The sequence below is a fragment of the Carcharodon carcharias genome (genome assembly GCF_017639515.1).
Source record: "Carcharodon carcharias isolate sCarCar2 chromosome 27 unlocalized genomic scaffold, sCarCar2.pri SUPER_27_unloc_5, whole genome shotgun sequence".
NCBI classification, from domain to species: Eukaryota; Metazoa; Chordata; class Chondrichthyes; order Lamniformes; family Lamnidae; genus Carcharodon; species Carcharodon carcharias.
The window spans coordinates 700,156-772,244 of NW_024470649.1; positions in this window are offsets into that span (position 1 = coordinate 700,156).

Sequence of the window (72,089 nt, forward strand, 5' to 3'; positions counted from 1 at the left end):
ACTTTGGGGTTAGTTTATATCAGATCGCAGGAGATTGGTGTTAGTGGGGTTGGTTTATATCAGTCAGGAGGATATTAGTTTTAGTGACTGTAGATTCGTTTTATATCAGACAGGTGGAGCTGGGTGGCAGTGATTGTAGGGTTGGTTTATATCAGACAAGTGGAGATTGATGTCAGTGATTGTGGATTCGATTTATATCAGATAGGAGAACTTTGGTGTCAGTGACTGTAGAGTTGATTTATATCAGACAGGAGGAGATTGTTGTGAGTGACTGTGAGGTTGGATTATACAAGACAGGAGGAGATTGGTGTCAGTTATTGCGGGTATGGTTTATACCAGACAGGAGGAGATTGTTGTTAGTGACTGTGGGGTTTGTTTATATCAGACAGGAGGAGATTGGTGTCAGTGAATCTATGTTTGGATTATATCAAATAGGAGGATATTGGTTTCAGTGACTATAGATTCGCTATTTTATCAGACAGTAGGAGATTGGTGTCAGGGACTTTGGGGTGGGTTGTATCAGAGAGTAGCAGATTGGTGTCAGTGACTGTAGAGTCAATTTATATCAGACAGGAGGAGATTGGTGTCAGTGATTGTGAGGTTGGTTCGTATCATACAGGAGGAGATTGATGTCAGTGACTATGTGGTTGGTTTATATCAGACAGGAGGAGATTGGTGTCAGTGACTGTGAGGTTGGTTTATATCAGACAGGAGGAGATTGGTGTCAGTGACAGTGGGGTTGTTTTATATCAGACAGCAGGATATTGTTGTCAGTTACTGTGGGTTTGATTTACATCATGAAGGAGGAGATTGGTGTCAGTGATTGTGGAGTCGATTTATATCAGAAAGGAGGAGATTGGTGTCAGTGATGTGAGGTTGGTTTACACCAGACAGGACGAGATTGGTATCAGTGACTGTGGGGTTGGTTTATATCAGACAGGAGGATATTGGCTGGAGGAACTGTAGATTCGTTTTGTATCAGGCTGTAGGTGATTGGTGTCACGGAGTTTGGGGTTGTTTTGTATCTGACAGAAGATTGGAGTCAGTGACTGTGGGTTTGGTTTATAACAGGCAGGAGGATATCTGTGTCGGGGACTGTGAGGTTGTTTTATATCAGAGAGGAGGAGATTGGTGGCAGTGATTGTGGGTTGGTTTATATCATACACGAGGAGATTGGTGTCAGTGACTGTGGGGTTGGTTTATATCAGACAGGAGGAGATTGGTGTCAGTGACAGTGAGGTTGGTTCATATGAGGCAGGAGGAGATTGGAGTCACTGAGTGTGTGGTTGGTGTGTATCAGAAAGTGGATTTATATCGGATACGAGGAGATTGTTGTCAGTGACTGTGGAGCCGATTTATATCAGACAGGAGGGGATTGGTATCAGTGACTGTGGGATTGGTTTATATCAGACAGGAGGAGATTGTTGTCAGTGACTATAGATTCAAATTGTATTAGACAGAAGGAGATTGGTGTCAGTGACTGTGAGGTTGCTTTATATCAGACAGGAGGAGATTGGTGTCAGTGACTGTGAGGTTGGTTTATATCAGACAGGAGGAGATTGGTGTCAGTGATGTTGAGCTGGTTTATATCAGACAGGAGGAGATTGGTGCCGCTGACTGTGAGTTTTGTTTACAACAGAGAGGAAGAGATTGGAGCCAGTGGCTATGGGGTTGGTTTATATCAGACAGGAGGAGATTAGTGTCAGTGACTGTGAGGTTGGTTTATATCAGACAGGAGGAGACTGGTGTCAGTCATTGTGAGGTTGGTTTATATCAGACAGGAGGAGATTGGTGTCAGTGACTGTGAGGTTGGTTTACATCAGATAGGAGGAGATTGGTGTCACTGACTGTGAGGTTGGTTTATATCAGACAGGAGGAGATTGGTGTCAGTGAATGTGAGGTTGATTTATATCAGGCAGGAGGAGATTGGTGTCAGTGAATGTGAGGTTGCTTTATATCAGACAGGAGGAGATTGGTGTCAGTGACTGTGAGGTTGGTTTATATCATTCAGGAGGAGATTGGTGTCAGTGACTGTGAGGTCAGTTTATATCAGACAGGAGGAGATTGGTGTCAGTAACTCTATGCTTGGATTATATCAAACAGGTGGAAATTGCTTTCAGTGACTATAGATTCGTTTTATATCAGACATTAGGAGATTGGTGTCAGTGGCTGTGGGGTTAGTTTATATCAGACAGGGGATTGGTGTCAGTGACTGTGGGGTTAGTTTATATCAGACAGGAGATTGGTGTCAGTGACTGTGGCGTTAGTTTATATCAGACAGGATGAGATTGGTGTCAGTGACTGTGAGGTTGCTTTATATCATACAGGAGGAGCTTGGTGTCAGTGACTGTGAGGTCAGTTTATATCAGACAGGAGATTGGTGTCAGTAACTCTATGCTTGGATTATATCAAACAGGTGGAAATTGGTTTCAGTGACTATAGATTCGTTTTATATCAGACATTAGGAGATTGGTGTCAGTGGCTGTGGGGTTAGTTTAAAACAGACAGGAGATTGGTGTCAGTGACTGTGGCGTTAGTTTATATCAGATTGCAGGAGATTGGTGTCAGTGTCTATGGGGTTGGTTTATATCAGAAAGGAGGTAGGAGATTGTTGATAGTTACTGAGCGGATGGTTTATATCAGACAGGAAGAGATTGGTGTCAGCGACTGTGACGTTGTTTTATATCGGACAGGAGGTGATTGGTGTCAGTGACTGTACGCTTTGATTATATCAATTAGGAGGATATTGGTTTCAGTGACTATAGATTCGTTTTATATCACACAGTAGGATATTGGTGTCAGTGACTGTGGTGTAGGATTGTATCTGACAGGAGGTGATTGGTGTCAGTGACTGTGAGTTTAGTTTATATCAGACAGGAGAGTGTTATCAATGACTTTATGGTTGGGTTATGTCAGACTGGAGGAGAATGGTGTCACTGACTGTGAGTTTGGTTTATACCAAGCTGGGGGAGAGTGGTGTCAGTGACAGTGGGTTTGGTTTATATCAGGCAGAAGGAGATTGGTGTCAGTGACTGTGGGGTTGGATTGTATCAGACAGGAAGAGATTGGTGTCAGTGACTGTGAGGTTAGTTTATATCATACAGTAGAAGACTGGTGTCAATGACTGTGGAGTTAATTTATATCAGAAAGGAGATTGGTGTCAGTGACTGTGGGGATAGTTTATATCAGATTGCAGGAGATTGGTGCTAGTGACTGTGAGTTTAGTTTATATCAGACAGGAGATTCGTGCCAGTGACTGTGTGGTTAGTTTATATCAGATTGCAGGAGATTGGTGTCAGTGACTATGGGGTTGGTTTATATCAGACAGGAGGAGATTGGTGTCAGTGACTGTGAGGTTGCTTTATATCAGACAGGAGGAGATTGGTGCCGCTGACTGTGTGTTTTGTTTACAACTGAGAGGAAGAGATTGGAGTCAGTGGCTGTGAGGTTGGTTTATATCAGACAGGAGGAGACTGGTGTCAGTGATTGTGAGGTTGGTTTATATCAGACAGGAGGAGATTGGTGTCTGTGACAGTGGGGTTGATTTATATCAGACAGGAGGATATTGTTGTCAGTTACTGTGGGTTTGATTTACATCATGCAGCAGGAGATTGGTGTCAGTGATAGTGGAGTCGATTTATATCAGAAAGGAGGAGATTTGTGTCAGTGATGTGAGGTTGGTTTACACCAGACAGGACGAGATTGGTATCAGTGACTGTGGGGTTGGTTTATATCAGACAGGAGGAGATTGTTGTCAGTGACTATAGATTCAAATTGTATTAGACAGAAGGAGATTGGTGTCAGTGACTGTGAGGTTGCTTTATATCAGACAGGAGGAGATTGGTGTCAGTGACTGTGAGGTTGGTTTATATCAGACAGGAGGAGATTGGTGTCAGTGATGTTGAGCTGGTTTATATCAGACAGGAGGAGATTGGTGCCGCTGACTGTGAGTTTTGTTTACAACAGAGAGGAAGAGATTGGAGCCAGTGGCTATGGGGTTGGTTTATATCAGACAGGAGGAGATTAGTGTCAGTGACTGTGAGGTTGGTTTATATCAGACAGGAGGAGACTGGTGTCAGTCATTGTGAGGTTGGTTTATATCAGACAGGAGGAGATTGGTGTCAGTGACTGTGAGGTTGGTTTACATCAGATAGGAGGAGATTGGTGTCACTGACTGTGAGGTTGGTTTATATCAGACAGGAGGAGATTGGTGTCAGTGAATGTGAGGTTGATTTATATCAGGCAGGAGGAGATTGGTGTCAGTGAATGTGAGGTTGCTTTATATCAGACAGGAGGAGATTGGTGTCAGTGACTGTGAGGTTGGTTTATATCAGACAGGAGGAGATTGGTGTCAGTGACTGTGAGGTCAGTTTATATCAGACAGGAGGAGATTGGTGTCAGTAACTCTATGCTTGGATTATATCAAACAGGTGGAAATTGCTTTCAGTGACTATAGATTCGTTTTATATCAGACATTAGGAGATTGGTGTCAGTGGCTGTGGGGTTAGTTTATATCAGACAGGGGATTGGTGTCAGTGACTGTGGGGTTAGTTTATATCAGAAAGGGGATTGGTGTCAGTGACTGTGGGGTTAGTTTATATCAGACAGGAGATTGGTGTCAGTGACTGTGGCGTTAGTTTATATCAGATTGCAGGAGATTGGTGTCAGTGACTATGGGGTTGGTTTATATCAGAAAGGAGGTAGGAGATTGTTGATAGTTACTGAGCGGATGGTTTATATCAGACAGGAGGAGATTGGTGTCAGCGACTGTGACGTTGTTTTATATCGGACAGGAGGTGATTGGTGTCAGTGACTGTACGCTTTGATTATATCAATTAGGAGGATATTGGTTTCAGTGACTATAGATTCGTTTTATATCACACAGTAGGATATTGGTGTCAGTGACTGTGGTGTAGGATTGTATCAGACAGGAGATGATTGGTGTCAGTGACTGTGAGTTTAGTTTATATCAGACAGGAGAGTGTTATCAATGACTTTATGGCTGGGTTATGTCAGACTGGAGGAGATTGGTGTCACTGACTGTGAGTTTGGTTTATATCAAGCTGGGGGAGAGTGGTGTCAGTGACAGTGGGATTGGTTTATATCAGGCAGAAGGAGATTGGTGTCAGTGACTGTGGGGTTGGATTGTATCAGACAGGAAGAGATTGGTGTCAGTGACTGTGAGGTTGGTTTATATCATACAGTAGAAGACTGGTGTCAATGACTGTGGAGTTAATTTATATCAGACAGGAGATTGGTGTCAGTGACTTTGGGGATAGTTTATATCAGATTGCAGGAGATTGGTGCTAGTGACTGTGAGTTTAGTTTATATCAGACAGGAGATTCGTGCCAGTGACTGTGTGGTTAGTTTATATCAGATTGCAGGAGATTGGTGTCAGTGACTGTGGGGTTGGATTGTATCAGACAGGAAGAGATTGGTGTCAGTGACTGTGAGGTTAGTTTATATCATACAGTAGAAGACTGGTGTCAATGACTGTGGAGTTAATTTATATCAGAAAGGAGATTGGTGTCAGTGACTGTGGGGATAGTTTATATCAGATTGCAGGAGATTGGTGCTAGTGACCGTGAGTTTAGTTTATATCAGACAGGAGATTCGTGCCAGTGACTGTGTGGTTAGTTTATATCAGATTGCAGGAGATTGGTGTTAGTGACTATGGGGTTGGTTTATATCAGACAGGAGGAGATTGGTGTCAGTGACTGTGAGGTTGCTTTATATCAGACAGGAGGAGATTGGTGCCGCTGACTGTGAGTTTTGTTTACAACTGAGAGGAAGAGATTGGAGTCAGTGGCTGTGAGGTTGGTTTATATCAGACAGGAGGAGACTGGTGTCAGTGATTGTGAGGTTGGTTTATATCAGACAGGAGGAGATTGGTGTCTGTGACAGTGGGGTTGTTTTATATCAGACAGGAGGATATTGTTGTCAGTTACTGTGGGTTTGATTTATATCATACAGGAGGATATTGTTGTCAGTTACTGTGGGTTTGATTTACATCATGCAGCAGGAGATTGGTGTCAGTGATAGTGGAGTCGATTTATATCAGAAAGGAGGAGATTTGTGTCAGTGATGTGAGGTTGGTTTACACCAGACAGGACGAGATTGGTATCAGTGACTGTGGGGTTGGTTTATATCAGACAGGAGGAGATTGGTGTCAGTGACGGTGAGCTTGGTTTATATCAGTCAGGAGGATATTGGCTGGAGTAACTGTAGATTCATTTTGTATCAGGCTGTAGGTGATTGGTGTCACGGAGTTTGGGGTTGTTTTGTATCAGACAGAAGATTGGAGTCAGTGACTGTGGGTTTGGTTTATATCAGGCAGGAGGATATTTGTGTCGGGGACTGTGAGGTTGTTTTATATCAGAGAGGAGGAGATTGGTGGCAGTGATTGTGGGTTGGTTTATATCATACACGAGGAGATTGGTGTCAGTGACTGTGGGGTTGGTTTATATCAGACAGGAGGAGATTGGTGTCAGTGACAGTGAGGTTGGTTCATATGAGGCAGGAGGAGATTGGAGTCACTGAGTGTGTGGTTGGTGTGTATCAGAAAGTGGATTTATATCGGATACGAGGAGATTGTTGTCAGTGACTGTGGAGCCGATTTATATCAGACAGGAGGGGATTAGTGTCAGTGACTGTGGGATTGGTTTATATCAGACAGGAGGAGATTGGTGTCAGTGACTATAGACTCGAATTGTATTAGACAGAAGGAGATTGGTGTCAGGTACTTTGAGGTGGGTTTGTATCAGACAGTAGCAGATTGGTGTCAGTGACTGTGAGGTTGCTTTATATCAGACAGGAGGAGATTGGTGTCAGTGACTGTGGGGTTGGTTTATATCAGACAGGAGGAGATTGGTGTCAGTGACTGTGAGGTTGGTATATATCAGACAGGAGGAGATTGGTGTCAGTGACTGTGAGGTTGGTTTATATCAGACAGGAGGAGATTGGTGTCAGTGACAGTGGGGTTGTTTTATATCAGACAGCAGGATATTGTTGTCAGTTACTGTGGGTTTGATTTACATCATGAAGGAGGAGATTGGTGTCAGTGATTGTGGAGTCGATTTATATCAGAAAGGAGGAGATTGGTGTCAGTGATGTGAGGTTGGTTTACACCAGACAGGACGAGATTGGTATCAGTGACTGTGGGGTTGGTTTATATCAGACAGGAGGATATTGGCTGGAGGAACTGTAGATTCGTTTTGTATCAGGCTGTAGGTGATTGGTGTCACGGAGTTTGGGGTTGTTTTGTATCTGACAGAAGATTGGAGTCAGTGACTGTGGGTTTGGTTTATAACAGGCAGGAGGATATCTGTGTCGGGGACTGTGAGGTTGTTTTATATCAGAGAGGAGGAGATTGGTGGCAGTGATTGTGGGTTGGTTTATATCATACACGAGGAGATTGGTGTCAGTGACTGTGGGGTTGGTTTATATCAGACAGGAGGAGATTGGTGTCAGTGACAGTGAGGTTGGTTCATATGAGGCAGGAGGAGATTGGAGTCACTGAGTGTGTGGTTGGTGTGTATCAGAAAGTGGATTTATATCGGATACGAGGAGATTGTTGTCAGTGACTGTGGAGCCGATTTATATCAGACAGGAGGGGATTGGTATCAGTGACTGTGGGATTGGTTTATATCAGACAGGAGGAGATTGTTGTCAGTGACTATAGATTCAAATTGTATTAGACAGAAGGAGATTGGTGTCAGTGACTGTGAGGTTGCTTTATATCAGACAGGAGGAGATTGGTGTCAGTGACTGTGAGGTTGGTTTATATCAGACAGGAGGAGATTGGTGTCAGTGATGTTGAGCTGGTTTATATCAGACAGGAGGAGATTGGTGCCGCTGACTGTGAGTTTTGTTTACAACAGAGAGGAAGAGATTGGAGCCAGTGGCTATGGGGTTGGTTTATATCAGACAGGAGGAGATTAGTGTCAGTGACTGTGAGGTTGGTTTATATCAGACAGGAGGAGACTGGTGTCAGTCATTGTGAGGTTGGTTTATATCAGACAGGAGGAGATTGGTGTCAGTGACTGTGAGGTTGGTTTACATCAGATAGGAGGAGATTGGTGTCACTGACTGTGAGGTTGGTTTATATCAGACAGGAGGAGATTGGTGTCAGTGAATGTGAGGTTGATTTATATCAGGCAGGAGGAGATTGGTGTCAGTGAATGTGAGGTTGCTTTATATCAGACAGGAGGAGATTGGTGTCAGTGACTGTGAGGTTGGTTTATATCATTCAGGAGGAGATTGGTGTCAGTGACTGTGAGGTCAGTTTATATCAGACAGGAGGAGATTGGTGTCAGTAACTCTATGCTTGGATTATATCAAACAGGTGGAAATTGCTTTCAGTGACTATAGATTCGTTTTATATCAGACATTAGGAGATTGGTGTCAGTGGCTGTGGGGTTAGTTTATATCAGACAGGGGATTGGTGTCAGTGACTGTGGGGTTAGTTTATATCAGACAGGAGATTGGTGTCAGTGACTGTGGCGTTAGTTTATATCAGACAGGATGAGATTGGTGTCAGTGACTGTGAGGTTGCTTTATATCATACAGGAGGAGCTTGGTGTCAGTGACTGTGAGGTCAGTTTATATCAGACAGGAGATTGGTGTCAGTAACTCTATGCTTGGATTATATCAAACAGGTGGAAATTGGTTTCAGTGACTATAGATTCGTTTTATATCAGACATTAGGAGATTGGTGTCAGTGGCTGTGGGGTTAGTTTAAAACAGACAGGAGATTGGTGTCAGTGACTGTGGCGTTAGTTTATATCAGATTGCAGGAGATTGGTGTCAGTGTCTATGGGGTTGGTTTATATCAGAAAGGAGGTAGGAGATTGTTGATAGTTACTGAGCGGATGGTTTATATCAGACAGGAAGAGATTGGTGTCAGCGACTGTGACGTTGTTTTATATCGGACAGGAGGTGATTGGTGTCAGTGACTGTACGCTTTGATTATATCAATTAGGAGGATATTGGTTTCAGTGACTATAGATTCGTTTTATATCACACAGTAGGATATTGGTGTCAGTGACTGTGGTGTAGGATTGTATCTGACAGGAGGTGATTGGTGTCAGTGACTGTGAGTTTAGTTTATATCAGACAGGAGAGTGTTATCAATGACTTTATGGTTGGGTTATGTCAGACTGGAGGAGAATGGTGTCACTGACTGTGAGTTTGGTTTATACCAAGCTGGGGGAGAGTGGTGTCAGTGACAGTGGGTTTGGTTTATATCAGGCAGAAGGAGATTGGTGTCAGTGACTGTGGGGTTGGATTGTATCAGACAGGAAGAGATTGGTGTCAGTGACTGTGAGGTTAGTTTATATCATACAGTAGAAGACTGGTGTCAATGACTGTGGAGTTAATTTATATCAGAAAGGAGATTGGTGTCAGTGACTGTGGGGATAGTTTATATCAGATTGCAGGAGATTGGTGCTAGTGACTGTGAGTTTAGTTTATATCAGACAGGAGATTCGTGCCAGTGACTGTGTGGTTAGTTTATATCAGATTGCAGGAGATTGGTGTCAGTGACTATGGGGTTGGTTTATATCAGACAGGAGGAGATTGGTGTCAGTGACTGTGAGGTTGCTTTATATCAGACAGGAGGAGATTGGTGCCGCTGACTGTGTGTTTTGTTTACAACTGAGAGGAAGAGATTGGAGTCAGTGGCTGTGAGGTTGGTTTATATCAGACAGGAGGAGACTGGTGTCAGTGATTGTGAGGTTGGTTTATATCAGACAGGAGGAGATTGGTGTCTGTGACAGTGGGGTTGATTTATATCAGACAGGAGGATATTGTTGTCAGTTACTGTGGGTTTGATTTACATCATGCAGCAGGAGATTGGTGTCAGTGATAGTGGAGTCGATTTATATCAGAAAGGAGGAGATTTGTGTCAGTGATGTGAGGTTGGTTTACACCAGACAGGACGAGATTGGTATCAGTGACTGTGGGGTTGGTTTATATCAGACAGGAGGAGATTGGTGTCAGTGACGGTGAGTTTGGTTTATATCAGTCAGGAGGATATTGGCTGGAGTAACTGTAGATTCGTTTTGTATCAGGCTGTAGGTGATTGGTGTCACGGAGTTTGGGGTTGTTTTGTATCAGACAGAAGATTGGAGTCAGTGACTGTGGGTTTGGTTTATATCAGGCAGGAGGATATTTGTGTCGGGGACTGTGAGGTTGTTTTATATCAGAGAGGAGGAGATTGGTGGCAGTGATTGTGGGTTGGTTTATATCATACACGAGGAGATTGGTGTCAGTGACTGTGGGGTTGGTTTATATCAGACAGGAGGAGATTGGTGTCAGTGACAGTGAGGTTGGTTCATATGAGGCAGGAGGAGATTGGAGTCACTGAGTGTGTGGTTGGTGTGTATCAGAAAGTGGATTTATATCGGATACGAGGAGATTGTTGTCAGTGACTGTGGAGCCGATTTATATCAGACAGGAGTGGATTGGTGTCAGTGACTGTGGGATTGGTTTATATCAGACAGGAGGAGATTGGTGTCAGTGACTATAGATTCGAATTGTATTAGACAGAAGGAGATTGGTGTCAGTGACTGTGAGGTTGCTTTATATCAGACAGGAGGAGATTGGTGTCAGTGACTGTGAGGTTGGTTTATATCAGACAGGAGGAGATTGGTGTCAGTGATGTTGAGCTGGTTTATATCAGACAGGAGGCGATTGGTGTCAGTGACTGTGGATTTGGTTTATATCAGACAGGAGGAGATTGGTGTCAGTGACTGTGAGGTTGGTTTATATCAGACAGGAGGAGATTGGTGTCAGTGACTGTGAGGTCAGTTTATATCAGACAGGAGGAGATTGGTGTCAGTAACTCTATGCTTGGATTATATCAAATAGGTGGAAATTGGTTTCAGTGACTATAGATTCGTTTTATATCAGACATTAGGAGATTGGTGTCAGTGGCTGTGGGGTTAGTTTATATCAGACAGGGGATTGGTGTCAGTGACTGTGGGGTTAGTTTATAGCAGACAGGAGATTGGTGTCAGTGACTGTGGCGTTAGTTTATATCAGATTGCAGGAGATTGGTGTCAGTGACTATGGGGTTGGTTTATATCAGAAAGGAGGTAGGAGATTGTTGATAGTTACTGAGCGGATGGTTTATATCAGACAGGAGGAGATTGGTGTCAGCGACTGTGACGTTGTTTTATATCGGACAGGAGGTGATTGGTGTCAGTGACTGTGAGGTTGGTTTATATCATACAGTAGAAGAGTGGTGTCAATGACTGTGGAGTTAATTTATATCAGACAGGAGATTGGTGTCAGTGACTGTGGGGATAGTTTATATCGGATTGCAGGAGATTGGTGCTAGTGATTGTGAGTTTAGTTTATATCAGACAGGAGATTCGTGCCAGTGACTGTGTGGTTAGTTTATATCAGATTGCAGGAGATTGGTGTCAGTGACTATGGGGTTGGTTTATATCAGACAGGAGGAGATTGGTGTCAGTGACTGTGAGGTTGGTTTATATCAGACAGGAGGAGATTGGTGCCGCTGACTGTGAGTTTTGTTTACAACTGAGAGGAAGAGATTGGAGTCAGTGGCTGTGAGGTTGCTTTATATCAGACAGGAGGAGACTGGTGTCAGTGATTGTGAGGTTGGTTTATATCAGACAGGAGGAGATTGGTGTCTGTGACAGTGGGGTTGTTTTATATCAGACAGGAGGATATTGTTGTCAGTTACTGTGGGTTTGATTTACATCATGCAGCAGGAGATTGGTGTCAGTGATAGTGGAGTCGATTTATATCAGAAAGGAGGAGATTTGTGTCAGTGATGTGAGGTTGGTTTACACCAGACAGGACGAGATTGGTATCAGTGACTGTGGGGTTGGTTTATATCAGACAGGAGGAGATTGGTGTCAGTGACGGTGAGTTTGGTTTATATCAGTCAGGAGGATATTGGCTGGACTAACTGTAGATTCGTTTTGTATCAGGTTGTAGGTGATTGGTGTCACGGAGTTTGGGGTTGTTTTGTATCAGACAGAAGATTGGAGTCAGTGACTGTGGGTTTGGTTTATATCAGGCAGGAGGATATTTGTGTCGGGGACTGTGAGGTTGTTTTATATCAGAGAGGAGGAGATTGGTGGCAGTGATTGTGGGTTGGTTTATATCATACACGAGGAGATTGGTGTCAGTGACTGTGGGGTTGGTTTATATCAGACAGGAGGAGATTGGTGTCAGTGACAGTGAGGTTGGTTCATATGAGGCAGGAGGAGATTGGAGTCACTGAGTGTGTGGTTGGTGTGTATCAGAAAGTGGATTTATATCGGATACGAGGAGATTGTTGTCAGTGACTGTGGAGCCGATTTATATCAGACAGGAGGGGATTAGTGTCAGTGACTGTGGGATTGGTTTATATCAGACAGGAGGAGATTGGTGTCAGTGACTATAGACTCGAATTGTATTAGACAGAAGGAGATTGGTGTCAGGTACTTTGAGGTGGGTTTGTATCAGACAGTAGCAGATTGGTGTCAGTGACTGTGAGGTTGGTTTATATCAGACAGGAGGAGATTGGTGTCAGTGACGGTGGTGTTGGTTTATATCAGACAGGAGGAGATTGGTGTCAGTGACTGTGGGTTTGGTTTATGTCAGACAGGAGGAGATTGGTGTCAGTTAATGTGGGGTTGATTCATATCAGATAGGAGGAGTTTGATGTCAGTTACTGTGGGGTCGAATTAGATCAGACAGGAGGAGACTGGTGTCAGTGACTGTGAGGTTGATTTATATCAGCCAGGTGGAGATTGGTGGCAGTGACTGTGGGGTTGGTTTGTATCAGAGAGTCGCAGATTGGTGTCAGTGACTGGGGGGTTGGTTTGTACCAGAGAGTAGCAGATTGGTGTCAGTGACTGGGGGGTTAGTTTATATCAGACAGGAGATTGGTGTCAGTGACTTTGGGGTTAGTTTATATCAGATCGCAGGAGATTGGTGTTAGTGGGGTTGGTTTATATCAGTCAGGAGGATATTAGTTTTAGTGACTGTAGATTCGTTTTATATCAGACAGGTGGAGCTGGGTGGCAGTGATTGTAGGGTTGGTTTATATCAGACAAGTGGAGATTGATGTCAGTGATTGTGGATTCGATTTATATCAGATAGGAGAACTTTGGTGTCAGTGACTGTAGAGTTGATTTATATCAGACAGGAGGAGATTGTTGTGAGTGACTGTGAGGTTGGATTATACAAGACAGGAGGAGATTGGTGTCAGTTATTGCGGGTATGGTTTATACCAGACAGGAGGAGATTGTTGTTAGTGACTGTGGGGTTTGTTTATATCAGACAGGAGGAGATTGGTGTCAGTGAATCTATGTTTGGATTATATCAAACAGGAGGATATTGGTTTCAGTGACTATAGATTCGCTATTTTATCAGACAGTAGGAGATTGGTGTCAGGGACTTTGGGGTGGGTTGTATCAGAGAGTAGCAGATTGGTGTCAGTGACTGTAGAGTCAATTTATATCAGACAGGAGGAGATTGGTGTCAGTGACTGTGAGGTTGGTTCGTATCATACAGGAGGAGATTGATGTCAGTGACTATGTGGTTGGTTTATATCAGACAGGAGGAGATTGGTGTCAGTGACTGTGAGGTTGGTTTATATCAGACAGGAGTAGATTGGTGTCAGTGACAGTGGGGTTGTTTTATATCAGACAGCAGGATATTGTTGTCAGTTACTGTGGGTTTGATTTACATCATGAAGGAGGAGATTGGTGTCAGTGATTGTGGAGTCGATTTATATCAGAAAGGAGGAGATTGGTGTCAGTGATGTGAGGTTGGTTTACACCAGACAGGACGAGATTGGTATCAGTGACTGTGGGGTTGGTTTATATCAGACAGGAGGATATTGGCTGGAGGAACTGTAGATTCGTTTTGTATCAGGCTGTAGGTGATTGGTGTCACGGAGTTTGGGGTTGTTTTGTATCTGACAGAAGATTGGAGTCAGTGACTGTGGGTTTGGTTTATAACAGGCAGGAGGATATCTGTGTCGGGGACTGTGAGGTTGTTTTATATCAGAGAGGAGGAGATTGGTGGCAGTGATTGTGGGTTGGTTTATATCATACACGAGGAGATTGGTGTCAGTGACTGTGGGGTTGGTTTATATCAGACAGGAGGAGATTGGTGTCAGTGACAGTGAGGTTGGTTCATATGAGGCAGGAGGAGATTGGAGTCACTGAGTGTGTGGTTGGTGTGTATCAGAAAGTGGATTTATATCGGATACGAGGAGATTGTTGTCAGTGACTGTGGAGCCGATTTATATCAGACAGGAGGGGATTGGTATCAGTGACTGTGGGATTGGTTTATATCAGACAGGAGGAGATTGTTGTCAGTGACTATAGATTCAAATTGTATTAGACAGAAGGAGATTGGTGTCAGTGACTGTGAGGTTGCTTTATATCAGACAGGAGGAGATTGGTGTCAGTGACTGTGAGGTTGGTTTATATCAGACAGGAGGAGATTGGTGTCAGTGATGTTGAGCTGGTTTATATCAGACAGGAGGAGATTGGTGCCGCTGACTGTGAGTTTTGTTTACAACAGAGAGGAAGAGATTGGAGCCAGTGGCTATGGGGTTGGTTTATATCAGACAGGAGGAGATTAGTGTCAGTGACTGTGAGGTTGGTTTATATCAGACAGGAGGAGACTGGTGTCAGTCATTGTGAGGTTGGTTTATATCAGACAGGAGGAGATTGGTGTCAGTGACTGTGAGGTTGGTTTACATCAGATAGGAGGAGATTGGTGTCACTGACTGTGAGGTTGGTTTATATCAGACAGGAGGAGATTGGTGTCAGTGAATGTGAGGTTGATTTATATCAGGCAGGAGGAGATTGGTGTCAGTGAATGTGAGGTTGCTTTATATCAGACAGGAGGAGATTGGTGTCAGTGAATATGAGGTTGGTTTATATCAGACAGGAGGAGATTGGTGTCAGTGACTGTGAGGTCAGTTTATATCAGACAGGAGGAGATTGGTGTCAGTAACTCTATGCTTGGATTATACCAAACAGGTGGAAATTGCTTTCAGTGACTATAGATTTGTTTTATATCAGACATTAGGAGATTGGTGTCAGTGGCTGTGGGGTTAGTTTATATCAGACAGGGGATTGGTGTCAGTGACTGTGGGGTTAGTTTATATCAGAAAGGGGATTGGTGTCAGTGACTGAGGGGTTAGTTTATATCAGACAGGAGATTGGTGTCAGTAACTGTGGCGTTAGTTTATATCAGACAGGATGAGATTGGTGTCAGTGACTGTGAGGTTGCTTTATATCATACAGGAGGAGCTTGGTGTCAGTGACTGTGAGGTCAGTTTATATCAGACAGGAGATTGGTGTCAGTAACTCTATGCTTGGATTATATCAAACAGGTGGAAATTGGTTTCAGTGACTATAGATTCGTTTTATATCAGACATTAGGAGATTGGTGTCAGTGGCTGTGGGGTTAGTTTATATCAGACAGGAGACTGGTGTCAGTGACTGTGGCGTTAGTTTATAACAGATTGCAGGAGATTGGTGTCAGTGTCTATGGGGTTGGTTTATATCAGAAAGGAGGTAGGAGATTGTTGATAGTTAGTGAGCGGATGGTTTATATCAGACAGGAAGAGATTGGTGTCAGCGACTGTGACGTTGTTTTATATCGGACAGGAGGTGATTGGTGTCAGTGACTGTACGCTTTGATTATATCAATTAAGAGGATATTGGTTTCAGTGACTATAGATTCGTTTTATATCACACAGTAGGATATTGGTGTCAGTGACTGTGGTGTAGGATTGTATCAGACAGGAGGTGATTGGTGTCAGTGACTGTGAGTTTAGTTTATATCAGACAGGAGAGTGTTATCAATGACTTTATGGTTGGGTTATGTCAGACTGGAGGAGAATGGTGTCACTGACTGTGAGTTTGGTTTATACCAAGCTGGGGGAGAGTGGTGTCAGTGACAGTGGGTTTGGTTTATATCAGGCAGAAGGAGATTGGTGTCAGTGACTGTGGGGTTGGATTGTATCAGACAGGAAGAGATTGGTGTCAGTGACTGTGAGGTTAGTTTATATCATACAGTAGAAGACTGGTGTCAATGACTGTGGAGTTAATTTATATCAGAAAGGAGATTGGTGTCAGTGACTGTGGGGATAGTTTATATCAGATTGCAGGAGATTGGTGCTAGTGACTGTGAGTTTAGTTTATATCAGACAGGAGATTCGTGTCAGTGACTGTGTGGTTAGTTTATATCAGATTGCAGGAGATTGGTGTCAGTGACTATGGGGTTGGTTTATATCAGACAGGAGGAGATTGGTGTCAGTGACTGTGAGGTTGCTTTATATCAGACAGGAGGAGATTGGTGCCGCTGACTGTGAGTTTTGTTTACAACTGAGAGGAAGAGATTGGAGTCAGTGGCTGTGAGGTTGCTTTATATCAGACAGGAGGAGACTGGTGTCAGTGATTGTGAGGTTGGTTTATATCAGACAGGAGGAGATTGGTGTCTGTGACAGTGGGGTTGTTTTATATCAGACAGGAGGATATTGTTGTCAGTTACTGTGGGTTTGATTTACATCATGCAGCAGGAGATTGGTGTCAGTGATAGTGGAGTCGATTTATATCAGAAAGGAGGAGATTTGTGTCAGTGATGTGAGGTTGGTTTACACCAGACAGGACGAGATTGGTATCAGTGACTGTGGGGTTGGTTTATATCAGGCAGGAGGAGATTGGTGTCAGTGACGGCGAGTTTGGTTTATATCAGTCAGGAGGATATTGGCTGGAGTAACTGTAGATTCGTTTTGTATCAGGCTGTAGGTGATTGGTGTCACGGAGTTTGGGGTTGTTTTGTATCAGACAGAAGATTGGAGTCAGTGACTGTGGGTTTGGTTTATATCAGGCAGGAGGATATTTGTGTCGGGGACTGTGAGGTTGTTTTATATCAGAGAGGAGGAGATTGGTGGCAGTGATTGTGGGTTGGTTTATATCATACACGAGGAGATTGGTGTCAGTGACTGTGGGGTTGGTTTATATCAGACAGGAGGAGATTGGTGTCAGTGACAGTGAGGTTGGTTCATATGAGGCAGGAGGAGATTGGAGTCACTGAGTGTGTGGTTGGTGTGTATCAGAAAGTGGATTTATATCGGATACGAGGAGATTGTTGTCAGTGACTGTGGAGCCGATTTATATCAGACAGGAGGGGATTAGTGTCAGTGACTGTGGGATTGGTTTATATCAGACAGGAGGAGATTGGTGTCAGTGACTATAGACTCGAATTGTATTAGACAGAAGGAGATTGGTGTCAGGTACTTTGAGGTGGGTTTGTATCAGACAGTAGCAGATTGGTGTCAGTGACTGTGAGGTTGCTTTATATCAGACAGGAGGAGATTGGTGTCAGTGACGGTGGTGTTGGTTTATATCAGACAGGAGGAGATTGGTGTCAGTGACTGTGGGTTTGGTTTATGTCAGACAGGAGGAGATTGGTGTCCGTTAATGTGGGGTTGATTCATATCAGATAGGAGGAGTTTGATGTCAGTTACTGTGGGGTCGAATTAGATCAGACAGGAGGAGACTGGTGTCAGTGACTGTGAGGTTGATTTATATCAGCCAGGTGGAGATTGGTGGCAGTGACTGTGGGGTTGGTTTGTATCAGAGAGTCGCAGATTGGTGTCAGTGACTGGGGGGTTGGTTTGTACCAGAGAGTAGCAGATTGGTGTCAGTGACTGGGGGGTTAGTTTATATCAGACAGGAGATTGGTGTCAGTGACTTTGGGGTTAGTTTATATCAGATCGCAGGAGATTGGTGTTAGTGGGGTTGGTTTATATCAGTCAGGAGGATATTAGTTTTAGTGACTGTAGATTCGTTTTATATCAGACAGGTGGAGCTGGGTGGCAGTGATTGTAGGGTTGGTTTATATCAGACAAGTGGAGATTGATGTCAGTGATTGTGGATTCGATTTATATCAGATAGGAGAACTTTGGTGTCAGTGACTGTAGAGTTGATTTATATCAGACAGGAGGAGATTGTTGTGAGTGACTGTGAGGTTGGATTATACAAGACAGGAGGAGATTGGTGTCAGTTATTGCGGGTATGGTTTATACCAGACAGGAGGAGATTGTTGTTAGTGACTGTGGGGTTTGTTTATATCAGACAGGAGGAGATTGGTGTCAGTGAATCTATGTTTGGATTATATCAAACAGGAGGATATTGGTTTCAGTGACTATAGATTCGCTATTTTATCAGACAGTAGGAGATTGGTGTCAGGGACTTTGGGGTGGGTTGTATCAGAGAGTAGCAGATTGGTGTCAGTGACTGTAGAGTCAATTTATATCAGACAGGAGGAGATTGGTGTCAGTGACTGTGAGGTTGGTTCGTATCATACAGGAGGAGATTGATGTCAGTGACTATGTGGTTGGTTTATATCAGACAGGAGGAGATTGGTGTCAGTGACTGTGAGGTTGGTTTATATCAGACAGGAGGAGATTGGTGTCAGTGACAGTGGGGTTGTTTTATATCAGACAGCAGGATATTGTTGTCAGTTACTGTGGGTTTGATTTACATCATGAAGGAGGAGATTGGTGTCAGTGATTGTGGAGTCGATTTATATCAGAAAGGAGGAGATTGGTGTCAGTGATGTGAGGTTGGTTTACACCAGACAGGACGAGATTGGTATCAGTGACTGTGGGGTTGGTTTATATCAGACAGGAGGATATTGGCTGGAGGAACTGTAGATTCGTTTTGTATCAGGCTGTAGGTGATTGGTGTCACGGAGTTTGGGGTTGTTTTGTATCTGACAGAAGATTGGAGTCAGTGACTGTGGGTTTGGTTTATAACAGGCAGGAGGATATCTGTGTCGGGGACTGTGAGGTTGTTTTATATCAGAGAGGAGGAGATTGGTGGCAGTGATTGTGGGTTGGTTTATATCATACACGAGGAGATTGGTGTCAGTGACTGTGGGGGTGGTTTATATCAGACAGGAGGAGATTGGTGTCAGTGACAGTGAGGTTGGTTCATATGAGGCAGGAGGAGATTGGAGTCACTGAGTGTGTGGTTGGTGTGTATCAGAAAGTGGATTTATATCGGATACGAGGAGATTGTTGTCAGTGACTGTGGAGCCGATTTATATCAGACAGGAGGGGATTGGTATCAGTGACTGTGGGATTGGTTTATATCAGACAGGAGGAGATTGTTGTCAGTGACTATAGATTCAAATTGTATTAGACAGAAGGAGATTGGTGTCAGTGACTGTGAGGTTGCTTTATATCAGACAGGAGGAGATTGGTGTCAGTGACTGTGAGGTTGGTTTATATCAGACAGGAGGAGATTGGTGTCAGTGATGTTGAGCTGGTTTATATCAGACAGGAGGAGATTGGTGCCGCTGACTGTGAGTTTTGTTTACAACAGAGAGGAAGAGATTGGAGCCAGTGGCTATGGGGTTGGTTTATATCAGACAGGAGGAGATTAGTGTCAGTGACTGTGAGGTTGGTTTATATCAGACAGGAGGAGACTGGTGTCAGTCATTGTGAGGTTGGTTTATATCAGACAGGAGGAGATTGGTGTCAGTGACTGTGAGGTTGGTTTACATCAGATAGGAGGAGATTGGTGTCACTGACTGTGAGGTTGGTTTATATCAGACAGGAGGAGATTGGTGTCAGTGAATGTGAGGTTGATTTATATCAGGCAGGAGGAGATTGGTGTCAGTGAATGTGAGGTTGCTTTATATCAGACAGGAGGAGATTGGTGTCAGTGAATGTGAGGTTGGTTTATATCAGACAGGAGGAGATTGGTGTCAGTGACTGTGAGGTCAGTTTATATCAGACAGGAGGAGATTGGTGTCAGTAACTCTATGCTTGGATTATATCAAACAGGTGGAAATTGCTTTCAGTGACTATAGATTCGTTTTATATCAGACATTAGGAGATTGGTGTCAGTGGCTGTGGGGTTAGTTTATATCAGACAGGGGATTGGTGTCAGTGACTGTGGGGTTAGTTTATATCAGAAAGGGGATTGGTGTCAGTGACTGTGGGGTTAGTTTATATCAGACAGGAGATTGGTGTCAGTGACTGTGGCGTTAGTTTATATCAGACAGGATGAGATTGGTGTCAGTGACTGTGAGGTTGCTTTATATCATACAGGAGGAGCTTGGTGTCAGTGACTGTGAGGTCAGTTTATATCAGACAGGAGATTGGTGTCAGTAACTCTATGCTTGGATTATATCAAACAGGTGGAAATTGGTTTCAGTGACTATAGATTCGTTTTATATCAGACATTAGGAGATTGGTGTCAGTGGCTGTGGGGTTAGTTTATATCAGACAGGAGATTGGTGTCAGTGACTGTGGCGTTAGTTTATATCAGATTGCAGGAGATTGGTGTCAGTGTCTATAGGGTTGGTTTATATCAGAAAGGAGGTAGGAGATTGTTGATAGTTACTGAGCGGATGGTTTATATCAGACAGGAAGAGATTGGTGTCAGCGACTGTGACGTTGTTTTATATCGGACAGGAGGTGATTGGTGTCAGTGACTGTACGCTTTGATTATATCAATTAGGAGGATATTGGTTTCAGTGACTATAGATTCGTTTTATATCACACAGTAGGATATTGGTGTCAGTGACTGTGGTGTAGGATTGTATCAGACAGGAGGTGATTGGTGTCAGTGACTGTGAGTTTAGTTTATATCAGACAGGAGAGTGTTATCAATGACTTTATGGTTGGGTTATGTCAGACTGGAGGAGAATGGTGTCACTGACTGTGAGTTTGGTTTATACCAAGCTGGGGGAGAGTGGTGTCAGTGACAGTGGGTTTGGTTTATATCAGGCAGAAGGAGATTGGTGTCAGTGACTGTGGGGTTGGATTGTATCAGACAGGAAGAGATTGGTGTCAGTGACTGTGAGGTTAGTTTATATCATACAGTAGAAGACTGGTGTCAATGACTGTGGAGTTAATTTATATCAGAAAGGAGATTGGTGTCAGTGACTGTGGGGATAGTTTATATCAGATTGCAGGAGATTGGTGCTAGTGACTGTGAGTTTAGTTTATATCAGACAGGAGATTCGTGCCAGTGACTGTGTGGTTAGTTTATATCAGATTGCAGGAGATTGGTGTTAGTGACTATGGGGTTGGTTTATATCAGACAGGAGGAGATTGGTGTCAGTGACTGTGAGGTTGCTTTATATCAGACAGGAGGAGATTGGTGCCGCTGACTGTGAGTTTTGTTTACAACTGAGAGGAAGAGATTGGAGTCAGTGGCTGTGAGGTTGGTTTATATCAGACAGGAGGAGACTGGTGTCAGTGATTGTGAGGTTGGTTTATATCAGACAGGAGGAGATTGGTGTCTGTGACAGTGGGGTTGTTTTATATCAGACAGGAGGATATTGTTGTCAGTTACTGTGGGTTTGATTTACATCATGCAGCAGGAGATTGGTGTCAGTGATAGTGGAGTCGATTTATATCAGAAAGGAGGAGATTTGTGTCAGTGATGTGAGGTTGGTTTACACCAGACAGGACGAGATTGGTATCAGTGACTGTGGGGTTGGTTTATATCAGACAGGAGGAGATTGGTGTCAGTGACGGTGAGTTTGGTTTATATCAGTCAGGAGGATATTGGCTGGAGTAACTGTAGATTCGTTTTGTATCAGGCTGTAGGTGATTGGTGTCACGGAGTTTGGGGTTGTTTTTTATCAGACAGAAGATTGGAGTCAGTGACTGTGGGTTTGGTTTATATCAGGCAGGAGGATATTTGTGTCGGGGACTGTGAGGTTGTTTTATATCAGAGAGGAGGAGATTGGTGGCAGTGATTGTGGGTTGGTTTATATCATACACGAGGAGATTGGTGTCAGTGACTGTGGGGTTGGTTTATATCAGACAGGAGGAGATTGGTGTCAGTGACAGTGAGGTTGGTTCATATGAGGCAGGAGGAGATTGGAGTCACTGAGTGTGTGGTTGGTGTGTATCAGAAAGTGGATTTATATCGGATAGGAGGAGATTGTTGTCAGTGACTGTGGAGCCGATTTATATCAGACAGGAGTGGATTGGTGTCAGTGACTGTGGGATTGGTTTATATCAGACAGGAGGAGATTGGTGTCAGTGACTATAGATTCGAATTGTATTAGACAGAAGGAGATTGGTGTCAGGTACTTTGAGGTGGGATGGAATCAGACAGTAGCAGATTGGTGTCAGTGACTGTGAGGTTGCTTTATATCAGACAGGAGGAGATTGGTGTCAGTGACTGTGAGGTTGGTTTATATCAGACAGGAGGAGATTGGTGTCAGTGATGTTGAGCTGGTTTATATCAGACAGGAGGCGATTGGTGTCAGTGACTGTGGATTTGGTTTATATCAGACAGGAGGAGATTGGTGTCAGTGACTGTGAGGTTGGTTTATATCAGACAGGAGGAGATTGGTGTCAGTGACTGTGAGGTCAGTTTATATCAGACAGGAGGAGATTGGTGTCAGTAACTCTATGCTTGGATTATATCAAATAGGTGGAAATTGGTTTCAGTGACTATAGATTCGTTTTATATCAGATATTAGGAGATTGGTGTCAGTGGCTGTGGGGTTAGTTTATATCAGACAGGGGATTGGTGTCAGTGACTGTGGGGTTAGTTTATATCAGACAGGGGATTGGTGTCAGTGACTGTGGGGTTAGTTTATAGCAGACAGGAGATTGGTGTCAGTGACTGTGGCGTTAGTTTATATCAGATTGCAGGAGATTGGTGTCAGTGACTATGGGGTTGGTTTATATCAGAAAGGAGGTAGGAGATTGTTGATAGTTACTGAGCGGATGGTTTATATCAGACAGGAGGAGATTGGTGTCAGCGACTGTGACGTTGTTTTATATCGGACAGGAGGTGATTGGTGTCAGTGACTGTGAGGTTGGTTTATATCATACAGTAGAAGAGTGGTGTCAATGACTGTGGAGTTAATTTATATCAGACAGGAGATTGGTGTCAGTGACTGTGGGGATAGTTTATATCGGATTGCAGGAGATTGGTGCTAGTGATTGTGAGTTTAGTTTATATCAGACAGGAGATTCGTGCCAGTGACTGTGTGGTTAGTTTATATCAGATTGCAGGAGATTGGTGTCAGTGACTATGGGGTTGGTTTATATCAGACAGGAGGAGATTGGTGTCAGTGACTGTGAGGTTGGTTTATATCAGACAGGAGGAGATTGGTGCCGCTGACTGTGAGTTTTGTTTACAACTGAGAGGAAGAGATTGGAGTCAGTGGCTGTGAGGTTGCTTTATATCAGACAGGAGGAGACTGGTGTCAGTGATTGTGAGGTTGGTTTATATCAGACAGGAGGAGATTGGTGTCTGTGACAGTGGGGTTGTTTTATATCAGACAGGAGGATATTGTTGTCAGTTACTGTGGGTTTGATTTACATCATGCAGCAGGAGATTGGTGTCAGTGATAGTGGAGTCGATTTATATCAGAAAGGAGGAGATTTGTGTCAGTGATGTGAGGTTGGTTTACACCAGACAGGACGAGATTGGTATCAGTGACTGTGGGGTTGGTTTATATCAGACAGGAGGAGATTGGTGTCAGTGACGGTGAGTTTGGTTTATATCAGTCAGGAGGATATTGGCTGGAGTAACTGTAGATTCGTTTTGTATCAGGCTGTAGGTGATTGGTGTCACGGAGTTTGGGGTTGTTTTGTATCAGACAGAAGATTGGAGTCAGTGACTGTGGGTTTAGTTTATATCAGGCAGGAGGATATTTGTGTCGGGGACTGTGAGGTTGTTTTATATCAGAGAGGAGGAGATTGGTGGCAGTGATTGTGGGTTGGTTTATATCATACACGAGGAGATTGGTGTCAGTGACTGTGGGGTTGGTTTATATCAGACAGGAGGAGATTGGTGTCAGTGACAGTGAGGTTGGTTCATATGAGGCAGGAGGAGATTGGAGTCACTGAGTGTGTGGTTGGTGTGTATCAGAAAGTGGATTTATATCGGATACGAGGAGATTGTTGTCAGTGACTGTGGAGCCGATTTATATCAGACAGGAGGGGATTGGTGTCAGTGACTGTGGGATTGGTTTATATCAGACAGGAGGAGATTGGTGTCAGTGACTATAGATTCGAATTGTATTAGACAGAAGGAGATTGGTGTCAGGTACTTTGAGGTGGGATGGAATCAGATAGTAGCAGATTGGTGTCAGTGATTGTGAGGTTGCTTTATATCAGACAGGAGGAGATTGGTGTCAGTGACTGTGAGGTTGGTTTATATCAGACAGGAGGAGATTGGTGTCAGTGATGTTGAGCTGGTTTATATCAGACAGGAGGCGATTGGTGTCAGTGACTGTGAGGTTGGTTTATATCAGACAGGAGGAGATTGGTGTCAGTGACGGTGGTGTTGGTTTATATCAGACAGGAGGAGATTGGTGTCAGTGATGTTGAGCTGGTTTATATCAGACAGGAGGCGATTGGTGTCAGTGACTGTGGATTTGGTTTATATCAGACAGGAGGAGATTGGTGTCAGTGACTGTGAGGTTGGTTTATATCAGACAGGTGGAGATTGGTGTCAGTGACTGTGAGGTCAGTTTATATCAGACAGTAGGAGATTGGTGTCAGTAACTCTATGCTTGGATAATATCAAATAGGTGGAAATTGGTTTCAGTGACTATAGATTCGTTTTATATCAGACATTAGGAGATTGGTGTCAGTGGCTGTGGGGTTAGTTTATATCAGACAGGGGATTGGTGTCAGTGACTGTGGGGTTAGTTTATATCAAACAGGGGATTGGTGTCAGTGACTGTGGGGTTAGTTTATATCAGACAGGGGATTGGTGTCAGTGACTGTGGAGTTAGTTTATATCAGACAGGAGATTGGTGTCAGTGACTGTGGCGTTAGTTTATATCAGATTGCAGGAGATTGGTGTCAGTGACTATGGGGTTGGTTTATATCAGAAAGGAGGTAGGAGATTGTTGATAGTTACTGAGCGGATGGTTTATATCAGACAGGAGGAGATTGGTGTCAGCGACTGTGACGTTGTTTTATATCGGACAGGAGGTGATTGGTGTCAGTGACTGTGAGGTTGGTTTATATCATACAGTAGAAGACTGGTGTCAATGACTGTGGAGTTAATTTATATCAGACAGGAGATTGGTGTCAGTGACTGTGGGGATAGTTCATATCAGATTGCAGGAGATTGGTGCTAGTGACTGTGAGTTTAGTTTATATCAGACAGGAGATTCGTGCCAGTGACTGTGTGGTTAGTTTATATCAGATTGCAGGAGATTGGTGTCAGTGACTATGGGGTTGGTTTATATCAGACAGGAGGAGATTGGTGTCAGTGACTGTGAGGTTGCTTTATATCAGACAGGAGGAGATTGGTGTCAGTGACTGTGAGGTTGGTTTATATCAGACAGGAGGAGATTGGTGCCGCTGACTGTGAGTTTTGTTTACAACTGAGAGGAAGAGATTGGAGTCAGTGGCTGTGAGGTTGGTTTATATCAGACAGGAGGAGACTGGTGTCAGTGATTGTGAGGTTGGTTTATATCAGACAGGAGGAGATTGGTGTCAGTGACTGTAGAGTCAATTTATATCAGACAGGCGGAGATTGGCGTCAGTGACTCTGGGATTGGTTTACCTCAGACAGGAGCAGATTGCTGTCAGTGATGTTGGGCTGGTTTATATCAGACAGGTGGCGATTGGTGTCTGTGACTGTGGAGTTGGTTTATATCAGACAGGAGAAGATTGGTGTCAGTGACATTGGACTGGTTTATGTCGGACAGGAGGAGATTGGTGTCAGGGATTTTGGGGTTGGGTATATCAGACGGGAGGAGATTGGTGTCAGTGAATGTGAGGTTGCTTTATATCAGGCAGGAGGATATTGGTGTCAGTGATTGTGGGTTTGGTTTATATCAGGCAGGAGGAGATTGGTGTCAGTGACAGTGGGGTTGATTTATATCAGACAGGAGGATATTGTTGTCAGTTACTGTGGGTTTGATTTACATCATGCAGGAGGAGATTGGTGTCAGTGATTGTGGAGTCGATTTCTATCAGAAAGGAGGAGATTGGTGTCACTGACTGTATGGTTGGTTTATATCAGACAGGAGGAGATTGGTGTCTGTGACAGTGGGGTTGATTTATATCAGACAGGAGGATATTGTTGTCAGTTACTGTGGGTTTGATTTACATCATGCAGGAGGAGATTGGTGTCAGTGATTGTGGAGTCGATTTCTATCAGAAAGGAGGAGATTGGTGTCACTGACTGTATGGTTGGTTTATATCAGACAGGAGGAGATTGGTGTCTGTGACAGTGGGGTTGATTTATATCAGACAGGAGGATATTGTTGTCAGTTACTGTGGGTTTGATTTACATCATGCAGCAGGAGATTGGTGTCAGTGATTGTGGAGTCGATTTATATCAGAAAGGAGGAGATTGGTGTCAGTGATGTGATGTTGGTTTACACCAGACAGGACGAGATTGGTATCAGTGACTGTGGGGTTGGTTTATATCAGACAGGAGGAGATTGGTGTCAGTGACGGTGAGTTTGGTTTATATCAGTCAGGAGGATATTGGCTGGAGTAACTGTAGATTCATTTTGTATCAGGCTGTAAGTGACTGGTGTCACGGAGTTTGGGGTTGTTTTGTATCAGACAGAAGATTGGAGTCAGTGACTGTGGGTTTGGTTTATATCAGGCAGGAGGATATTTGTGTCGGGGACTGTGAGGTTGTTTTATATCAGAGAGGAGGAGATTGGTGGCAGTGATTGTGGGTTGGTTTATATCATACACGAGGAGATTGGTGTCAGTGACTGTGGGGTTGGTTTATATCAGACAGGAGGAGATTGGTGTCAGTGACAGTGAGGTTGGTTCATATGAGGCAGGAGGAGATTGGAGTCACTGAGTGTGTGGTTGGTGTGTATCAGAAAGTGGATTTATATCAGATAAGAGGGGATTGTTGTCAGTGACTGTGGAGCCGATTTATATCAGACAGGAGGGGATTGGTGTCAGTGACTGTGGGATTGGTTTATATCAGACAGGAGGAGATTGGTGTCAGTAACTATAGATTCGAATTGTATCAGACAGAAGGAGATTGGTGTCAGGTACTTTGAGGTGGGTTTGTATCAGGCAGTAGCAGATTGGTGTCAGTGACTGTGAGGTCGGTTTATATCAGACAGGAGGAGATTGGTGTCAGTGACTGTGAGGTTTTTTTATATCAGACAGGAGGAGATTGGTGTCAGTGATGTTGAGCTGGTTTATATCAGACAGGAGGCGATTGGTGTCAGTGACTGTGGAGTTGGTTTATATCAGACAGGAACAGATTGGTGTCAATGACTGTGAGGTCGGTTTATATCAGACAGGAGGAGATTGGTGTCAGTGACTGTGAGGTCGGTCTATATCAGACAGGAGGAGATTGGTGTCAGTAACTCTATGCTTGGATTATATCAAACAGGAGGAAATTGGTTTCAGTGACTATAGATTCGTTTTATATCAGACAGTAGGAGATTGGTGTCAGTGACTTTGGGGTTAGTTTATATCAGACAGGGGATTGGTGTCAGTGACTGTGGGGTTAGTTTATATCAGACAGGGGATTGGTGTCAGTGACTGTGGGGTTAGTTTATATCAGACAGGAGATTGGTGTCAGTGACTGTGGCGTTAGTTTATATCAGATTGCAGGAGATTGGTGTCAGTGACTATGGGGTTGGTTTATATCAGAAAGGAGGTAGGAGATTGTTGATAGTTACTGAGCGGATGGTTGATATCAGACAGGAGGAGATTGGTGTCAGCGACTGTGACGTTGTTTTATATCGGACAGGAGGTGATTGGTGTCAGTGACTGTACGCTTGGATTATATCAATTAGGAGGATATTGGTTTCAGTGAATATAGATTCGTTTTATATCACACAGTAGGATATTGGTGTCAGTTACTGTGGTGTAGGATTGTATCAGACAGGAGGAGATTGGTGTCAGTGACTGTGAGTTTAGTTTATATCAAGCTGGGGGAGAGTGGTGTCAGTGACTGTGAGGTTGGTTTATATCATACAGTAGAAGACTGGTGTCAATGACTGTGGAGTTCATTTATATCAGACAGGAGATTGGTGTCAGTGACTGTGGGGATAGTTTATATCAGACAGGAGATTCGTGCCAGTGACTGTGTGGTTAGTTTATATCAGATTGCAGGAGATTGGTGTCAGTGACTATGGGGTTGGTTTATATCAGAAAGGAGGAAAGAGATTGGTGACACTTACTGAGGGGATGGTTTCTGTGACTGTGAGGTTGCTTCATATCAGACAGGTGGAGATTGGTGTCAGTGACTGTGAGGTTGGTTTATATCAGGCAGGAGGAATTTGGTGCCATTGACTGAGTTTGGTTTACAACAGAGAGGAGCAGATTGGCGTCAGTGACTGTGGAGTGCATTTATATCAGACAGGAGGAGATTCGATTCAGTGACAGTGAGGTTGGTTTGTATCAGACAGGAGGAGATTGGTGTCACTGACTGTGAGTTTGATTTATATCAGTCTGTAGGAGATTGGTGTCAGTGACTGTGGTGTCTGTTTATATCAGACAGCAGGAGATTGGTGTCAGTTATTGTGATTTTGATTTGTATCAGAAAGGAGGAATGAGATTGGTGTCAGTGACTGTCGGTTTGGTTTATACCAGACAGGAGGATATTGGTGTCAGTGACTGTGAGGTTTGTTCGTATCAGACAGGAGGAGATTGGAGTCAGTGACTGTGGGATTGGTTTATATCAGATAGGATGAGATTCCTGTCACTGACTGTGGGGTCTGTTTATATCAGAGAGGAGGAGATTGGTGACAGTGACTGTGGGGTTGGTTTATATCAGGCAGGAGGAGTTCGGATTCAGTGAAAGTGAGGTTGGTTTATATCAGACAGGAGGTGATTGGTGTCAGTGACTGTGAGGTTGCTTTATATCAGACAGGAGGAGATTGGTGTCAGTGACTGTGAGGTTTCTTTATATCAGACAGGAGGAGATTGGTGTCAGTGACTGTGAGGTTGCTTCATATGAGACAGGAGGAGATTGGTGTCAGTGACTGTGAGGTTGGTTTATATCAGACAGGAGGAAATTGGTGTCAGTGATGTTGAGCTGGTTTATATCAGACAGGAGGCGATTGGTGTCAGTGACTGTGGAGTTGGTTTATATCAGACAGGAGGAGATTGGTGTCAGTGACTGTGAGGTCGGTTTATATCATACAGGAGGAGATTGGTGTCAGTGACTGTGAGGTCGGTTTATATCAGACAGGAGGAGATTGGTGTCAGTAACTCTATGCTTGGATTATATCAAACAGGAGGAAATTGTTTTCAGTGTCTATAGATTCGTTTTATATCAGACAGTAGGAGATTGGTGTCAGTGGCTGTGGGGTTAGTTTATATCAGACAGGGGATTGGGGTCAGTGACTGTGGGGTTAGTTTATATCAGACAGGGGTTTGGTGTCAGTGACTGTGAGGTTAGTTTATATCAGACAGGAGATTGGTGTCAGTGACTGTGGGGTTGGTTTATATCAGAAAGGAGGTAGGAGATTGTTGATAGTTACTGAGCGGATGGTTGATATCGGACAGGAGGTGATTGGTGTCAGCGACTGTACGCTTGGATTATATCAATTAGGGGGATATTGGTTTCAGTGACTATAGATTCGTTTTATATCACACAGTAGGATATTGGTGTCAGTGACTGTGGTGTAGGATTGTATCAGACAGGAGGTGATTGGTATCAGTGACTGTGAGTTTAGTTTATATCAGACAGGAGAGTGTTATCAATGACTTTCTGGTTGGGTTATGTCAGACTGGAGGAGATTGGTGTCACTGACTGTGAGTTTGGTTTATATCAGGCAGAAGGAGATTGGTGTCAGTGATTGTGGGGTTGGATTGTATCAGACAGGAAGAGATTGCTGTCAGTGACTGTGATGTTGGTTTACAAGAGATAGGAAGAAATTGGAATCAGTGGCTCTGAGGCTGGTTTATATCAGACAGGAGGAGATTGGTGTCAGTGACTGTGGGGTTGGTTTATATCAGAAAGGAGGAGATTGGTGTCAGTGACTATAGATTTGATTTGTATCAGAAAGTGGGAGATTGGTGTCAGGTACTTTGAGTTGGGTTTGTATCAGACAGTAGCAGATTGGTGTCAGTGACTATGGGGTTGGTTTATATCAGAAAGGAGGAGATTGGTGTCAGTGACTGTGAGATTGTTTTATATCAGACAGGATGAGATTGGTGTCAGTGACTGTGAGGTTGCTTTATATCAGACAGGAGGAGATTGGTGTCAGTGACTGTGAGGTTGCTTTATATCAGACAGGAGGAGATTGGTGTCAGTGACTGTGAGGTTGGTTTATATCAGACAGGAGGAGATTGCTGTCAGTGACTGTGGGGTTGGTTTATATCAGAGAGGAGGAGATTGGTGTCTGTGACTGTGGGGTTTGTTTATATCAGACAGGAGGAGATTGGTGTCAGTGACTGTGGGTTTGGTTTATATCAGCCAGGAGGAGATTGGTGTCAGTGACTGTGGGTTTGGTTTATATCAGCCAGGTGGAGATTGGTGTCACTGACTGTGAGGTTGGTTTATATCAGACAGGAGGAGATTTGTGTCAGTGACTGTAGAGTCAATTTATATCAGACAGGCGGAGATTGGTGTCAGTGACTGTGGGATTGGTTTACCTCAGACAGGAGCAGATTGGTGTCAGTGATGTTGGGCTGGTTTATATCAGACAGGTGGCGATTGGTGTCTGCGACTGTGGAGTTGGTTTATATCAGACAGGAGGAGATTGGTGTCAGTGACATTGGACTAGTTTATATCGGACAGGAGGAGATTGGTGTCAGGGATTTTGGGGTTGGGTATATCAGACAGGAGGAGATTGGTGTCAGTGAATGTGAGGTTGGTTTATATCAGACAGGAGAAGATTGCTGTCAGTGATTGTGCAGTCGATTTCTATCAGAAAGGAGGAGATTGGTGTCACTGACTCTATGGTTGTTTTATATCAGACAGGAGGATATTGTTGTCAGTTACCGTGGGTTTGATTTACATCATGCAGGAGGAGATTGTTGTCAGTGATTGTGGAGTCGATTTACATCAGAAAGGAGGAGATTGGTGTCAGTGATGTGAGGTTGGTTTACACCAGACAGGACGAGATTGGTATCAGTGACTGTGGGGTTGGTTTATATCAGACAGGAGGAGATTGGTGTCAGTGACGGTGAGTTTGGTTTATATCAGTCAGGAGGATATTGGCTGGAGTAACTGTCGATTCGTTTTGTATCAGGCTGTAGGTGATTGGTGTCACGGAGTTTGGGGTTGTTTTGTATCAGACAGAAGATTGGAGCCAGTGACTGTGGGTTTGGTTTATATCAGGCAGGAGGATATTTGTGTCGGGGACTGTGAAGTTGTTTTCTATCAGAGAGGAGGAGATTGGTGGCAGTGATTATGGGTTGGTTTATATCATACACGAGGAGATTGGTGTCAGTGACTGTGTGTGGTTGGTGTGTATCAGAAAGTGGATTTATATCGGATAGGAGGAGATTGTTGTCAGTGACTGTGGAGCCGATTTATATCAGACAGGAGGGGATTGGTGTCAGTGACTGTGGGATTGGTTTATATCAGACAGGAGGAGATTGGTGTCAGTGACTATAGATTCGATTTGTTTCAGACAGAAGGAGATTGGTGTCAGGTACGTTGAGGTGGGTTTGTATCAGACAGTAGCAGATTGGTGTCAGTGACTGTGAGGTTGCTTTATATCAGACAGGAGGAGATTGGTGTCAGTGACTGTGAGGTTGGTTTATATCAGACAGGAGGAGATTGCTGTCAGTGATGTTGAGCTGGTTTATATCAGACAGGAGGCGATTAATGTCTGTGACTGTGGAGTTGGGTTATATCAGACAGGAGGAGATTGGTGTCAGTGACTGTGAGGTTGCTTTATATCAGACAGGAGGAGATTGGTGTCAGTGACTGTGAGGTTGCTTTATACCAGACAGGAGGAGATTGGTGTCAGTGACTGTGAGGTTTGTTCGTACCAGACAGGAGGAGATTGGAGTCAGTAACTGTGGGATTGGTTTATATCAGATAGGATGAGATTCCTGTCACTGACTGTGGGGTCTGTTTATATCAGAGAGGAGGAGATTGGTGACAGTGACTGTGGGGTTGGTTTATATCAGGCAGGAGGAGTTTGGATTCAGTGAAAGTGAGGTTGGTTTATATCAGACAGGAGGTGATTGGCGTCGGTGACTTTGAGTTTGGTTTACAAGAGATAGGAAGAAATTGGAATCAGTGGCTCTGAGGCTGGTTTATATCAGACAGGAGGAGATTGGTGTCAGTGACTGTGGGGTTGGTTTATATCAGACAGGAGGAGATTGGTGTCAGTGACTATAGATTCGATTTGTTTCAGACAGAAGGAGATTGGTGTCAGGTACTTTGAGGTGGGTTTGTATCAGACAGTAGCAGATTGGTGTCAGTGACTGTGAGGTTGCTTTATATCAGACAGGAGGAGATTGGTGTCAGTGACTGTGAGGTTGGTTTATATCAGACAGGAGGAGATTGCTGTCAGTGATGTTGAGCTGGTTTATATCAGACAGGAGGCGATTAATGTCTGTGACTGTGGAGTTGGTTTATATCAGACAGGAGGAGATTGGTGTCAGTGACTGTGAGGTTGCTTTATATCAGACAGGAGGAGATTGGTGTCAGTGACTGTGAGGTTGCTTTATACCAGACAGGAGGAGATTGGTGTCAGTGACTGTGAGGTTTGTTCGTATCAGACAGGAGGAGATTGGAGTCAGTGACTGTGGGATTGGTTTATATCAGATAGGATGAGATTCCTGTCACTGACTGTGGGGTCTGTTTATATCAGAGAGGAGGAGATTGGTGACAGTGACTGTGGGGTTGGTTTATATCAGGCAGGAGGAGTTTGGATTCAGTGAAAGTGAGGTTGGTTTATATCAGACAGGAGGTGATTGGCGTCGGTGACTGTGAGTTTGGTTTACAAGAGATAGGAAGAAATTGGAATCAGTGGCTCTGAGGCTGGTTTATATCAGACAGGAGGACATTGGTGTCAGTGACTGTGGGGTTGGTTTATATCAGACAGGAGGAGATTGGTGTCAGTGACTATAGATTCGATTTGTATCAGAAAGTAGGAGATTGGTGTCAGGTACTTTGAGGTGGGTTTGTATCAGACAGTAGCAGATTGGTGTCAGTGACTATGGGGTTGGTTTATATCAGAAAGGAGGAGATTGGTGTCAGTGACTGTGGGGTTGGATTGTATCAGACAGGAAGAGATTGGTGTCAGTGACTGTGAGGTTGCTTTATATCAGACAGGAGGAGATTGGTGTCAGTGACTGTGAGGTTGGTTTATATCAGACAGGAGGAGATTGGTGCCGCTGACTGTGAGTTTTGTTTACAACTGAGAGGAAGAGATTGGAGTCAGTGGCTGTGAGGTTGGTTTATATCAGACAGGAGGAGACTGGTGTCAGTGATTGTGAGGTTGGTTTATATCAGACAGGAGGAGATTGGTGTCAGTGACTGTAGAGTCAATTTATATCAGACAGGCGGAGATTGGCGTCAGTGACTCTGGGATTGGTTTACCTCAGACAGGAGCAGATTGCTGTCAGTGATGTTGGGCTGGTTTATATCAGACAGGTGGCGATTGGTGTCTGTGACTGTGGAGTTGGTTTATATCAGACAGGAGAAGATTGGTGTCAGTGACATTGGACTGGTTTATGTCGGACAGGAGGAGATTGGTGTCAGGGATTTTGGGGTTGGGTATATCAGACGGGAGGAGATTGGTGTCAGTGAATGTGAGGTTGCTTTATATCAGGCAGGAGGAGATTGGTGTCAGTGATTGTGGGTTTGGTTTATATCAGGCAGGAGGAGATTGGTGTCAGTGACAGTGGGGTTGATTTATATCAGACAGGAGGATATTGTTGTCAGTTACTGTGGGTTTGATTTACATCATGCAGGAGGAGATTGGTGTCAGTGATTGTGGAGTCGATTTCTATCAGAAAGGAGGAGATTGGTGTCACTGACTGTATGGTTGGTTTATATCAGACAGGAGGAGATTGGTGTCTGTGACAGTGGGGTTGATTTATATCAGACAGGAGGATATTGTTGTCAGTTACTGTGGGTTTGATTTACATCATGCAGGAGGAGATTGGTGTCAGTGATTGTGGAGTCGATTTCTATCAGAAAGGAGGAGATTGGTGTCACTGACTGTATGGTTGGTTTATATCAGACAGGAGGAGATTGGTGTCTGTGACAGTGGGGTTGATTTATATCAGACAGGAGGATATTGTTGTCAGTTACTGTGGGTTTGATTTACATCATGCAGCAGGAGATTGGTGTCAGTGATTGTGGAGTCGATTTATATCAGAAAGGAGGAGATTGGTGTCAGTGATGTGATGTTGGTTTACACCAGACAGGACGAGATTGGTATCAGTGACTGTGGGGTTGGTTTATATCAGACAGGAGGAGATTGGTGTCAGTGACGGTGAGTTTGGTTTATATCAGTCAGGAGGATATTGGCTGGAGTAACTGTAGATTCATTTTGTATCAGGCTGTAAGTGACTGGTGTCACGGAGTTTGGGGTTGTTTTGTATCAGACAGAAGATTGGAGTCAGTGACTGTGGGTTTGGTTTATATCAGGCAGGAGGATATTTGTGTCGGGGACTGTGAGGTTGTTTTATATCAGAGAGGAGGAGATTGGTGGCAGTGATTGTGGGTTGGTTTATATCATACACGAGGAGATTGGTGTCAGTGACTGTGGGGTTGGTTTATATCAGACAGGAGGAGATTGGTGTCAGTGACAGTGAGGTTGGTTCATATGAGGCAGGAGGAGATTGGAGTCACTGAGTGTGTGGTTGGTGTGTATCAGAAAGTGGATTTATATCAGATAAGAGGGGATTGTTGTCAGTGACTGTGGAGCCGATTTATATCAGACAGGAGGGGATTGGTGTCAGTGACTGTGGGATTGGTTTATATCAGACAGGAGGAGATTGGTGTCAGTAACTATAGATTCGAATTGTATCAGACAGAAGGAGATTGGTGTCAGGTACTTTGAGGTGGGTTTGTATCAGGCAGTAGCAGATTGGTGTCAGTGACTGTGAGGTCGGTTTATATCAGACAGGAGGAGATTGGTGTCAGTGACTGTGAGGTTTTTTTATATCAGACAGGAGGAGATTGGTGTCAGTGATGTTGAGCTGGTTTATATCAGACAGGAGGCGATTGGTGTCAGTGACTGTGGAGTTGGTTTAAATCAGACAGGAACAGATTGGTGTCAATGACTGTGAGGTCGGTTTATATCAGACAGGAGGAGATTGGTGTCAGTGACTGTGAGGTCGGTCTATATCAGACAGGAGGAGATTGGTGTCAGTAACTCTATGCTTGGATTATATCAAAAAGGAGGAAATTGGTTTCAGTGACTATAGATTCGTTTTATATCAGACAGTAGGAGATTGGTGTCAGTGACTTTGGGGTTAGTTTATATCAGACAGGGGATTGGTGTCAGTGACTGTGGGGTTAGTTTATATCAGACAGGAGATTGGTGTCAGTGACTGTGGCGTTAGTTTATAGCAGATTGCAGGAGATTCGTGTCAGTGACTATGGGGTTGGTTTATATCAGAAAGGAGGTAGGAGATTGTTGATAGTTACTGAGCGGATGGTTGATATCAGACAGGAGGAGATTGGTGTCAGCGACTGTGACGTTGTTTTATATCGGACAGGAGGTGATTGGTGTCAGTGACTGTACGCTTGGATTATATCAATTAGGAGGATATTGGTTTCAGTGACTATAGATTCGTTTTATATCACACAGTAGGATATTGGTGTCAGTGACTGTGGTGTAGGATTGTATCAGACAGGAGGAGATTGGTGTCAGTGACTGTGGGATTGGTTTATATCAGATAGGATGAGATTCCTGTCACTGACTGTGGGGTCTGTTTATATCAGAGAGGAGGAGATTGGTGTCAGTGACTGTGAGGTTGGTTTATATCATACAGTAGAAGACTGGTGTCAATGACTGCGGAGTTCATTTATATCAGACAGGAGATTGGTGTCTGTGACTGTGGGGATAGTTTATATCAGATTGCAGGAGATTGGTGTTAGTGACTGTGAGTTTAGTTTATATCAGACAGGAGATTCGTGCCAGTGACTGTGTGGTTAGTTTATATCAGATTGCAGGAGATTGGTGTCAGTGACTATGGGGTTGGTTTATATCAGAAAGGAGGAAAGAGAATGGTGACAGTTACTGAGGGGATGGTTTCTGTGACTGTGAGGTTGCTTCATATCAGACAGGTGGAGATTGGTGTCAGTGACTGTGAGGTTGGTATATATCAGGCAGGAGGAATTTGGTGCCATTGACTGAGTTTGGTTTACAACAGAGAGGAGCAGATTGGCGTCAGTGACTGTGAGTTTGGTTTATATCAGACAGGAGCAGATTGGTGTCAGTGACTGTGGAGTGCATTTATATCAGACAGGAGGAGATTCAATTCAGTGACAGTGAGGTTGGTTTGTATCAGACAGGAGGAGATTGGTGTCACTGACTGTGAGTTTGATTTATATCAGTCTGTAGGAGATTGGTGTCAGTGACTGTGGTGTCTGTTTATATCAGACAGCAGGAGATTGGTGTCAGTTATTGTGATTTTGATTTGTATCAGAAAGGAGGAATGAGATTGGTGTCAGTGACTGTCGGTTTGGTTTATACCAGACAGGAGGATATTGGTGTCAGTGACTGTGAGGTTTGTTCGTATCAGACAGGAGGAGATTGGAGTCAGTGACTGTGGGATTGGTTTATATCAGATAGGATGAGATTCCTGTCACTGACTGTGGGGTCTGTTTATATCAGAGAGGAGGAGATTGGTGACAGTGACTGTGGGGTTGGTTTATATCAGGCAGGAGGAGTTTGGATTCAGTGAAAGTGAGGTTGGTTTATATCAGACAGGAGGTGATTGGCTTCGGTGACTGTGAGTTTGGTTTACAAGAGATAGGAAGAAATTGGAATCAGTGGCTCTGAGGCTGGTTTATATCAGACAGGAGGAGATTGGTGTCAGTGACTGTGGGGTTGGTTTATATCAGACAGGAGGAGATTGGTGTCAGTGACTATAGATTCGATTTGTATCAGAAAGTAGGAGATTGGTGTCAGGTACTTTGAGGTGGGTTTGTATCAGACAGTAGCAGATTGGTGTCAGTGACTATGGGGTTGGTTTATATCAGAAAGGAGGAGATTGGTGTCAGTGACTGTGAGGTTGCTTTATATCAGACAGAAGGAGATTGGTGTCAGTGACTGTGAGGTTGCTTCATATCAGACAGGAGGAGATTGGTGTCAGTGACTGTGAGGTTGCTTTATATCAGACAGGAGGAAATTGGTGTCAGTGATGTTGAGCTGGTTTATATCAGACAGGAGGCGATTGGTGTCAGTGACTGTGGAGTTGGTTTATATCAGACAGGAGGAGATTGGTGTCAGTGACTGTGAGGTCGGTTTATATCATACAGGAGGAGATTGGTGTCAGTGACTGTGAGGTCGGTTTATATCAGACAGGAGGAGATTGGTGTCAGTAACTCTATGCTTGGATTATATCAAACAGGAGGAAATTGGTTTCAGTGTCTATAGATTCGTTTTATATCAGACAGTAGGAGATTGGTGTCAGTGGCTGTGGGGTTAGTTTATATCAGACAGGGGATTGGGGTCAGTGACTGTGGGGTTAGTTTATATCAGACAGGGGATTGGTGTCAGTGACTGTGGGGTTAGTTTATATCAGACAGGAGATTGGTGTCAGTGACTGTGGCGTTAGCTTATATCAGATTGCAGGAGATTGGTGTCAGTGACTATGGGGTTGGTTTATATCAGAAAGGAGGTAGGAGATTGTTGATAGTTACTGAGCGGATGGTTGATATCCGACTGGAGGAGATTGGTGTCAGCGACTGTGATGTTGTTTTATATCGGACAGGAGGTGATTGGTGTCAGTGACTGTACGCTTGGATTATATCAATTAGGGGGATATTGGTTTCAGTGACTATAGATTTGTTTTATATCACACAGTAGGATATTGGTGTCAGTGACTGTCGTGTAGGATTGTATCAGACAGGAGGAGATTGGTGTCAGTGACTGTGAGTTTAGTTTATATCAGACAGGAGAGTGTTATCAATGACTTTATGGTTGGGTTATGTCAGACTGGAGGAGATTGGTGTCACTGACTGTGAGTTAGGTTTATATCAAGCTGGGGAAGAGTGGTGTCAGTGACAGTGGGTTTGGTTTATATCAGACAGGAGGAGATTGGTGTCAGTGACGGTGAGTTTGGTTTATATCAATCAGGAGGATATTGGCTGGAGTAACTGTCGATTCGTTTTGTATCAGGCTGTAGGTGATTGGTGTCACGGAGTTTGGGGTTGTTTTGTATCAGACAGAAGATTGGAGTCAGTGACTGTGGGTTTGGTTTATATCAGGCAGGAGGATATTTGTGTCGGGGACTGTGAAGTTGTTTTATATCAGAGAGGAGGAGATTGGTGGCAGTGATTATGGGTTGGTTTATATCATACACGAGGAGATTGTTGTCAGTGACTGTGGAGCCGATTTATATCAGACAGGAGGGGATTGGTGTCAGTGACTGTGGGATTGGTTTATATCAGACAGGAGGAGATTGGTGTCAGTGACAAAAGATTCGATTTGTATCAGACAGAAGGAGATTGGTGTCAGGTACTTTGAGGTGGGTTTGTATCAGACAGTAGCAGATTGGTGTCAGTGACTGTGAGGTTGCTTTATATCAGACAGGACGAGATTGGTGTCAGTGACTTTGAGGTTGGTTTATATCAGACAGGAGGAGATTGCTGTCAGTGATGTTGAGCTGGTTTATATCAGACAGGAGGCGATTAATGTCTGTGACTGTGGAGTTGGTTTATATCAGACAGGAGGAGATTGGTGTCAGTGACTGTGAGGTTGCTTTATATCAGATAGGAGGAGATTGGTGTCAGTGACTGTGAGGTTGCTTTATATCAGACAGGAGGAGATTGGTGTCAGTGACTGTGAGGTTGATTTATATCAGACAGGAGGAAATTGGTGTCAGTGACTCTATGCTTGGATTATATCAAACAGGAGGAAATTGGTTTCAGTGTCTATAGATTCGTTTTATATCAGACAGTAGGAGATTGGTGTCAGTGACTGTGGGGTTAGTTTATATCAGACAGGGGATTGGTGTCAGTGACTGTGGGGTTAGCTTATATCAGATTGCAGGAGATTGGTGTCAGTGACTGTGGGGTTGGTTTATATCAGAAAGGAGGTAGGAGATTGTTGATAGTTACTGAGCGGATGGTTGGTATCAGACAGGAGGAGATTTGTGTCAGCGACTGTGACGTTGTTTATATCGGACAGGAGGTGATTGGTGTCAGTGACTGTACGCTTGGATTATATCAATTAGGAGGATATTGGTTTCAGTGACTATAGATTCGTTTTATATCACACAGTAGGATTTTGGTGTCAGTGACTGTGGTGTAGGATTGTATCAGACAGGAGGTGATTGGTGTCAGTGACTGTGAGTTTAGTTTATATCAGACAGGAGAGTGTTATCAATGACTGTATGGTTGGGTTATGTCAGACAGGAGGAGATTGGTGTCACTGATTGTGAGTTTGGTTTATATCAAGCTGGGGGAGAGTGGTGTCAGTGACAGTGGGTTTGGTTTATATCAGGCAGAAGGAGATTGGTGTCAGTCACTGTGGGGTTGGATTGTATCAGACAGGAAGAGATTGTTGTCAGTGACTGTGAGGTTGGTTTATATCATACAGTAGAAGACTGGTGTCAATGACTGCTGAGTTCATTTATATCAGACAGGAGATTGGTGTCAGTGACTGTGGGGATAGTTTATATCAGATTGCAGCAGATTGGTGTTAGTGACTGTGAGTTTAGTTTATATCAGACAGGAGATTCGTGCCAGTGACTGTGTGGTTAGTTTATATCAGATTGCAGGAGATTGGTGTCAGTGACTATGGGGTTGGTTTATATCAGAAAGGAGGAAAGAGATTGGTGACAGTTACTGAGGGGATGGTTTCTGTGACTGTGAGGTTGCTTCATATCAGACAGGTGGAGATTGGTGTCAGTGACTGTGAGGTTGGTATATATCAGGCAGGAGGAATTTGGTGCCATTGACTGAGTTTGGTTTACAACAGAGAGGAGCAGATTGGCGTCAGTGACTGTGAGTTTGGTTTATATCAGACAGGAGCAGATTGGTGTCAGTGACTGTGGAGTGCATTTATATCAGACAGGAGGAGATTCGATTCAGTGACAGTGAGGTTGGTTTGTATCAGACAGGAGGAGATTGGTGTCACTGACTGTGAGTTTGATTTATATCAGTCTGTAGGAGATTGGTGTCAGTGACTGTGGTGTCTGTTTATATCACACAGCAGGAGATTGGTGTCAGTTATTGTGATTTTGATTTGTATCAGAAAGGAGGAATGAGATTGGTGTCAGTGACTGTCGGTTTGGTTTATACCAGACAGGAGGATATTGGTGTCAGTGACTGTGAGGTTTGTTCGTATCAGACAGGAGGAGATTGGAGTCAGTGACTGTGGGATTGGTTTATATCAGATAGGATGAGATTCCTGTCACTGACTGTGGGGTCTGTTTATATCAGAGAGGAGGAGATTGGTGACAGTGACTGTGGGGTTGGTTTATATCAGGCAGGAGGAGTTTGGATTCAGTGAAAGTGAGGTTGGTTTATATCAGACAGGAGGTGATTGGCGTCGGTGACTGTGAGTTTGGTTTACAAGAGATAGGAAGAAATTGGAATCAGTGGCTCTGAGGCTGGTTTATATCAGACAGGAGGAGATTGGTGTCAGTGACTGTGGGGTTGGTTTATATCAGACAGGAGGAGATTGGTGTCAGTGACTATAGATTCGATTTGTATCAGAAAGTAGGAGATTGGTGTCAGGTACTTTGAGGTGGGTTTGTATCAGACAGTAGCAATTGGTGTCAGTGACTATGGGGTTGGTTTATATCAGAAAGGAGGAGATTGGTGTCAGTGACTGTGAGATTGTTTTATATCAGACAGGAGGAGATTGGTGTCAGTGACTGTGAGGTTGCTTTATATCAGACAGGAGGAGATTGGTGTCAGTGACTGTGAGGTTGCTTTATATCAGACAGGAGGAGATTGGTGTCAGTGACTGTGAGGTTGCTTCATATCAGACAGGAGGAGATTTGTGTCAGTGACTGTGAGGTTGGTTTATATCAGACAGGAGGAAATTGGTGTCAGTGATGTTGAGCTGGTTTATATCAGACAGGAGGCGATTGGTGTCAGTGACTGTGGAGTTGGTTTATATCAGACAGGAGGAGATTGGTGTCAGTGACTGTGAGGTCGGTTTATATCATACAGGAGGAGATTGGTGTCAGTGACTGTGAGGTCGGTTTATATCAGACAGGAGGAGATTGGTGTCAGTAACTCTATGCTTGGATTATATCAAACAGGAGGAAATTGGTTTCAGTGTCTATAGATTCGTTTTATATCAGACAGTAGGAGATTGGTGTCAGTGGCTGTGGGGTTAGTTTATATCAGACAGGGGATTGGGGTCAGTGACTGTGGGGTTAGTTTATATCAGACAGGGGATTGGTGTCAGTGACTGTGGGGTTAGTATATATCAGACAGGAGATTGGTGTCAGTGACTGTGGCGTTAGCTTATATCAGATTGCAGGAGATTGGTGTCAGTGACTATGGGGTTGGTTTATATCAGAAAGGAGGTAGGAGATTGTTGATAGTTACTGAGCGGATGGTTGATATCCGACTGGAGGAGATTGGTGTCAGCGACTGTGACGTTGTTTTATATCGGACAGGAGGTGATTGGTGTCAGTGACTGTACGCTTGGATTATATCAATTAGGGGGATATTGGTTTCAGTGACTATAGATTTGTTTTATATCATACAGTAGGATATTGGTGTCAGTGACTGTGGTGTAGGATTGTATCAGACAGGAGGAGATTGGTGTCAGTGACTGTGAGTTTAGTTTATATCAGACAGGAGAGTGTTATCAATGACTTTATGGTTGGGTTATGTCAGACTGGAGGAGATTGGTGTCACTGACTGTGAGTTAGGTTTATATCAAGCTGGGGGAGAGTGGTGTCAGTGACAGTGGGTTTGGTTTATATCAGGCAGAAGGAGATTGGTGTCAGTCACTGTGGGGTTGGATTGTATCAGACAGGAAGAGATTGGTGTCAGTGACTGTGAGGTTGGTTTATATCATACAGTAGAAGACTGGTGTCAATGACTGCGGAGTTCATTTATATCAGACAGGAGATTGGTGTCAGTGACTGTGGGGATAGTTTATATCAGATTGCAGGAGATTGGTGTTAGTGACTGTGAGTTTAGTTTATATCAGACAGGAGATTTGTGCCAGTGACTGTGTGGTTAGTTTATATCAGATTGCAGGAGATTGGTGTCAGTGACTATGGGGTTGGTTTATATCAGAAAGGAGGAAAGAGATTGGTGACAGTTACTGAGGGGATGGTTTCTGTGACTTTGAGGTTGCTTCATATCAGACAGGTGGAGATTGGTGTCAGTGACTGTGAGGTTGGTTTATATCAGGCAAGAGGAATTTGGTGCCATTGACTGAGTTTGGTTTACAACAGAGAGGAGCAGATTGGCGTCAGTGACTGTGAGTTTGGTTTATATCAGCCAGGAGGATATTGGTTTAAGTAACTGTAGATTCATTTTGTATCATGCAGGAGGAGATTGGTGTCACGGAATTTGGGGTTGTTTTGTATCAGACAAAAGAAGATTGGAGTTAGTGACTGAGGGGTTGGTTTATATCAGGCAGGAGGAGATTTGTGTAAGTGACTGTGGGTTTGTTTTATATCAGACAGGAGCAGATTGGTGTCAGTGACGGCGAGGCTGTTTTATATCAGACAGGATGAGATTGGTGTCACTGACTGTGAGGTTGGTTTATATCATACAAGAGGAGATTGGTGTCAGTGACAGTGAGGCTGTTTTATATCAGACAGGAGGTGATTGGTGTCACCGACTGTGAGGTTGGTTTATACCAGACAGGAGGAGATTGGTGTCAGTGACATTGGGGTTGTTTTATATTAGACAGGAGGATATTGCTGTCAGTTACTGTGGGTTTGATTTACATCAGGCAGGAGGAGATTGGTGTCAGTGATTGTGGAGTCGATTTACATCAGAAAGGAGGAGATTGGTGTCAGTGATGTGAGGTTGGTTTACACCAGACAGGACGAAATTGGTATCAGTGACTTTGGGGTTGGTTTATATCAGACAGGAGGAGATTGTTGTCAGTGACTGTGAGTTTGGTTTATATCAGTCAGGAGGATATTGGTTTGAATAACTGCAGATTTGTTTTGTATCAGGCAGTAGGTGATTGGTGTCACGGACTTTGGGTTTTTTTGTATCAGACAGAAGATTGGAGTCAGTAAATGTGTGTTTGGTCTATATCAGGTAGGAGGAGATTTGTGTCGGAGACTGTGAGATTGTTTTATATCAGAGAGGAGGAGATTGGTGTCAGTGACTGTGAGGTTTGGTTTACATCAGACAGGAAGAAATTGGTGGCAGTGACTGTGGGGTTGGTTTATATCAGACAGGAGGAGATTGGTGTCAGTGATTGTGGGATTTGTTTTTATCAGACAGGAGGAGATTTGTGTCAATGACTACGTTTGGTGTATATCGGACAGGAGGAGAATGGTGTCAGTGAATGTGATGTTGCTTTATATCAGGCAGGAGGAGATTGGTGTCAGTGACAGTGGGTTTGGTTTATATCAGGCAGGAGGAGATTGGTGTCAGTGACTATGGGTTTGGTTTATATCAGGCAGGAGGAGATTGGTGTCAGTGAATGTGAGGTTGTTGTATATGAGGAAGGAGGAGATTGGTGTCAGTGACTGTGGGATTGGTTTATAAGATGCAGGAGGAGATTGGTGTCAGTGATCGTGAGTTTGGTTTACAACAGAGAGGAAGAGATTGGCGTCAGTGACTGTGAGGTTGCTTTATATCAGACAGGAGGATATTGGTGTGACTGACTGTGAGGTTGGTTTATATCAGGTACGAGGAGATTGGTGTCAGTGACTGTGGGATTGCTTAATATCAGAAATGTTGAGATTCCTGTCACTGACTGTGGAGTGCGTTTATATTAGTCAGGAGTGACAGTGAGGTTGGTTTATATCAGAAAGGAGGAGATTGATGTCAGTGACTGTGGTATTGTTTTATATAAGACAGGAGGAGATTGGTGAGAGTGAACATGAGTTTGGTTTATATCAGACAGGAGGAGATTGGTGTCAGTTACTGTGAGTTTGGTTTATATCAGGCAGGAGGAGATTGGTGTCAGTAACTGTGAGGTTGGTTTATGTCAGACAGGAGGAGATTGGTGTCAGAGACTGTGAGGTTGGTTTAACTCAAACAGGAGGTGATTGTTGTCAGTGATGTTGGGCTGGTTCATATCAGACAGCAGGCGATTGGTGTCAGTGACTGTGGGGTTGGTTATATCAGATATGTTGAGATTCCTGTCACTGACTATGGGGTCCGTTTATATTAGTCAGTCGGAGATTGGATTCAGTGACCGTGAGGTTGGTTTATATCAGACAGGAGGAGATTGCTGCCTGTGACTGTGAATTTGGCTTACAACAGAGAGGAAGAGTTTGGAGTCAGTGGCTGTGAGGTTGTTTTATATCAGACAGCAGGAGATTGGTGTCAGTGATTGTGATTTTGGTTTATATCAGAAAGGTGGAAGGAGATTGGTGTCAGTGACTATGGTATAGGTTTATATCAGGCAGGAGGAGATTTGTGTCAGTAACTGTGAGATTGATTTATATCAGACAGGTGGAGATTGGTGTCAGTGACTGCAGGATTGTTTTATATCAGACAGGAGGAGATTGGTTTCAGTGACTGTGGGGTTGGTTTATATCTGACAGAAGGAAATTGGTGTCACTGACTGTGTGGTTGGTTTATAACAGACAGGTGGTGATTGGTGTCAGTGACTGTCGGGTTGCATTATATCAGACAGGAGGAGATTGGTGCCGGTGACGGTGAGTTTGGTTTACAACAGAGAGGAAGAGATTGGAGTCAGTGCCTGTGAGTTTGGTTTATATCAGACAGGAGGACACTGGTGTCAGTGACTGTGGGGTTGGTTTACCTCAGACAGGAGGAGATTGGTGTCAGTGACTGTGGGGTTGGTTTATATCAGACAGGAGGAGATAGGCGTCAGTGACTGTGGGGCTGGTTTATACCAGACAGGAGGAGATTGGTGTCAATGGCTGTACTGTTGGTTTATATCAGACAGGAGGATATTGGTTTCAGTGACTGTAGATTCGTCTTATGTCGGACAGGAGGAGATTGTTGTCAGGGACTTTGGGGTTGGTTTATAACAGGTTTATATCAGACAGGAGGAGATTGGTGTCAGTGACTGTGAGGTTGGTTTATATCAGACAGGAAGAGATTGGTGTCAGTGACTGTGGGTTTGGTTTATATCAGACATGAGGAGATTGGTGTCAGTGACTGTGGGTTTGGTTTATATCAGACAGGAGGAGATTTGTGTCAGTAACTATGAGATTGTTTTATATCAGACAGGTGGAGACTGGTGTCAGTGACTGCAGGATTGTTTTATATCAGACAGGGGGAGATTGGTTTCAGTGACTGTGGGGTTGGTTTATATCTGACAGAAGGAAATTGGTGTCACTGACTGTTTGGTTGGTTTATAACAGACAGGAGGTGATTGGTGTCAGTGACTGTCGGGTTGCATTATATCAGACAGGAGGAGATTGGTGCCAGTGACTGTGAGTTTGGTTTACAACAGAGAGGAAGAGATTGGAGTCAGTGCCTGTGAGGTTGGTTTATATCAGACAGGAGGAGACTGGTGTCAGTGACTGTGGGGTTGGTTTACCTCAGACAGGAGGAGATTGGTGTCAGTGACTGTGGGGTTGGTTTATATCAGACAGGAGGAGATAGGCGTCAGTGACTGTGGGGCTGGTTTATACCAGACAGGAGGAGATTGGTGTCAATGACTGTACTATTGGTTTATATCAGACAGGAGGATACTGGTTTCAGTGACTGTAGATTCGTCTTATGTCGGACAGGAGGAGATTGTTGTCAGGGACGTTGGGGTTGGTTTATATCAGGTTTATATCAGACAGGAGGAGATTGGTGTCAGGTACTTTGAGGTGGGTTTGTATCAGACAGTAGCAGATTGGTGTCAGTGACTATGGGGTTGGTTTATATGAGAAAGGAGGAGATTAGTGTCAGTGACTGTGAGATTGTTTTATATGAGACAGGAGGAGATTGGTGTCAGTGACTGTGAGGTCGCTTTATATCAGACAGGAGGAGATTGGTGTCAGTGACTGTGAGGTTGCCTTATATCAGACAGGAGGAGATTGGTGTCAGTGACTGTGAGGTTGCTTTAGATCAGACAGGAGGCGATTGGTGTCAGTGACTGTGGGGTTGGTTTATATCAGACAGGAGGAGATTAGTGTCAGTGACTGTGGGGTTGGTTTATATCAGACAGGAGGAGATTAGTGTCAGTGACTGTGGGGTTGGTTTATATCAGACAGGAGGAGATTAGTGTCAGTGACTGTGCGGTTGGTTTATATCAGACAGGAGGAGATTAGTGTCAGTGACTGTGGGGTTGGTTTATATCAGACAGGAGGAGATTGGTGTCAGTGACTGTGGAGTTGGTTTATATCAGACAGGAGGAGATTAGTGTTAGTGACTGTGGAGTTGGTTTATATCAGACAGGAGGAGATTGGTGTCAGCGACAGTGGGGTTGGTTTCTATCAGGCATGAGGAGATTAGTGTCAGTGACTGTGTGGTTGGTTTATATCAGACAGGAGGAGATTAGTGTCCGTGACTGTGGGGTTGGTTTATATCAGACAGGAGGAGATTAGTGTCAGTGACTGTGGAGTTGGTTTATATAAGACAGGAGGAGATTAGTGTCAGTGACTGTGAGGTTGGTTTATATCAGACAGGAGGAGATTAGTGTCAGTGACTGTGGGGTTGGTTTATATCAGACAGGAGGAGATTAGTGTCAGTGACTGTGGTGTTGGTTGAAATCAGAGAGGAGATTAGTGTCAGTGACTGTGAGGTTGGTTTATATCAGACAGGCAGAGATTGGTGTCTGTGAATGTGAGGTTGGTTTATATCAGACAGGAGGAGATTAGTGGCAGTGACTGTGGGTTGGTTTATATCAGACAGGAGGAGATTGGTGTCAATGACTGTGGGGTTTGTTTATATCAGACAGGAGGAGATTGCTGTCAGTGACTGTGGGGTTTGTTCATATCAGACAGGAGGAGATTGGTGTCAGTGACTGTGGGGTTGGTTTATCAGACACAAGATTAGTGTCAGTGACTGTGTGGTTGGTTTATATCAGACAGGAGGAGATTAGTGTCCGTGACTGTGGGCTTGGTTTATATCAGACAGGAGGAGATTAGTGTCAGTGACTGTGGGGTTGGTTTATATCAGACAGGAGGAGATGAGTATCAGTGACTGTGGGGTTGGTTTATATCAGACAGGAGGAGATTACTGTCAGTGACTGTGGGGTCGGTTTATATCGGACAGGAGGAGATTAGTGTCAGTGACTGTGGGGTTGGTTTATATCAGACAGGAGGAGATTGGTGTCAGTGAATGTGAGGTTGGTTTATATCTGACAGGAGGAGATTAGTGTCAGTGACTGTATGGTTGGTTTATATCAGACAGGAGGAGATTGGTGTCAGTGACTGTGGGATTGGTTTATATCAGACAGAAGATTAGTGTCAGTGACTGTGAGGTTGGTTTATATCAGACAGGCAGAGATTGGTGTCAGTGACTGTGTGGTTGGTTTATATCAGATAGGAGGAGATTAGTGTCAGTGACTGTGTGGTTGGTTTATATCAGACAGGAGATTGGTGTCAGTGACTGTGAGGCTGGTTTATATCAGACAGAAGGAGATTGGTGTCAGTGACTGTGGGGTTGGTTTATATCAGACAGGCGGAGATTGGTGTCAGTGACTGTGAGGCTGATTTATATCAGACAGAAGGAGATTGGTGTCAGTGACTGTGGGGTTGGTTTATATCAAACAGGAGGAGATTAGTGTCAGTGACTGTGGCGTTGGTTTATATCAGACAGGAGGAGATTGGTGTCAGTGACTGTGGGGTTGGTTTATATCAGACAGTAGGAATTAGTGTCAGTGACTGTGAGATTGTTTTATATGAGACAGGAGGAGATTGGTGTCAGTGACTGTGAGGTTGCTTTATATCAGACAGGAGGAGATTGGTGTCAATGACTGTGAGGTTGCTTTATATCAGACAGGAGGAGATTGGTGTCAGTGACTGTGAGGTTGGTTTATATCAGACAGGAGGCGATTGGTGTCAGTGACTGTGGGGTTGGTTTATATCAGACAGGAGGAGATTATTGTCAGTGACTGCGTGGTTGGTTTATATCAGACAGGAGGAGATTAGTGTCAGTGACTGTGGGGTTGGTTTACCTCAGACAGGAGGAGATTGGTGTCAGTGACTGTGGGGTTGGTTTATATCAGACAGGAGGAGACAGGCGTCAGTGACCTTGGGGCTGGTTTATACCAGACAGGAGGAGATTGGTGTCAATGACTGTACTGTTGGTTTATATCAGACAGGAGGATATTGGTTTCAGTGACTGTAGATTCGTCTTATGTCGGACAGGAGGAGATTGTTGTCAGGGACTTTGGGGTTGGTTTATATCAGGTTTATATCAGACAGGAGGAGATTGGTGTCAGGGACTTTGAGGTGGGTTTGTATCAGTCAGTAGCAGATTGGTGTCAGTGACTATGGGGTTGGTTTATATGAGAAAGGAGGAGATTAGTGTCAGTGACTGATGAGATTGTTTTATATGAGACAGGAGGAGATTGGTGTCAGTGACTGTGAGGTTGCTTTATATCAGACAGGAGGAGATTGGTGTCAGTGACTGTGAGGTTGCTTTAGATCAGACAGGAGGAGATTGGTGTCAGTGACTGTGAGGTTGGTTAATATCACACAGGAGGAGATTAGTGTCAGTGACTGTGGGGTTGGTTTATATCAGACAGGAGGAGATGAGTATCAGTGACTGTGGGGTTGGTTTATATCAGACAGGAGGAGATTACTGTCAGTGACTGTGGGGTCGGTTTATATCGGACAGGAGGAGATTAGTGTCAGTGACTGTGGGGTTGGTTTATATCAGACAGGGGATTGGTGTCAGTGACTGTGGGGTTAGTTTATATCAGACAGGAGATTGGTGTCAGTGACTGTGGCGTTAGCTTATCTCAGATTGCAGGAGATTGGTGTCAGTGACTATGGGGTTGGTTTATATCAGAAAGGAGGTAGGAGATTGTTGATAGTTACTGAGCGGATGGTTGATATCCGACTGGAGGAGATTGGTGTCAGCGACTGTGATGTTGTTTTATATCGGACAGGAGGTGATTGGTGTCAGTGACTGTACGCTTGGATTATATCAATTAGGGGGATATTGGTTTCAGTGACTATAGATTTGTTTTATATCACACAGTAGGATATTGGTGTCAGTGACTGTCGTGTAGGATTGTATCAGACAGGAGGAGATTGGTGTCAGTGACTGTGAGTTTAGTTTATATCAGACAGGAGAGTGTTATCAATGACTTTATGGTTGGGTTATGTCAGACTGGAGGAGATTCGTGTCACTGACTGTGAGTTAGGTTTATATCAAGCTGGGGAAGAGTGGTGTCAGTGACAGTGGGTTTGGTTTATATCAGACAGGAGGAGATTGGTGTCAGTGACGGTGAGTTTGGTTTATATCAATCAGGAGGATATTGGCTGGAGTAACTGTCGATTCGTTTTGTATCAGGCTGTAGGTGATTGGTGTCACGGAGTTTGGGGTTGTTTTGTATCAGACAGAAGATTGGAGTCAGTGACTGTGGGTTTGGTTTATATCAGGCAGGAGGATATTTGTGTCGGGGACTGTGAAGTTGTTTTATATCAGAGAGGAGGAGATTGGTGGCAGTGATTATGGGTTGGTTTATATCATACACGAGGAGATTGTTGTCAGTGACTGTGGAGCCGATTTATATCAGACAGGAGGGGATTGGTGTCAGTGACTGTGGGATTGGTTTATATCAGACAGGAGGAGATTGGTGTCAGTGACAAAAGATTCGATTTGTATCAGACAGAAGGAGATTGGTGTCAGGTACTTTGAGGTGGGTTTGTATCAGACAGTAGCAGATTGGTGTCAGTGACTGTGAGGTTGCTTTATATCTGACAGGACGAGATTGGTGTCAGTGACTGTGAGGTTGGTTTATATCAGACAGGAGGAGATTGCTGTCAGTGATGTTGAGCTGGTTTATATCAGACAGGAGGCGATTAATGTCTGTGACTGTGGAGTTGGTTTATATCAGACAGGAGGAGATTGGTGTCAGTGACTGTGAGGTTGCTTTATATCAGATAGGAGGAGATTGGTGTCAGTGACTGTGAGGTTGCTTTATATCAGACAGGAGGAGATTGGTGTCAGTGACTGTGAGGTTGATTTATATCAGACAGGAGGAAATTGGTGTCAGTGACTCTATGCTTGGATTATATCAAACAGGAGGAAATTGGTTTCAGTGTCTATAGATTCGTTTTATATCAGACAGTAGGAGATTGGTGTCAGTGACTGTGGGGTTAGTTTATATCAGACAGGGGATTGGTGTCAGTGACTGTGGGGTTAGCTTATATCAGATTGCAGGAGATTGGTGTCAGTGACTGTGGGGTTGGTTTATATCAGAAAGGAGGTAGGAGATTGTTGATAGTTACTGAGCGGATGGTTGATATCAGACAGGAGGAGATTGGTGTCAGCGACTGTGACGTTGTTTATATCGGACAGGAGGTGATTGGTGTCAGTGACTGTACGCTTGGATTATATCAATTAGGAGGATATTGGTTTCAGTGACTATAGATTCGTTTTATATCACACAGTAGGATTTTGGTGTCAGTGACTGTGGTGTAGGATTGTATCAGACAGGAGGTGATTGGTGTCAGTGACTGTGAGTTTAGTTTATATCAGACAGGAGAGTGTTATCAATGACTGTATGGTTGGGTTATGTCAGACAGGAGGAGATTGGTGTCACTGATTGTGAGTTTGGTTTATATCAAGCTGGGGGAGAGTGGTGTCAGTGACAGTGGGTTTGGTTTATATCAGGCAGAAGGAGATTGGTGTCAGTCACTGTGGGGTTGGATTGTATCAGACAGGAAGAGATTGGTGTCAGTGACTGTGAGGTTGGTTTATATCATACAGTAGAAGACTGGTGTCAATGACTGCTGAGTTCATTTATATCAGACAGGAGATTGGTGTCAGTGACTGTGGGGATAGTTTATATCAGATTGCAGCAGATTGGTGTTAGTGACTGTGAGTTTAGTTTATATCAGACAGGAGATTCGTGCCAGTGACTGTGTGGTTAGTTTATATCAGATTGCAGGAGATTGGTGTCAGTGACTATGGGGTTGGTTTATATCAGAAAGGAGGAAAGAGATTGGTGACAGTTACTGAGGGGATGGTTTCTGTGACTGTGAGGTTGCTTCATATCAGACAGGTGGAGATTGGTGTCAGTGACTGTGAGGTTGGTATATATCAGGCAGGAGGAATTTGGTGCCATTGACTGAGTTTGGTTTACAACAGAGAGGAGCAGATTGGCGTCAGTGACTGTGAGTTTGGTTTATATCAGACAGGAGCAGATTGGTGTCAGTGACTGTGGAGTGCATTTATATCAGACAGGAGGAGATTCGATTCAGTGACAGTGAGGTTGGTTTGTATCAGACAGGAGGAGATTGGTGTCACTGACTGTGAGTTTGATTTATATCAGTCTGTAGGAGATTGGTGTCAGTGACTGTGGTGTCTGTTTATATCACACAGCAGGAGATTGGTGTCAGTTATTGTGATTTTGATTTGTATCAGAAAGGAGGAATGAGATTGGTGTCAGTGACTGTCGGTTTGGTTTATACCAGACAGGAGGATATTGGTGTCAGTGACTGTGAGGTTTGTTCGTATCAGACAGGAGGAGATTGGAGTCAGTGACTGTGGGATTGGTTTATATCAGATAGGATGAGATTCCTGTCACTGACTGTGGGGTCTGTTTATATCAGAGAGGAGGAGATTGGTGACAGTGACTGTGGGGTTGGTTTATATCAGGCAGGAGGAGTTTGGATTCAGTGAAAGTGAGGTTGGTTTATATCAGACAGGAGGTGATTGGCGTCGGTGACTGTGAGTTTGGTTTACAAGAGATAGGAAGAAATTGGAATCAGTGGCTCTGAGGCTGGTTTATATCAGACAGGAGGAGATTGGTGTCAGTGACTGTGGGGTTGGTTTATATCAGACAGGAGGAGATTGGTGTCAGTGACTATAGATTCGATTTGTATCAGAAAGTAGGAGATTGGTGTCAGGTACTTTGAGGTGGGTTTGTATCAGACAGTAGCAATTGGTGTCAGTGACTATGGGGTTGGTTTATATCAGAAAGGAGGAGATTGGTGTCAGTGACTGTGAGATTGTTTTATATCAGACAGGAGGAGATTGGTGTCAGTGACTGTGAGGTTGCTTTATATCAGACAGGAGGAGATTGGTGTCAGTGACTGTGAGGTTGCTTTATATCAGACAGGAGGAGATTGGTGTCAGTGACTGTGAGGTTGCTTCATATCAGACAGGAGGAGATTTGTGTCAGTGACTGTGAGGTTGGTTTATATCAGACAGGAGGAAATTGGTGTCAGTGATGTTGAGCTGGTTTATATCAGACAGGAGGCGATTGGTGTCAGTGACTGTGGAGTTGGTTTATATCAGACAGGAGGAGATTGGTGTCAGTGACTGTGAGGTCGGTTTATATCATACAGGAGGAGATTGGTGTCAGTGACTGTGAGGTCGGTTTATATCAGACAGTAGGAGATTGGTGTCAGTGGCTGTGGGGTTAGTTTATATCAGACAGGGGATTGGGGTCAGTGACTGTGGGGTTAGTTTATATCAGACAGGGGATTGGTGTCAGTGACTGTGGGGTTAGTATATATCAGACAGGAGATTGGTGTCAGTGACTGTGGCGTTAGCTTATATCAGATTGCAGGAGATTGGTGTCAGTGACTATGGGGTTGGTTTATATCAGAAAGGAGGTAGGAGATTGTTGATAGTTACTGAGCGGATGGTTGATATCCGACTGGAGGAGATTGGTGTCAGCGACTGTGACGTTGTTTTATATCGGACAGGAGGTGATTGGTGTCAGTGACTGTACGCTTGGATTATATCAATTAGGGGGATATTGGTTTCAGTGACTATAGATTTGTTTTATATCATACAGTAGGATATTGGTGTCAGTGACTGTGGTGTAGGATTGTATCAGACAGGAGGAGATTGGTGTCAGTGACTGTGAGTTTAGTTTATATCAGACAGGAGAGTGTTATCAATGACTTTATGGTTGGGTTATGTCAGACTGGAGGAGATTGGTGTCACTGACTGTGAGTTAGGTTTATATCAAGCTGGGGGAGAGTGGTGTCAGTGACAGTGGGTTTGGTTTATATCAGGCAGAAGGAGATTGGTGTCAGTGATTGTGGGGTTGGATTGTATCAGACAGGAAGAGATTGGTGTCAGTGACTGTGAGATTGTTTTATATCAGACAGGAGGAGATTGGTGTCAGTGACTGTGAGGTTGCTTTATATCAGACAGGAGGAGATTGGTGTCAGTGACTGTGAGGTTGCTTTATATCAGACAGGAGGAGATTGGTGTCAGTGACTGTGGGGTTGGTTTATATCAGACAGGAGGAGATTGGTGTCAGTGACTGTGGGGTTTGTTTATATCAGACAGCAGGAGATTGGTGTCAGTGACTGTGGGTTTGGTTTATATCAGCCAGGAGCAGATTGGTGTCAGTGACTGTGGGTTTGGTTTATATCAGCCAGGTGGAGATTGGTGTCACTGACTGTGAGGTTGGTTTATATCAGACAGGAGGAGATTGGTGTCAGTGACTGTAGAATCAATTTATATCAGACAGGCGGAGATTGGTGTCAGTGACTGTGGGATTGGTTTACCTCAGACAGGAGCAGATTGGTGTCAGTGATGTTGGGCTGGTTTATATCAGACAGGTGGCGATTGGTGTCTGCGACTGTGGAGTTGGTTTATATCAGACAGGAGGAGATTGGTGTCAGTGACATTGGACTAGTTTATATCGGACAGGAGGAGATTGGTGTCAGGGATTTTGGGGTTGGGTATATCAGACAGGAGGAGATTGGTGTCAGTGAATGTGAGGTTGGTTTATATCAGACAGGAGGAGATTGCTGTCAGTGATTGTGGAGTCGATTTCTATCAGAAAGGAGGAGATTGGTGTCACTGACTCTATGGTTGGTTTATATCAGACAGGAGGAGATTGGTGTCTGTGACAGTGGGGTTGTTTTATATCAGACAGGACGATATTGTTGTCAGTTACCGTGGGTTTGATTTACATCATGCAGGAGGAGATTGGTGTCAGTGATTGTGGAGTCGATTTATATCAGAAAGGAGGAGATTGGTGTCAGTGATGTGAGGTTGGTTTACACCAGACAGGACGAGATTGGTATCAGTGACTGTGGGGTTGGTTTATATCAGACAGGAGGAGATTGGTGTCAGTGACTGTGAGGTTGCTTTATATCAGACAGGAGGAGATTGGTGTCAGTGACTGTGGGGTTGGTTTATATCAGACAGGAGGAGATTGGTGTCAGTGACTGTGGGGTTTGTTTATATCAGACAGCAGGAGATTGGTGTCAGTGACTGTGGGTTTGTTTTATATCAGCCAGGAGCAGATTGGTGTCAGTGACTGTGGGTTTGGTTTATATCAGCCAGGTGGAGATTGGTGTCACTGACTGTGAGGTTGGTTTATATCAGACAGGAGGAGATTGGTGTCAGTGACTGTAGAGTCAATTTATATCAGACAGGCGGAGATTGGTGTCAGTGACTGTGGGATTGGTTTACCTCAGACAGGAGCAGATTGGTGTCAGTGATGTTGGGCTGGTTTATATCAGACAGGTGGCGATTGGTGTCTGCGACTGTGGAGTTGGTTTATATCAGACAGGAGGAGATTGGTGTCAGTGACATTGGACTAGTTTATATCGGACAGGAGGAGATTGGTGTCAGGGATTTTGGGGTTGGGTATATCAGACAGGAGGAGATTGGTGTCAGTGAATGTGAGGTTGGTTTATATCAGACAGGAGGAGATTGCTGTCAGTGATTGTGGAGTCGATTTCTATCAGAAAGGAGGAGATTGGTGTCACTGACTCTATGGTTGGTTTATATCAGACAGGAGGAGATTGGTGTCTGTGACAGTGGGGTTGTTTTATATCAGACAGGACGATATTGTTGTCAGTTACCGTGGGTTTGATTTACATCATGCAGGAGGAGATTGGTGTCAGTGATTGTGGAGTCGATTTATATCAGAAAGGAGGAGATTGGTGTCAGTGATGTGAGGTTGGTTTACACCAGACAGGACGAGATTGGTATCAGTGACTGTGGGGTTGGTTTATATCAGACAGGAGGAGATTGGTGTCAGTGACGGTGAGTTTGGTTTATATCAGTCAGGAGGATATTGGCTGGAGTAACTGTCGATTCGTTTTGTATCAGGCTGTAGGTGATTGGTGTCACGGAGTTTGGGGTTGTTTTGTATCAGACAGAAGATTGGAGTCAGTGACTGTGGGTTTGGTTTATATCAGGCAGGAGGATATTTGTGTCGGGGACTGTGAAGTTGTTTTATATCAGAGAGGAGGAGATTGGTGGCAGTGATTATGGGTTGGTTTATATCATACACAAGGAGATTGGTGTCAGTGACTGTGTGTGGTTGGTGTGTATCAGAAAGTGGATTTATATCGGATAGGAGGAGATTGTTGTCAGTGACTGTGGAGCCGATTTATATCAGACAGGAGGGGATTGGTGTCAGTGACAAAAGATTCAATTTGTATCAGACAGAAGGAGATTGGTGTCAGGTACTTTGAGGTGGGTTTGTATCAGACAGTAGCAGATTGGTGTCAGTGACTGTGAGGTTGCTTTATATCAGACAGGACGAGATTGGTGTCAGTGACTGTGAGGTTGGTTTATATCAGACAGGAGGAGATTGCTGTCAGTGATGTTGAGCTGATTTATATCAGACAGGAGGCGATTAATGTCTGTGACTGTGGAGTTGGTTTATATCAGACAGGAGGAGATTGGTGTCAGTGACTGTGAGGTTGCTTTATATCAGAAAGGAGGAGATTGGTGTCAGTGACTGTGAGGTTGCTTTATATCAGACAGGAGGAGATTGGTGTCAGTGACTGTGAGGTTGGTTTATATCAGACAGGAGGAAATTGGTGTCAGTGATGTTGAGCTGGTTTATATCAGACAGGAGGCGATTGGTGTCAGTGACTGTGGAGTTGGTTTATATCAGACAGGAGGAGATTGGTGTCAGTGACTGTGAGGTCGGTTTATATCATACAGGAGGAGATTGGTGTCAGTGACTGTGAGGTCGGTTTATATCAGGCAGGAGGAGATTGGTGTCAGTAACTCTATGCTTGGATTATATCAAACAGGAGGAAATTGGTTTCAGTGTCTATAGATTCGTTTTATATCAGACAGTAGGAGATTGGTGTCAGTGGCTGTGGGGTTAGTTTATATCAGACAGGGGATTGGTGTCAGTGACTGTGGGGTTAGTTTATATCAGACAGGGGATTGGTGTCAATGACTGTGGGGTTAGCTTATATCAGATTGCAGGTGATTGGTGTCAGTGACTATGGGGTTGGTTTATATCAGAAAGGAGGTAGGAGATTGTTGATAGTTACTGAGCGGATGGTTGATATCAGACAGGAGGAGATTGGTGTCAGCGACTGTGATGTTGTTTTATATCGGACAGGAGGTGATTGGTGTCAGTGACTGTACGCTTGGATTATATCAATTAGGAGGATATTGGTTTCAGTGACTATAGATTCGTTTTATATCACACAGTAGGATATTGGTGTCAGTGACTGTGGTGTAGGATTGTATCAGACAGGAGGTGATTAGTGTCAGTGACTGTGAGTTTAGTTTATATCAGACAGGAGAGTGTTATCAATGACTTTATGGTTGGGTTATGTCCGACAGGAGGAGATTGGTGTCACTGATTGTGAGTTTGGTTTATATCAAGCTGGGGGAGAGTGGTGTCAGTGACAGTGGGTTTGGTTTATATCAGGCAGAAGGAGATTGGTGTCAGTCACTGTGGGGTTGGATTGTATCAGACAGGAAGAGATTGGTGTCAGTGACTGTGAGGTTGGTTTATATCATACAGTAGAAGACTGGTGTCAATGACTGCGGAGTTCATTTATATCAGACAGGAGATTTGTGCCAGTGACTGTGTGGTTAGTTTATATCAGATTGCAGGAGATTGGTGTCAGTGACTATGGGGTTTGTTTATATCAGAAAGGAGGAAAGAAATTGGTGACAGTTACTGAGGGGATGGTTTCTGTGACTTTGAGGTTGCTTCATATCAGACAGGTGGAGATTGGTGTCAGTGACTGTGAGGTTGGTTTATATCAGGCAAGAGGAATTTGGTGCCATTGACTGAGTTTGGTTTACAACAGAGAGGAGCAGATTGGCGTCAGTGACTGTGAGTTTGGTTTATATCAGCCAGGAGGATATTGGTTTAAGTAACTGTAGATTCATTTTGTATCATGCAGGAGGAGATTGGTGTCACGGAATTTGGGGTTGTTTTGTATCAGACAAAAGAAGATTGGAGTTAGTGACTGAGGGGTTGGTTTATATCAGGCAGGAGGAGATTTGTGTAAGTGACTGTGGGTTTGTTTTATATCAGACAGGAGCAGATTGGTGTCAGTGACGGCGAGGCTGTTTTATATCAGACAGGTGGAGATTGGTGTCAGTGACTGTGAGGTTGGTATATATCAGGCAGGAGGAATTTGGTGCCATTGACTGAGTTTGGTTTACAACAGAGAGGAGCAGATTGGCGTCAGTGACTGTGAGTTTGGTTTATATCAGACAGGAGCAGATTGGTGTCAGTGACTGTGGAGTGCATTTATATCAGACAGGAGGAGATTCGATTCAGTGACAGTGAGGTTGGTTTGTATCAGACAGGAGGAGATTGGTGTCACTGACTGTGAGTTTGATTTATATCAGTCTGTAGGAGATTGGTGTCAGTGACTGTGGTGTCTGTTTATATCACACAGCAGGAGATTGGTGTCAGTTATTGTGATTTTGATTTGTATCAGAAAGGAGGAATGAGATTGGTGTCAGTGACTGTCGGTTTGGTTTATACCAGACAGGAGGATATTGGTGTCAGTGACTGTGAGGTTTGTTCGTATCAGACAGGAGGAGATTGGAGTCAGTGACTGTGGGATTGGTTTATATCAGATAGGATGAGATTCCTGTCACTGACTGTGGGGTCTGTTTATATCAGAGAGGAGGAGATTGGTGACAGTGACTGTGGGGTTGGTTTATATCAGGCAGGAGGAGTTTGGATTCAGTGAAAGTGAGGTTGGTTTATATCAGACAGGAGGTGATTGGCGTCGGTGACTGTGAGTTTGGTTTACAAGAGATAGGAAGAAATTGGAATCAGTGGCTCTGAGGCTGGTTTATATCAGACAGGAGGAGATTGGTGTCAGTGACTGTGGGGTTGGTTTATATCAGACAGGAGGAGATTGGTGTCAGTGACTATAGATTCGATTTGTATCAGAAAGTAGGAGATTGGTGTCAGGTACTTTGAGGTGGGTTTGTATCAGACAGTAGCAATTGGTGTCAGTGACTATGGGGTTGGTTTATATCAGAAAGGAGGAGATTGGTGTCAGTGACTGTGAGATTGTTTTATATCAGACAGGAGGAGATTGGTGTCAGTGACTGTGAGGTTGCTTTATATCAGACAGGAGGAGATTGGTGTCAGTGACTGTGAGGTTGCTTTATATCAGAAAGGAGGAGATTGGTGTCAGTGACTGTGAGGTTGCTTCATATCAGACAGGAGGAGATTTGTGTCAGTGACTGTGAGGTTGGTTTATATCAGACAGGAGGAAATTGGTGTCAGTGATGTTGAGCTGGTTTATATCAGACAGGAGGCGATTGGTGTCAGTGACTGTGGAGTTGGTTTATATCAGACAGGAGGAGATTGGTGTCAGTGACTGTGAGGTCGGTTTATATCATACAGGAGGAGATTGGTGTCAGTGACTGTGAGGTCGGTTTATATCAGACAGGAGGAGATTGGTGTCAGTAACTCTATGCTTGGATTATATCAAACAGGAGGAAATTGGTTTCAGTGTCTATAGATTCGTTTTATATCAGACAGTAGGAGATTGGTGTCAGTGGCTGTGGGGTTAGTTTATATCAGACAGGGGATTGGGGTCAGTGACTGTGGGGTTAGTTTATATCAGACAGGGGATTGGTGTCAGTGACTGTGGGGTTAGTATATATCAGACAGGAGATTGGTGTCAGTGACTGTGGCGTTAGCTTATATCAGATTGCAGGAGATTGGTGTCAGTGACTATGGGGTTGGTTTATATCAGAAAGGAGGTAGGAGATTGTTGATAGTTACTGAGCGGATGGTTGATATCCGACTGGAGGAGATTGGTGTCAGCGACTGTGACGTTGTTTTATATCGGACAGGAGGTGATTGGTGTCAGTGACTGTACGCTTGGATTATATCAATTAGGGGGATATTGGTTTCAGTGACTATAGATTTGTTTTATATCATACAGTAGGATATTGGTGTCAGTGACTGTGGTGTAGGATTGTATCAGACAGGAGGAGATTGGTGTCAGTGACTGTGAGTTTAGTTTATATCAGACAGGAGAGTGTTATCAATGACTTTATGGTTGGGTTATGTCAGACTGGAGGAGATTGGTGTCACTGACTGTGAGTTAGGTTTATATCAAGCTGGGGGAGAGTGGTGTCAGTGACAGTGGGTTTGGTTTATATCAGGCAGAAGGAGATTGGTGTCAGTGATTGTGGGGTTGGATTATATCAGACAGGAAGAGATTGGTGTCAGTGACTGTGAGGTTGATTTACAAGAGATAGGAAGAAATTGGAATCAGTGGCTCTGACTCTGGTTTATATCAGCCAGGAGGAGATTGGTGTCAGTGACTATAGATTCGATTTGTATCAGAAAGTAGGAGATTGGTGTCAGGTACTTTGAGGTGGGTTTGTATCAGACAGTAGCAGATTGGTGTCAGACACCATGGGGTTGGTTTATATCAGAAAGGAGGAGATTGGTGTCAGTGACTGTGAGATTGTTTTATATCAGACAGGAGGAGATTGGTGTCAGTGACTGTGAGGTTGCTTTATATCAGACAGGAGGAGATTGGTGTCAGTGACTGTGAGGTTGCTTTATATCAGACAGGAGGAGATTGGTGTCAGTGACTGTGGGGTTGGTTTATATCAGACAGGAGGAGATTGGTGTCAGTGACTGTGGGGTTTGTTTATATCAGACAGCAGGAGATTGGTGTCAGTGACTGTGGGTTTGGTTTATATCAGCCAGGAGCAGATTGGTGTCAGTGACTGTGGGTTTGGTTTATATCAGCCAGGTGGAGATTGGTGTCACTGACTGTGAGGTTGGTTTATATCAGACAGGAGGAGATTGGTGTCAGTGACTGTAGAGTCAATTTATATCAGACAGGCGGAGATTGGTGTCAGTGACTGTGGGATTGGTTTACCTCAGACAGGAGCAGATTGGTGTCAGTGATGTTGGGCTGGTTTATATCAGACAGGTGGCGATTGGTGTCTGCGACTGTGGAGTTGGTTTATATCAGACAGGAGGAGATTGGTGTCAGTGACATTGGACTAGTTTATATCGGACAGGAGGAGATTGGTGTCAGGGATTTTGGGGTTGGGTATATCAGACAGGAGGAGATTGGTGTCAGTGAATGTGAGGTTGGTTTATATCAGACAGGAGGAGATTGCTGTCAGTGATTGTGGAGTCGATTTCTATCAGAAAGGAGGAGATTGGTGTCACTGACTCTATGGTTGGTTTATATCAGATAGGAGGAGATTGGTGTCTGTGACAGTGGGGTTGTTTTATATCAGACAGGACGATATTGTTGTCAGTTACCGTGGGTTTGATTTACATCATGCAGGAGGAGATTGGTGTCAGTGATTGTGGAGTCGATTTATATCAGAAAGGAGGAGATTGGTGTCAGTGATGTGAGGTTGGTTTACACCAGACAGGACGAGATTGGTATCAGTGACTGTGGGGTTGGTTTATATCAGACAGGAGGAGATTGGTGTCAGTGACTGTGAGGTTGCTTTATATCAGACAGGAGGAGATTGGTGTCAGTGACTGTGGGGTTGGTTTATATCAGACAGGAGGAGATTGGTGTCAGTGACTGTGGGGTTTGTTTATATCAGACAGCAGGAGATTGGTGTCAGTGACTGTGGGTTTGGTTTATATCAGCCAGGAGCAGATTGGTGTCAGTGACTGTGGGTTTGGTTTATATCAGCCAGGTGGAGATTGGTGTCACTGACTGTGAGGTTGGTTTATATCAGACAGGAGGAGATTGGTGTCAGTGACTGTAGAGTCAATTTATATCAGACAGGCGGAGATTGGTGTCAGTGACTGTGGGATTGGTTTACCTCAGACAGGAGCAGATTGGTGTCAGTGATGTTGGGCTGGTTTATATCAGACAGGTGGCGATTGGTGTCTGCGACTGTGGAGTTGGTTTATATCAGACAGGAGGAGATTGGTGTCAGTGACATTGGACTAGTTTATATCGGACAGGAGGAGATTGGTGTCAGGGATTTTGGGGTTGGGTATATCAGACAGGAGGAGATTGGTGTCAGTGAATGTGAGGTTGGTTTATATCAGACAGGAGGAGATTGCTGTCAGTGATTGTGGAGTCGATTTCTATCAGAAAGGAGGAGATTGGTGTCACTGACTCTATGGTTGGTTTATATCAGACAGGAGGAGATTGGTGTCTGTGACAGTGGGGTTGTTTTATATCAGACAGGACGATATTGTTGTCAGTTACCGTGGGTTTGATTTACATCATGCAGGAGGAGATTGGTGTCAGTGATTGTGGAGTCGATTTATATCAGAAAGGAGGAGATTGGTGTCAGTGATGTGAGGTTGGTTTACACCAGACAGGACGAGATTGGTATCAGTGACTGTGGGGTTGGTTTATATCAGACAGGAGGAGATTGGTGTCAGTGACGGTGAGTTTGGTTTATATCAGTCAGGAGGATATTGGCTGGAGTAACTGTCGATTCGTTTTGTATCAGGCTGTAGGTGATTGGTGTCACGGAGTTTGGGGTTGTTTTGTATCAGACAGAAGATTGGAGTCAGTGACTGTGGGTTTGGTTTATATCAGGCAGGAGGATATTTGTGTCGGGGACTGTGAAGTTGTTTTATATCAGAGAGGAGGAGATTGGTGGCAGTGATTATGGGTTGGTTTATATCATACACAAGGAGATTGGTGTCAGTGACTGTGTGTGGTTGGTGTGTATCAGAAAATGGATTTATATCGGATAGGAGGAGATTGTTGTCAGTGACTGTGGAGCCGATTTATATCAGACAGGAGGGGATTGGTGTCAGTGACAAAAGATTCAATTTGTATCAGACAGAAGGAGATTGGTGTCAGGTACTTTGAGGTGGGTTTGTATCAGACAGTAGCAGATTGGTGTCAGTGACTGTGAGGTTGCTTTATATCAGACAGGACGAGATTGGTGTCAGTGACTGTGAGGTTGGTTTATATCAGACAGGAGGAGATTGCTGTCAGTGATGTTGAGCTGATTTATATCAGACAGGAGGCGATTAATGTCTGTGACTGTGGAGTTGGTTTATATCAGACAGGAGGAGATTGGTGTCAGTGACTGTGAGGTTGCTTTATATCAGATAGGAGGAGATTGGTGTCAGTGACTGTGAGGTTGCTTTATATCAGACAGGAGGAGATTGGTGTCAGTGACTGTGAGGTTGGTTTATATCAGACAGGAGGAAATTGGTGTCAGTGATGTTGAGCTGGTTTATATCAGACAGGAGGCGATTGGTGTCAGTGACTGTGGAGTTGGTTTATATCAGACAGGAGGAGATTGGTGTCAGTGACTGTGAGGTCGGTTTATATCATACAGGAGGAGATTGGTGTCAGTGACTGTGAGGTCGGTTTATATCAGACAGGAGGAGATTGGTGTCAGTAACTCTATGCTTGGATTATATCAAACAGGAGGAAATTGGTTTCAGTGTCTATAGATTCGTTTTATATCAGACGTAGGAGATTGGTGTCAGTGGCTGTGGGGTTAGTTTATATCAGACAGGGGATTGGTGTCAGTGACTGTGGGGTTAGTTTATATCAGACAGGGGATTGGTGTCAATGACTGTGGGGTTAGCTTATATCAGATTGCAGGTGATTGGTGTCAGTGACTATGGGGTTGGTTTATATCAGAAAGGAGGTAGGAGATTGTTGATAGTTACTGAGCGGATGGTTGATATCAGACAGGAGGAGATTGGTGTCAGCGACTGTGATGTTGTTTTATATCGGACAGGAGGTGATTGGTGTCAGTGACTGTACGCTTGGATTATATCAATTAGGAGGATATTGGTTTCAGTGACTATAGATTCGTTTTATATCACACAGTAGGATATTGGTGTCAGTGACTGTGGTGTAGGATTGTATCAGACAGGAGGTGATTAGTGTCAGTGACTGTGAGTTTAGTTTATATCAGACAGGAGAGTGTTATCAATGACTTTATGGTTGGGTTATGTCCGACAGGAGGAGATTGGTGTCACTGATTGTGAGTTTGGTTTATATCAAGCTGGGGGAGAGTGGTGTCAGTGACAGTGGGTTTGGTTTATATCAGGCAGAAGGAGATTGGTGTCAGTCACTGTGGGGTTGGATTGTATCAGACAGGAAGAGATTGGTGTCAGTGACTGTGAGGTTGGTTTATATCATACAGTAGAAGACTGGTGTCAATGACTGCGGAGTTCATTTATATCAGACAGGAGATTTGTGCCAGTGACTGTGTGGTTAGTTTATATCAGATTGCAGGAGATTGGTGTCAGTGACTATGGGGTTTGTTTATATCAGAAAGGAGGAAAGAAATTGGTGACAGTTACTGAGGGGATGGTTTCTGTGACTTTGAGGTTGCTTCATATCAGACAGGTGGAGATTGGTGTCAGTGACTGTGAGGTTGGTTTATATCAGGCAAGAGGAATTTGGTGCCATTGACTGAGTTTGGTTTACAACAGAGAGGAGCAGATTGGCGTCAGTGACTGTGAGTTTGGTTTATATCAGCCAGGAGGATATTGGTTTAAGTAACTGTAGATTCATTTTGTATCATGCAGGAGGAGATTGGTGTCACGGAATTTGGGGTTGTTTTGTATCAGACAAAAGAAGATTGGAGTTAGTGACTGAGGGGTTGGTTTATATCAGGCAGGAGGAGATTTGTGTAAGTGACTGTGGGTTTGTTTTATATCAGACAGGAGCAGATTGGTGTCAGTGACGGCGAGGCTTTTTTATATCAGACAGGTGGAGATTGGTGTCAGTGACTGTGAGGTTGGTATATATCAGGCAGGAGGAATTTGGTGCCATTGACTGAGTTTGGTTTACAACAGAGAGGAGCAGATTGGCGTCAGTGACTGTGAGTTTGGTTTATATCAGACAGGAGCAGATTGGTGTCAGTGACTGTGGAGTGCATTTATATCAGACAGGAGGAGATTCGATTCAGTGACAGTGAGGTTGGTTTGTATCAGACAGGAGGAGATTGGTGTCACTGACTGTGAGTTTGATTTATATCAGTCTGTAGGAGATTGGTGTCAGTGACTGTGGTGTCTGTTTATATCACACAGCAGGAGATTGGTGTCAGTTATTGTGATTTTGATTTGTATCAGAAAGGAGGAATGAGATTGGTGTCAGTGACTGTCGGTTTGGTTTATACCAGACAGGAGGATATTGGTGTCAGTGACTGTGAGGTTTGTTCGTATCAGACAGGAGGAGATTGGAGTCAGTGACTGTGGGATTGGTTTATATCAGATAGGATGAGATTCCTGTCACTGACTGTGGGGTCTGTTTATATCAGAGAGGAGGAGATTGGTGACAGTGACTGTGGGGTTGGTTTATATCAGGCAGGAGGAGTTTGGATTCAGTGAAAGTGAGGTTGGTTTATATCAGACAGGAGGTGATTGGCGTCGGTGACTGTGAGTTTGGTTTACAAGAGATAGGAAGAAATTGGAATCAGTGGCTCTGAGGCTGGTTTATATCAGACAGGAGGAGATTGGTGTCAGTGACTGTGGGGTTGGTTTATATCAGACAGGAGGAGATTGGTGTCAGTGACTATAGATTCGATTTGTATCAGAAAGTAGGAGATTGGTGTCAGGTACTTTGAGGTGGGTTTGTATCAGACAGTAGCAATTGGTGTCAGTGACTATGGGGTTGGTTTATATCAGAAAGGAGGAGATTGGTGTCAGTGACTGTGAGATTGTTTTATATCAGACAGGAGGAGATTGGTGTCAGTGACTGTGAGGTTGCTTTATATCAGACAGGAGGAGATTGGTGTCAGTGACTGTGAGGTTGCTTTATATCAGACAGGAGGAGATTGGTGTCAGTGACTGTGAGGTTGCTTCATATCAGACAGGAGGAGATTTGTGTCAGTGACTGTGAGGTTGGTTTATATCAGACAGGAGGAAATTGGTGTCAGTGATGTTGAGCTGGTTTATATCAGACAGGAGGCGATTGGTGTCAGTGACTGTGGAGTTGGTTTATATCAGACAGGAGGAGATTGGTGTCAGTGACTGTGAGGTCGGTTTATATCATACAGGAGGAGATTGGTGTCAGTGACTGTGAGGTCGGTTTATATCAGACAGGAGGAGATTGGTGTCAGTAACTCTATGCTTGGATTATATCAAACAGGAGGAAATTGGTTTCAGTGTCTATAGATTCGTTTTATATCAGACAGTAGGAGATTGGTGTCAGTGGCTGTGGGGTTAGTTTATATCAGACAGGGGATTGGGGTCAGTGACTGTGGGGTTAGTTTATATCAGACAGGGGATTGGTGTCAGTGACTGTGGGGTTAGTATATATCAGACAGGAGATTGGTGTCAGTGACTGTGGCGTTAGCTTATATCAGATTGCAGGAGATTGGTGTCAGTGACTATGGGGTTGGTTTATATCAGAAAGGAGGTAGGAGATTGTTGATAGTTACTGAGCGGATGGTTGATATCCGACTGGAGGAGATTGGTGTCAGCGACTGTGACGTTGTTTTATATCGGACAGGAGGTGATTGGTGTCAGTGACTGTACGCTTGGATTATATCAATTAGGGGGATATTGGTTTCAGTGACTATAGATTTGTTTTATATCATACAGTAGGATATTGGTGTCAGTGACTGTGGTGTAGGATTGTATCAGACAGGAGGAGATTGGTGTCAGTGACTGTGAGTTTAGTTTATATCAGACAGGAGAGTGTTATCAATGACTTTATGGTTGGGTTATGTCAGACTGGAGGAGATTGGTGTCACTGACTGTGAGTTAGGTTTATATCAAGCTGGGGGAGAGTGGTGTCAGTGACAGTGGGTTTGGTTTATATCAGGCAGAAGGAGATTGGTGTCAGTGATTGTGGGGTTGGATTGTATCAGACAGGAAGAGATTGGTGTCAGTGACTGTGAGGTTGATTTACAAGAGATAGGAAGAAATTGGAATCAGTGGCTCTGACTCTGGTTTATATCAGCCAGGAGGAGATTGGTGTCAGTGACTATAGATTCGATTTGTATCAGAAAGTAGGAGATTGGTGTCAGGTACTTTGAGGTGGGTTTGTATCAGACAGTAGCAGATTGGTGTCAGACACCATGGGGTTGGTTTATATCAGAAAGGAGGAGATTGGTGTCAGTGACTGTGAGATTGTTTTATATCAGACAGGAGGAGATTGGTGTCAGTGACTGTGAGGTTGCTTTATATCAGACAGGAGGAGATTGGTGTCAGTGACTGTGAGGTTGCTTTATATCAGACAGGAGGAGATTGGTGTCAGTGACTGTGGGGTTGGTTTATATCAGACAGGAGGAGATTGGTGTCAGTGACTGTGGGGTTTGTTTATATCAGACAGCAGGAGATTGGTGTCAGTGACTGTGGGTTTGGTTTATATCAGCCAGGAGCAGATTGGTGTCAGTGACTGTGGGTTTGGTTTATATCAGCCAGGTGGAGATTGGTGTCACTGACTGTGAGGTTGGTTTATATCAGACAGGAGGAGATTGGTGTCAGTGACTGTAGAGTCAATTTATATCAGACAGGCGGAGATTGGTGTCAGTGACTGTGGGATTGGTTTACCTCAGACAGGAGCAGATTGGTGTCAGTGATGTTGGGCTGGTTTATATCAGACAGGTGGCGATTGGTGTCTGCGACTGTGGAGTTGGTTTATATCAGACAGGAGGAGATTGGTGTCAGTGACATTGGACTAGTTTATATCGGACAGGAGGAGATTGGTGTCAGGGATTTTGGGGTTGGGTATATCAGACAGGAGGAGATTGGTGTCAGTGAATGTGAGGTTGGTTTATATCAGACAGGAGGAGATTGCTGTCAGTGATTGTGGAGTCGATTTCTATCAGAAAGGAGGAGATTGGTGTCACTGACTCTATGGTTGGTTTATATCAGATAGGAGGAGATTGGTGTCTGTGACAGTGGGGTTGTTTTATATCAGACAGGACGATATTGTTGTCAGTTACCGTGGGTTTGATTTACATCATGCAGGAGGAGATTGGTGTCAGTGATTGTGGAGTCGATTTATATCAGAAAGGAGGAGATTGGTGTCAGTGATGTGAGGTTGGTTTACACCAGACAGGACGAGATTGGTATCAGTGACTGTGGGGTTGGTTTATATCAGACAGGAGGAGATTGGTGTCAGTGACTGTGAGGTTGCTTTATATCAGACAGGAGGAGATTGGTGTCAGTGACTGTGGGGTTGGTTTATATCAGACAGGAGGAGATTGGTGTCAGTGACTGTGGGGTTTGTTTATATCAGACAGCAGGAGATTGGTGTCAGTGACTGTGGGTTTGGTTTATATCAGCCAGGAGCAGATTGGTGTCAGTGACTGTGGGTTTGGTTTATATCAGCCAGGTGGAGATTGGTGTCACTGACTGTGAGGTTGGTTTATATCAGACAGGAGGAGATTGGTGTCAGTGACTGTAGAGTCAATTTATATCAGACAGGCGGAGATTGGTGTCAGTGACTGTGGGATTGGTTTACCTCAGACAGGAGCAGATTGGTGTCAGTGATGTTGGGCTGGTTTATATCAGACAGGTGGCGATTGGTGTCTGCGACTGTGGAGTTGGTTTATATCAGACAGGAGGAGATTGGTGTCAGTGACATTGGACTAGTTTATATGGGACAGGAGGAGATTGGTGTCAGGGATTTTGGGGTTGGGTATATCAGACAGGAGGAGATTGGTGTCAGTGAATGTGAGGTTGGTTTATATCAGACAGGAGGAGATTGCTGTCAGTGATTGTGGAGTCGATTTCTATCAGAAAGGAGGAGATTGGTGTCACTGACTCTATGGTTGGTTTATATCAGACAGGAGGAGATTGGTGTCTGTGACAGTGGGGTTGTTTTATATCAGACAGGACGATATTGTTGTCAGTTACCGTGGGTTTGATTTACATCATGCAGGAGGAGATTGGTGTCAGTGATTGTGGAGTCGATTTATATCAGAAAGGAGGAGATTGGTGTCAGTGATGTGAGGTTGGTTTACACCAGACAGGACGAGATTGGTATCAGTGACTGTGGGGTTGGTTTATATCAGACAGGAGGAGATTGGTGTCAGTGACGGTGAGTTTGGTTTATATCAGTCAGGAGGATATTGGCTGGAGTAACTGTCGATTCGTTTTGTATCAGGCTGTAGGTGATTGGTGTCACGGAGTTTGGGGTTGTTTTGTATCAGACAGAAGATTGGAGTCAGTGACTGTGGGTTTGGTTTATATCAGGCAGGAGGATATTTGTGTCGGGGACTGTGAAGTTGTTTTATATCAGAGAGGAGGAGATTGGTGGCAGTGATTATGGGTTGGTTTATATCATACACAAGGAGATTGGTGTCAGTGACTGTGTGTGGTTGGTGTGTATCAGAAAGTGGATTTATATCGGATAGGAGGAGATTGTTGTCAGTGACTGTGGAGCCGATTTATATCAGACAGGAGGGGATTGGTGTCAGTGACAAAAGATTCAATTTGTATCAGACAGAAGGAGATTGGTGTCAGGTACTTTGAGGTGGGTTTGTATCAGACAGTAGCAGATTGGTGTCAGTGACTGTGAGGTTGCTTTATATCAGACAGGACGAGATTGGTGTCAGTGACTGTGAGGTTGGTTTATATCAGACAGGAGGAGATTGCTGTCAGTGATGTTGAGCTGATTTATATCAGACAGGAGGCGATTATTGTCTGTGACTGTGGAGTTGGTTTATATCAGACAGGAGGAGATTGGTGTCAGTGACTGTGAGGTTGCTTTATATCAGATAGGAGGAGATTGGTGTCAGTGACTGTGAGGTTGCTTTATATCAGACAGGAGGAGATTGGTGTCAGTGACTGTGAGGTTGGTTTATATCAGACAGGAGGAAATTGGTGTCAGTGATGTTGAGCTGGTTTATATCAGACAGGAGGCGATTGGTGTCAGTGACTGTGGAGTTGGTTTATATCAGACAGGAGGAGATTGGTGTCAGTGACTGTGAGGTCGGTTTATATCATACAGGAGGAGATTGGTGTCAGTGACTGTGAGGTCGGTTTATATCAGACAGGAGGAGATTGGTGTCAGTAACTCTATGCTTGGATTATATCAAACAGGAGGAAATTGGTTTCAGTGTCTATAGATTCGTTTTATATCAGACAGTAGGAGATTGGTGTCAGTGGCTGTGGGGTTAGTTTATATCAGACAGGGGATTGGTGTCAGTGACTGTGGGGTTAGTTTATATCAGACAGGGGATTGGTGTCAATGACTGTGGGGTTAGCTTATATCAGATTGCAGGTGATTGGTGTCAGTGACTATGGGGTTGGTTTATATCAGAAAGGAGGTAGGAGATTGTTGATAGTTACTGAGCGGATGGTTGATATCAGACAGGAGGAGATTGGTGTCAGCGACTGTGATGTTGTTTTATATCGGACAGGAGGTGATTGGTGTCAGTGACTGTACGCTTGGATTATATCAATTAGGAGGATATTGGTTTCAGTGACTATAGATTCGTTTTATATCACACAGTAGGATATTGGTGTCAGTGACTGTGGTGTAGGATTGTATCAGACAGGAGGTGATTAGTGTCAGTGACTGTGAGTTTAGTTTATATCAGACAGGAGAGTGTTATCAATGACTTTATGGTTGGGTTATGTCCGACAGGAGGAGATTGGTGTCACTGATTGTGAGTTTGGTTTATATCAAGCTGGGGGAGAGTGGTGTCAGTGACAGTGGGTTTGGTTTATATCAGGCAGAAGGAGATTGGTGTCAGTCACTGTGGGGTTGGATTGTATCAGACAGGAAGAGATTGGTGTCAGTGACTGTGAGGTTGGTTTATATCATACAGTAGAAGACTGGTGTCAATGACTGCGGAGTTCATTTATATCAGACAGGAGATTGGTGTCAGTGACTGTGGGGATAGTTTATATCAGATTGCAGGAGATTGGTGTTAGTGACTGTGAGTTTAGTTTATATCAGACAGGAGATTTGTGCCAGTGACTGTGTGGTTAGTTTATATCAGATTGCAGGAGATTGGTGTCAGTGACTATGGGGTTGGTTTATATCAGAAAGGAGGAAAGAGATTGGTGACAGTTACTGAGGGGATGGTTTCTGTGACTTTGAGGTTGCTTCATATCAGACAGGTGGAGATTGGTGTCAGTGACTGTGAGGTTGGTTTATATCAGGCAAGAGGAATTTGGTGCCATTGACTGAGTTTGGTTTACAACAGAGAGGAGCAGATTGGCGTCAGTGACTGTGAGTTTGGTTTATATCAGCCAGGAGGATATTGGTTTAAGTAACTGTAGATTCATTTTGTATCATGCAGGAGGAGATTGGTGTCACGGAATTTGGGGTTGTTTTGTATCAGACAAAAGAAGATTGGAGTTAGTGACTGAGGGGTTGGTTTATATCAGGCAGGAGGAGATTTGTGTAAGTGACTGTGGGTTTGTTTTATATCAGACAGGAGCAGATTGGTGTCAGTGACGGCGAGGCTGTTTTATATCAGACAGGATGAGATTGGTGTCACTGACTGTGAGGTTGGTTTATATCATACAAGAGGAGATTGGTGTCAGTGACAGTGAGGCTGTTTTATATCAGACAGGAGGTGATTGGTGTCACCGACTGTGAGGTTGGTTTATACCAGACAGGAGGAGATTGGTGTCAGTGACATTGGGGTTGTTTTATATTAGACAGGAGGATATTGCTGTCAGTTACTGTGGGTTTGATTTACATCAGGCAGGAGGAGATTGGTGTCAGTGATTGTGGAGTCGATTTACATCAGAAAGGAGGAGATTGGTGTCAGTGATGTGAGGTTGGTTTACACCAGACAGGACGAAATTGGTATCAGTGACTTTGGGGTTGGTTTATATCAGACAGGAGGAGATTGTTGTCAGTGACTGTGAGTTTGGTTTATATCAGTCAGGAGGATATTGGTTTGAATAACTGCAGATTTGTTTTGTATCAGGCAGTAGGTGATTGGTGTCACGGACTTTGGGTTTTTTTGTATCAGACAGAAGATTGGAGTCAGTAAATGTGTGTTTGGTCTATATCAGGTAGGAGGAGATTTGTGTCGGAGACTGTGAGATTGTTTTATATCAGAGAGGAGGAGATTGGTGTCAGTGACTGTGAGGTTTGGTTTACATCAGACAGGAAGAAATTGGTGGCAGTGACTGTGGGGTTGGTTTATATCAGACAGGAGGAGATTGGTGTCAGTGATTGTGGGATTTGTTTTTATCAGACAGGAGGAGATTTGTGTCAATGACTACGTTTGGTGTATATCGGACAGGAGGAGAATGGTGTCAGTGAATGTGATGTTGCTTTATATCAGGCAGGAGGAGATTGGTGTCAGTGACAGTGGGTTTGGTTTATATCAGGCAGGAGGAGATTGGTGTCAGTGACTGTGGGTTTGGTTTATATCAGGCAGGAGGAGATTGGTGTCAGTGAATGTGAGGTTGTTGTATATGAGGAAGGAGGAGATTGGTGTCAGTGACTGTGGGATTGGTTTATAAGATGCAGGAGGAGATTGGTGTCAGTGATCGTGAGTTTGGTTTACAACAGAGAGGAAGAGATTGGCGTCAGTGACTGTGAGGTTGCTTTATATCAGACAGGAGGATATTGGTGTGACTGACTGTGAGGTTGGTTTATATCAGGTACGAG